A 60,948-nucleotide genomic window follows, 5' to 3' on the forward strand; every position below is an offset into this window, starting at 1 on the left:
GGCAGTGGAGCCACACAGGGCCCTCGACAGGCAGGGTTCAACGCAGGCGTGGGTTCCAGGGGACACCAGACGTGGTAAGTGCAGGAAGCAGCTGACACACGGGGAGGGGACCCAGGGAGGGGCCCCAGTGCCCGAGACCCAGACTTGAGGCTGGTCTGGGGGTCTGGACGCCACGGGGCCTCCAGGGTGAAGGCAAGGGCCAGGACCCGGCCATCGGCACCCACAGCGCGCGGGCCAGGACCGCAGGCGGCGAGAGAACAACTTGAGGGGCCCTACCCCATGTTGGGCTGTGCTGGGAGGTGGGGAGGTGGGGGGGTGGGGGTGGCGGGGCCGGCTGGTGGGGTACGTATCCCAAGTGTTTCCACAGAGCACCTGGGAGGGAATATTCTCTTCTGGCTTTGCATGGAGTGATATCAGGAGGAAGCTGGACGGCCAGGGCTCCTGAGGTGCCCAGATTCAGTCCTGAGGGGGGATGAGGGTAGGAAGGACAGATGTGCTCACGGCACAAGAGGGTCTGGGCAGCTCCTGGCCAAGGCCTTGGATCCCTTTCCGGGCTCTGGGGTCAGGGAAGGTCGCAGTCGCCCTGCCCTTTGGGCAGGGATTTGGGGCCTACCCCTTGCTGGCCGAAGCAAGTCTTTCCCCACCCCGGAGGGGCAGATCTGCCCAGGTGCCCTCCTCCACCCAGGGTACCCCAACCGGCCTGGTGCATCCTCGAGTTAGGGCACTGTGGGAGCAGGGACAGAGGTGTGGGTGAGCCCCAGCGGGGGTCTGGGTGTACAAGGGAGGAAAGGGGAGGCTACCACCACCCCAGTTCCACCTCACTTGTCCAGCCGGTGTGGGCTGGGTGGGCACTGGGCCATGCACATTGCCTACAATGTGGAGGCCATGACAGAGGAGGTTAGGGAGCTGACTTCCAGTCAGGGCGAGGGCACGGCCGGCTGGGGCTGCAGCTCCAGAAGTGGACTGTGGACTCCCTGTATCAGGTGCCCTGCGACTCTCCCCAGCCGGTGCATTCCTGGAATCTAAGAACGTTCTGGCCTCAGTGCCGGCTTGCCACAAATGAACCCATTCTGCTTAGGGCTCAGACCTCTGGGAAGTAGGGGCCCCTACATACAACTATTGTCTATTAGTTGCCCCCAGCCTGAAGCCAGATACCCGCAAGGCCTGAGGATGTGCCTGGGACCACACAAAGGACACAGGGCTGGGTGCAGGGGGGCAGTGGGGGACATGGGCCTAGGGGCAGGCTGAACAGTCTCAATGGGGCCCCTCCCAGGTACAAACCCAGCACCCACCCACACACACACACACACACACACACATGCTTTATTGAATTCAGTTGTAGACTGACGTGTACACAAAATGCTGTGACAGGAGTGATGGTCTCAGGCCATGGACAACTGCTAGTACCCTCCATAACCTTTCATCATTTCTGAAATTGCTTGGAAAACCACCAGTGAGCCAGTGAAGAAAAGAATGATGAACGTAAGGGTGAGAAGGAGGCCCAGGACCAGGGCCCAGATGTTCAGGCACTTGGCGGTGGAGGCATAGGTCTGGGCCCCGATCACGTCACCCACCATCTTCCGGTCCCTAGACTGGGGAGAGGAGATGGAGAGGGGGATCAGGGGCGGGTCCTGGCGAGAGCCAGGCTGGTCCCCGTCCACAGCAGCCTCCACATGCCCTTCGCCCCGGTCGGGGACCCACCCCCCTTTCCCAGAGCCTGAGCAGGACAGTGCCCCTTGGGTCCCGTCCCTGCTGGGGCCTCCAGCTCCTTCTTCAGACTCTCGGCCTCTCCTGGAGACCCCAGGGCGCCCCTAACCCTAACCCCCTCCCTCTGCGTAGGTCCAGTCACTGGCCTCTCCCACTGAGAGGCGGCTTCTGGTGAGTTCCTTTGTCCTTTCTGGGAGAGCCCTGGAGCCACATCTCAGTCTGAGGGATGTCCTTGGGAACTGGGGACAAAGGCCACTCCTGGCCATCCCCGGGCCCCTCCTGCAGCCTCACTGCTACCACGCATGGACTCCCCATCCCCCCCCCCCCCACATGCCCTCGGGGCAGGCGGACCTCCGCAGGCTCACCTGCACTTTCTGGGAGAACCCCCCCAACACACACACCCACCTTCACGGAGTAGGCAAAGGCCACGAAGCCCAGGCAGCACCAGTTCATGAAGATTGTGTTGAACAGGGACCAGACGATGTGGTCGGGCACGGACGTCTCAGTCTGGATGTTGATCACGGTGGTGGCCATGGGAGCTGGGCTCTGGGGCCCCCCGAGTACCGCCACCTCATGCTCCTCCTTGAGCATCTCATAAGTTGGGGGGACACCAGTGTGGGTGCCAGGAAGGAAGGGCTGGGCATTGCGGTTCATGGTGCGAGACGGAGATGCTGCGGTCCGGATGCTGGGGCTGCTCAGGGCTCTCCCCTCCCGGGTAGTTTCGATTTCTTCAAAGATTTCCTTTTCATGGTGTTTGGGGAATTGGGAATTGGTTGGGCACTAGGAGGGCGTGACCAAGCGCTGGGTGTCAGGTTACGCCAGGGCGGGGCGGGAGGAAGGGCTGTGGTCTCAGGGGGGCTTCCTGTCCCCGGCTCTCACGTCGGGTCCTGTCTCTCCTCCCCTACCACAGCCTCCGTCAGGGGTGTGTGGGCCCCGGGGACTTTTCCTCGGATGTGAGTCTCCCCACCCTGCCCCCACCCCAGCCCCAAGCCTGCCGCAGGCTGCCATATGGACTCCACACTGCAGCCCCCAGAGAGAGTCCCCGAAGCTCCAAAGCCCACACCTCAGCAGTCACAGGCCTCCTCTCTGTCTGGACTCTGTTGACTTTTCCTGGCTCTGAAGTCCACGTTCCAGCGGTGGGGCGGCAGGGCGGGGGGCGGGGGGGCGCTGGCAGGTCAGGACCCAGCAGCCTGTGTCGCCTGCCCTGGAGGGAGCCTCTAGCATCTCCCAAGGGTGCCGGAAACCAGGAGCCGGCTGTGGTGGGAGAAAGGAGGATCCGGGCCATTTGGCAGCTGCTGGGAGCACAGGGCCAGCTTTCCTGAATGCCCCATCCTTCCTCCCTCCCTCCTGCCCCATCATGTCACATAGGTGTTGTCTGGGGGGTCATGGTAGGAAGTCCCGGTCATCTTCTTCCACTGTCAGGCCCATGCCCCCCTTCTCAGGACAGACTCAGGTCAGCTTTGTCGCCAGGACACCGCTCTTTCTAAGAGTAAAGGGTCAAGTTGCTCTCTCACTGCCTGTGGTCCTGGCCCGCGCGCTGTGGGTGCCGATGGCCGGGTCCTGGCCCGCCAGGAGTTCTTGCTTTCACCCTGGAGGCCCGTGGCGTCCAGACCCCCAGACCAGCCTCAAGTCTGGGTCTCGGGCACTGGGGCCCCTCCCTGGGTCCCCTCCCCGTGTGTCAGCTGCTTCCTGCACTTACCACGTCTGGTGTCCCCTGGAACCCACGCCTGCGTTGAACCCTGCCTGTCGAGGGCCCTGTGTGGCTCCACTGCCCTCAGGGCTGTCCCCACTAAGCGAGCCCGTGTGCACACGGGCAGTCAGAGGGCGGAGAGGGAGAGAAGCTGGCCCCGGGGCCCCGCGTGGGGTGAGGGCGGTGAGGGGCTGGGACGGATGCCTGCAGGCCCCAGCGGGGTGCCACCAGTCTGAGCCCTGATGCGCTGCCCTCTCCGGTGTCTGTGGGATGCAACCCCCACCGAGGTCATTCGGAGCCACCCACACGCTGCCCCTGCTTGTGGAGCGGAGACGGCGGGCAGTAGCTCACCTGTGTGTCCCTTTCCATCACGTGGCTGCTAAAGACGTCTCCTCTCGTGCACGAAGGTAAAATGTGCTGACAGCTTGCCGAGGGATGTGTTCTGCCTAATCATATGTGTTTTGACTCTCATTTGTCCATTTAAAAAAATTTTTAATGTTTGTTTATTTTTGAGACAGAGAGACACAAAGTGTGAGCAGGAGAGGGGTAGAGAGAGAGGGAGACACAGAATCCGAAGCTGCTCCGGGCTCCGAGCTGTCAGCACAGAACGCCACATGGGGCTCGAACCCACGAACCATGAGATCATGACCTGAGCTGAAGTCGGACGCTTAACCGACTGAGCCACCCAGGTGCCCCATTTACTTTCATTTATTTAATTTAAAGAGTATATGATTTAATTTTTAATCAGGTAAAATTTGCATAACACAGAAGTTTGCCATTTTACCCATCAAAAGTGCACAATTTACTTGGCTTTTCCTATTTCTCGGTCTGTGCAGCTCTCACAACCACGTGGCCCTGAGTGTTTTCCCCGTGGCAAACGAAACCAGGTACCCATGATGCAGTGCCCACATCTGCTGAACCTTACTTCCTAGAAGGGCCTCTCTGCCTTCTGTGTGGTTGGATTTCCCTTCTGTCACGCATTCCGTGTAGGCCCGTGAGCCTACAGGCCGCGGCCTTCTCGTTGGCCTTATCTCACTGAGCTCATGCTTTCAGTGCTCACCCACGTGGCCACACAAATCAGAACTGCCTTCCTTCTGATAGGTGACAGGTATTGTATGGTAAGGGTACCATGTATTTGCTTCTTCAGTCATCAATTTACAGACATTTTTGGTTCTTATGAATAATGCTGTTGGAAACACTTGTGTGCAAGTTTTGTGTGAACACGTTTTTCCGCCCTTCAGTGCATTCCCAGGCGTGGAAGGACTGAGTCATGTCAGAACTTTCTGAGGAGCTGCCAGACTGTTTCCACAGCATGTATGACAGCTTCTACTTCTCCTATCCTCACCAACACTTGGGGGTACCGTAAACAAGTTAGAGCCGCTCCATTGACTGCCAGCGCTGTGTCCTTGTGGTCTGGCGCGTGTCCTTGGTGAGTGCTGCCACGAGAACCCTTCTCACCTGCTTGGGGGTCGTTCATGGGCCTGCAGAACGTCTGGTCAAGCCTTTGTCCTTTTACTCATCGGGCTGTTTGTCTCCTGATTGAATTGTAACAGTTCTTTTAGATTCTGAACACCAGTCCCTTATCGGATATGGGAATTGCAAGAATTCTCTCCTAGTTTTCTGGTCGCCTTCTCACTTTCTTGAGAGAGTCCTCTGAGGCACAAACGTGTTAATTCACTGACGACGTGCGATTTATCCATTTTTGTTTGTTGCTTGTCTCATGTTTAAGAAGCCCGTTACCTAATCGAACCGTTTTGTCTGTGTGACCGTTTTGTAGTTTTAGCTCTTATATTGGGTCTTTGAAACATTTTGAGTTAATGTTTGTATACTTCGCAACATAAAGGTCCATCTCCGTTCCTTTCCGCGTGGATGTCAGTTGCCCAGCGCCATTTTGGAAAGGTATTGGCCCCCTTGTTGAATGTCAGTTGACCATAAAGTACAGGGTTATTACTGGACTCTAAATTGTATTCCGTTGGCCTGTGTGCCTGTCCTCACGCCAGTGCCACACTGTCTGGATTACTACGGCTTCATAGGAAGTTTTGAAATCACCAAGTGCAGGCCTCCAACTTTGTTCTGATTTGTCCAGATTGTCTTGGCCTGATGATTCCATGTGAATTTTAGGATCCGCTTGACCATTTCTGGAAAGAAAAAAAAAAAGAACAACAAAGAACGCAGTGGGAATTTTGATGGTGATTACATCAAAACTGTAGATAAATTTGGGCAGTATTGCCATATTAACCATATCAAGAATTCAGGGGTGCGCACGTGGGTTGGCTTTTGTTTATTTATGCTTCTTTAATTCCTCTCAGCAATCATCTGTAGCTTCCAGCACACCAGTCTTGCAAGTCTGTGGGTAAACTTCTTACCAAGCATCTTAGGGTTATGATGCTGTTGTAAATGGAACTGTTTCCTTGGTTACATCATAGGGTTGCTCGTTGTTGGTGATTTGCATGTGTTGCTTTTGTCCCCTGCAATTTTGCTAATCTCTCAATTTTTTTAGTGATTTTGTTAAGATTGTCTATTATAAGGTCATGTCATCTGCATGTAGAGACAGTTTTAGTTTTTCCTTTTCAGTCTGGATGCCCCCACTTTTCATTTTCTTGCCTTGTTGTCCTGATTGGAACCTTTAGTCCAATGTCGGCTGCACGTGGAGTGAGCACACATTATCGCCTCGTTCTGGATCTTAGGGGGAAAGCTTTCAGTCTTTCATCATGGGGTGTAACATCAGCTGTGAGTTGTCCATAGACGTCCTTTAGCAGGTTGACGAATTTCCCTTCTGTTTCTAGGTGTGTGTGTGTGTGTGTGTGTGTGTGTGTGTTATCATGAAAGGTTGTTGGATTTTGTCAAATACTTTTTCTGCAGGAACTGAGATGATCACATGGTGTTTTTTCTTCATTCTTTTAATATGGAGTATTGTACTGATTGATTTTTTTAAGTTGAAGGAGAGTTGACACGCAATGTTAACTGGTTTCAAGTGTACAACATAGTGATTCCACAAGCCTGTCCGTTATGCTGGGCTCAGCACAAGTGTAGCTGCCATCTGTCACCACACAACATATGACAACGTCATTGACTGTATCCCCTATCCTGTGCTTTTCATCCTCGTGACTCACTCGTTCCATAAGTGGAAGCCTGTACCCCCCACCTCCCTTCCCTCTGGCAACGATTTTGGCGTCATTGGCCTTCTGCGTGAGAACCTTTGTGGTGGGGCCAGCCAGGTGCGGACATGGACATCAGCTGACCTGGTGGCAGACCTGCCCACGTAAGCAGGGTTGTATAAGATCACCAAGTCAGAGCTCTGAGTGGGCCCAGTACCAATGCATTAGAGGACACAGTGGAACGTTCCAGATCAGAGAGGCCCTTTGTATCCCCGCATGTGCCGGAGCTCCCAACATTCTCTCTCCTGGGACCGTTTGGAGAAGGCAGAGGCTTCTGTGGGGCAGACACTCAGCATCAGCGTGGAAAAACTTCCCTCTACCCTTCAAAAACTATTTTGGCTAAGTTGACATGAGAACGATTAACAGGAGAAAATAAAATTTAATTTTGTATGTTTAGAAACCTCACATACACGAGAGGTTCAAAAACAGGAAGGTCTATGCCATCTAGAGCACGGGAATGGGTTAGGGTCAGGGTCAGGGTCAGGGTCAGGGTTAGGGGTGAGGGTCAGGGTGTGGGTGAGGGTTAGGGTTAGGGGCTTTGGCTTCAAGAGAAGGGCAGTAAGTGTAGATATGTTTGCCCTGGCATACAGAGGGGTCACTCAGATAACATTCATCCTCGGTAAATGCTCTCATTCTGTGAAAAACCTTCAGCTTGGGTTCTTTTAGGCAGTTACCAGAGAGGCAAGAGTTTTAGGGGTCACCATCTGAGATGAGCGGCTGCGGTCCGGATGCTGAAGGGTGCTCTGACTCCTCCCTCCCCTGGCAGTTTCGATTTCTCCAAAGTTTCTATTTCCTAGCTTTCAAAAGTTGTAAACTGGCTGGGTACCAGGAGGGCGGATGAGGGACAGAGTGTCAGGTTACAGGAGGGCAGGGCTTGACGCTGAGGAGGTAGGGGGAGCTTCCTGTCCTGGCACTCAAGTCAGGCCGGGTCAGCTGCTATCCCACTTCCCTATTGAGGGGTGTGTGTGTGGGGGGGGGTGCCCTGGAGACTTTCCCTCAGCCCTGGGCTCTCCCCACCGTCTACCTGCTTTGTTGGGTCTCAGCTTTTTAACAACCAGTGTTGTGCCTGGACCTGCCCTGGTGGTTCCTAGGATTGCAAGAAACCCTCCAGCTACGACTCTCAGGAAACTCTGAAAAACTTTAAAAATATCAGGCCTGGAAATCACACAGCACAGGTGTGGCCACAAAACAAGTTCAGAGTGTGGGTTGGAGGGAGGGGGGTGTAGAGGGGGAAGGGAAGAGGGAGAAGGAGAGAGCGCATGTGAGCTGCCAAAACAGAACCCCAGGAAGTTAAAGCACAGGAAAAGAAAAGACAAGCGGCCCAAACAGTCCATTATCAGAACCAATCAAGATGTGTCGCAGCTGGCCATGCACATCATGTTGTTTGCGTGCTCTCAGTGTGTTCACTGGAGACAGCCATCTTCGAAATAGGCACCTCTGCAATAAATGACTGAGTCAGGCACTTGTATTATTACATAGAAGGGAGGAAGGCAGGCAGGCAGGAAGGAAGGAAAGCAGGCAGGAAGGGAGGAAGGAAGGCAGGAAGGGAGGAAGGAAGGAAGGAAGAAAGGCAGGCAAGAAAGAAGGCAGGAAGGAAGGAAGGAAGGAAGGGAGCAGGAAAGAAGAAAGGAAGGAAGGGAGGAAGGGAGGAAAGAAGGCAGGAAGGGAGGAAGGAAGGGAGGAAGGGAGGAAGGAAGAAAGGCAGGAAAGAAGGAAGGAAGGAAGGCAGAAAGGTAGGAAGGAAGGCAGGAAAGGAGGAAGGAAAGAAGGCAGGCAGGAAGGCAGAAAGGCAGGAAGGGAGGAAGGAAGGAAAGGAGGAAGGAAGGGTGGAACAAAGACAGGAAAGAAAGAAGGAAAAAAGGCAGGAAGGCAGAAAGGGAGGAAGGAAGGAAGGCAGGAAGGGAGGAAGGAAAAAAACCCATCAAGGGCTTACCTTCATTCCCCAACACCAGACCCAAGCCTTCTGGAAGGTGCCGGAGTCCAGCCCCAGCAGGTCCAGGGGTTCCCGAAGGATGAACGGCATCGGCGAGAATAACAAATGGACACGACAGCAGTGTGTCCGACTGGCCGCTTTACTGTGGCAAGCCTGGCGTTATATTTGTTAGCGATTTCCCTGTAGCGTGCGTCACCTACGCTTCTCGGCTTTATCTAATTCTAAAGACGTTCCTTTGTGTAATCGCCCATCAAGGAACCTCATGGTTATTTTCTTGTAACGTTCCCTCCTGGCCTTTGCTTATCGAGTAATTTCTTCATATTATTTTCATTATGTATCTACGTTTATTTATAGTCTATAAAGCATTTGCTTTGCTATTTTCGTGAAAGGTCATCTAGCTCTCAGCACCTCGAGTGGAACGAGTGGAACGTTTACAGGGACATGACTTCTTAATTGTTCCTTTGAACTGTTTGCGGTAGAAGGAACAAAAGTATTCGCTTTGGTCTGGGGTGCCTGGAGGGAGCCAAGAGGGCTGGGAACCCACGCCTTATGCGCTCCCAGAGAGACAACGTATACCTGGGAACTAATGAACCATTCTGTACCTTAACCCACCGGGTCCAGTTACCATCTGGAATGCCTCCTGGGGGCCAAGTGGGCCTAGGGGTTGGAGCAACTCGTAGCCATAGAGACATCGCTTTGTTGCCGGAGTGGGGCTTTCGAACCCGTTTGCCCCCCTCCCTGGCTGGGAAACATATGGGGCTATCCTTCCTTTGGGTAGGGGACGGGCAGGCGGGGGTGGCACCGGCTGGATATAAGGTTTCTTTTTTGTCCTGGGGGTCATCCCCAGAAAATATCCCCGAGTTTGCCCCCACGGGTTTCTTTTGAATCATCAGTGCCAATTGGACCATGGGGATGGCCGTGATGAGTAAGAGGAGGGATACCAGTAGCTTCCCGTTCGGAGGGTCGCTGTGCGTTGCCCTTCCGCCGGCTGCCCGGGCTGTGCCATCAGGAAGGCTGGATGGATCGGCTCCCGGCATGGAAGGCCTCACTGTCCACATGCGTGGCTCCTCCACCAAGGGACCCAGGGGTTCGTGGCTGGGAGCTTCTGGGAGCACATCTGTCCTCCCTACCCTCATCCCCAGTCAGGACTGAACAGGGCATCTCAGGAGTCCTGCCAGTCTGTCTCCCTCCTGGGATCAGTCCACGCAAAGCCGGAAGAGAATATTCCCTCCCAAGTGCTCTTTGGAAAAACTTGGGATGCCTCCCACCTGCGCGGCCCCGCCCATCTCCCTCTACCCCACCAGCTGGCCAGCCGACACCACCCCCACCTCCCACTGCCCACCCCCACCCAAGCACCGCCTACCTCCAGGAGACCCAGGACGCCTTGGCCAGGTCGGTGCCAGAGCTGGAGGGGGGCTCTGAGGACCAGGGCTGTGCAGGGCTGGGCCCCTGCAAGCCCACGGTCAGTACCCAGGACCTTACTGCATGATGCCTCGGCCCTCACCTGTGATTTGCAAAAGCTGGACATCAAGAGTGTTTGTTGGCTACAAGAGAGGGTCACCTGTCTAGCAGGACCGTAGACCCAGGTCACTGCAGCTCAGATGGGGTTATGCCCAATATGACCGTCCTTTTTGAGAGCTGCCTGATCTGGGAATGTGAGACCCACGCAGCCCATCCGGCTGGGGAATGGGGGCCTGAAGCACGTGGCCGGCCCTTCCCCTGACCCTGGCTGGCCCCTGGGCCATCTGGAGCAAGCCCTTCCGGGACCCAGAGGGCCAGATCCACCAGCGTCCCCTCTCCACCCCCCACCTGCCTGGGGCCGTCCCACTGCCGCTCACACCCCTGGGACCCCTGCGCGCTTCACGGCCCACCCAGGGCACCCCAACCAGAGTCCCGCCCAGGGACAGGGTGTGCACAGGTGGACACCAGGGGTGTGGACCTTGTGCGGGGACTGAACCGGGAACCCAGTGTGAAGAGCTGCAGACGTCAACGGGAGGGGAGCCGCAGGGCCTGACCTGGCCCCACTGCAGGAACCCAGGCGAGCCTGGCTGTCCCAGCGGGCTCCCTCCCTGACCGCCGCCTGTGGCCACCGGGACTCGCCAGCCAGCCTCTCCGCGGTGGCTGTGCAGGGCCTGGGGGCTTGGCCACCACAGTGCGACCCCACCCAGTCCCTCTGGGGCCTGGGACAGGAATGCCTGCCTGGGGCAAGCTCTTCCTGCAGGGCTGAGGATGGCCTCCGGGTCTCCAGGTGCAGCCTGGGCTCTGGCAAAAGCTCACACCAAGGCCTGAGGCCCCCAGAGGCTGGGAGACCCTTCCTGGGGCACCGGTCAGTCGCTACCCCTGCAGGGGCAGTCGCTCCCCCTGCAGGGCCGGTTCCGTTTGGGTTGAGGGAGTGAGTCCTTCCCCTCAGGCTTCCTGTCCTTCGGGGCCTCCTCGCCAGGTCTGATGATTGGCTTCTGCAGTCAGCCCACGGTGGAGAGCTCTGTCCCCACCCCCAGCCCCAGAGGAGCAAAGACAGAGCTGGGGGCTTGCCCAGTGCAGGGAAGTCTAGAACTCCCAGGAGGGGCTGGGAGCCCGCGGCTCCGTCCGCTGCGCCCACAGGTGCCAAACCCCACGGCCATCCCAGAGGGCCCGAGCTGCCCGTTCCCGTTCTCTCCAGCACCACCCTGCCACACACCTGGGGAGGGACCCTCACCCTCAGACCCAAGGGTGCTCTGCACACGGGACCTCCTCGCGCCAGGGTCCCCTATCCTAGGACCCCGGTGCAGCTGTTGTTCCCAGCAGGAGGCCAGAAACCAGCACCAGCTGAGGACGTGCCCTGCCCCAGCCAGAGCTGCACAGCTGGGCAAGGGGGGCGGTGGGCTCGGTCTCAGGGGCAGGCTGGCGACTCCCGGCAGGGACCCCACCCAGGAGACGTCACCGCACCGTCACACACAAGGGTACTTTATTGCGTTCAGTTGTGGTCAGGGAAGTCTGCTCAAGCACAGGGTACAGGGGTGGGTGCTGAGGGACGGGCCCAACACAACAGCCCAGGAAACATAGGAAGCACAGCCACGATGGATGCTGGAGGACTGGTGTCTCCTGCCATGAGCAGCTAGTGGTGGCCTCTGCTATTCTGCATAACCCTTAAAATGATACTGTAGGCCGTCAAGTAGGCAATCACCAGAAGAACAATGAATCCAATGGTCAGAAGGATGCCCAGGACCAGGGCCCAGATGTTCAGGCACTTGGCGGTGGAGGCATAGGTCTGGGCCCCGATCACGTCACCCACCATCTTCCGGTCCCTAGACTGGGGAGAGGAGATGGAGAGGGGGATCAGGGGCGGGTCCTGGCGAGAGCCAGGCTGGTCCCCGTCCACAGCAGCCTCCACATGCCCTTCGCCCCGGTCGGGGACCCACCCCCCTTTCCCAGAGCCTGAGCAGGACAGTGCCCCTTGGGTCCCGTCCCTGCTGGGGCCTCCAGCTCCTTCTTCAGACTCTCGGCCTCTCCTGGAGACCCCAGGGCGCCCCCTCCCTCTGCGTAGGTCCAGTCACTGGCCTCTCCCACTGAGAGGCGGCTTCTGGTGAGTTCCTTTGTCCTTTCTGGGAGAGCCCTGGAGCCACATCTTAGTCTGAGGGATGTCCTTGGGAACTGGGGACAAAGGCCACTCCTGGCCATCCCCGGGCCCCTCCTGCAGCCTCACTGCTACCACGCATGGACTCCCCATCCCCCCCCCACCACATGCCCTCGGGGCAGGCGGACCTCCGCAGGCTCACCTGCACTTTCTGGGAGAACCCCCCCAACACACACACCCACCTTCACGGAGTAGGCAAAGGCCACGAAGCCCAGGCAGCACCAGTTCATGAAGATTGTGTTGAACAGGGACCAGACGATGTGGTCGGGCACGGACGTCTCAGTCTGGATGTTGATCACGGTGGTGGCCATGGGAGCTGAGCTCTGGGGCCCCTCCAGGATGTCCACCTTATTGTCCTTTAACATCTCCAGCTTGGGAATGAGCAGCCGTCCCAGGTGAACAAGCTTTGGGAAGTGAGTTTCTGATGCAGAGAGGGAGCAGGTGTGGTCTGGACCCTGATAGGGTGCTTAGGGCCCCTCCTTCTCCAGGGTACATTTAATTTCTCAGAAGTTTCTCTTTCCTGTTTTGCATGTGGGTGAAACTGGCGGGCACTAAGGAAGTCGGCCAGCTACTGAGTGTCAGTTTCCACCAGAGCATGGTGGGACAAAGGGCTGTGTTTACCTCGTCTTTACTTTCTGTTACTATGATTTATGTAACTCGTATTCTATATTACTTGATTAAAATTTTTTTGAATGTTTTTATTTATTTTTGAAGGAGAGAGAGACAGAGCATGAGTGGGGGAGGGGCAGAGAGCGAGGGAGACAGAATCCGAAGCAGGCTCCAGGCTCCGAGCTGTCAGCCCAGAGCCTGTCGCAGGGCTCGAACTCACAGACTTCGAGATCAAGACCTGAGCCGAAGTCGGACGCTTAGCCGACTGAGCCACCCAGGCGCCCCTTGTATTTTTATTCATGTAAAACGCATAACAGAACTTGCTGCTTTCCCATTTTCCGGTATCATTTAGTGGCTTCTTGTACACTCTTGATGTGCAAACATTACTCATTATTAATCAGAGAACATTTTTGTAACACAGAAACCGAATCCCATATGGATCATTCAGTCCTTCCTGATTTCCTCCTCTCCCAGCTCCTGGCATTCAGTGATCTCTTTGGCATCTCTCTTGATTTTCCTCGTCTGGAGTGTCATGTGTATGGCTTTGTGTAATGTGTGGTCCTCTGAATGCCTTCTTCCACTTCAAATATTGTTTTGAAGCTGAATTTTGTTTTAGCATCTGTCACTACCTCTTTCCTTTTGAAGCCAACTAATACTCTGTCACATGGATATACCACATTTTGCATCCAGTAGTAACTTGCTGGACATTCAAACTGCCTCCGCTATTTGGCTACTATTAATAATGAGTGTTTCATTCACTCAGTGCCCAGTAGTGGATTCTGTCTCATTATCTGAAGAACTCTCATAGTGTTTTCCCTACTGGCTGCACGGTTCTATCTCACAGCTGCGGGTACAAGGGTTCCCATCGGTGTACGTCCCGACAAGGCTGTCGGCCTCCCAGTGCTCGGCCCCAGTGCCCAGGACGCCCGTGCTTGCTGCGGGGGAGGCATCCCGCCCCCACGCCGCCCCCGTGACCAGCTCTCAGGTTTTTAGGCGGCTGCCCCCGCCTGTGACCTTTCTTTTCCCGCGTAGGTGGGAGGGAGCAGCAGGGCTTGGAGGGGTATTTCCCTTCTCCACGTTGGTTAGGCTCTTCCTGAGGCCGGGTCTTTGCTAAGGAGGACAGAATACTCTGGGCGTATTTTAAAACGTTCATGTTCTCGGGGCGCCTGGGTGGCGCAGTCGGTCAAGCGTCCGACTTCAGCCGGGCCACGATCTCGCGGTCCGGGAGTTCGAGCCCCGCGTCGGGCTCTGGGCTGATGGCTCGGAGCCCGGAGCCTGTTTCCGATTCTGTGTCTCCCTCTCTCTCTGCCCCTCCCCCGTTCATGCTCTGTCTCTCTCTGTCCCAAAAATAAATAAACGTTGAAAAAAAAAAAAAAAAAGAATGTGCACTTGATGGGGCGCCTGGGTGGAGTAGTCGGTTAAGCGTCCGACTTCAGCCAGGTCACGATCTCGCGGTCCCCGCGTCAGGCTCTGGGCTGATGGCTCGGAGCCTGGAGCCTGTTTCCGATTCTGTGTCTCCCTCTCTCTCTGCCCCTCCCCCGTTCATGCTCTGTCTCTCTCTGTCCCAGAAATAAATAAACGTTGAAAAAAAATTTTTTTTAAATGTTCATGTTCTCTTCCCTGCCAGAAGCATCAGGGGCTTTTCTGTACTCTTCACTCTGAGAATGTGGTTTTCTCAGCCCCCTGGAGCTGTAGGAGTTTTACTCCCCCGACTTGGTCCTCCGTCCCCCCGGGAGTCAGTACCTTGGGGGGTTCTGGTAAGTGAGCCCCTCTTCTCACCTGTGCCTCCAGTTTGGGGGCTGTGGCTGCGATTTCTGAAACAGCCAAGGCGAGATCTTGGTTTCCAGTTTCTGCATCTTATTTCCTGTTGTGAAGCCCAGAGTGAAAACCTCAAGAAAACCTCCAGGGTCTTTTCGTCACCACAGACCACACGTCTGTTTGTGTTGGATTTTTAAACTTCAGTTACTGCCCTTTTCAGCTGCTGATTTTTCATATTTAAAAAAAATAATTTATACCTTTTCATTGGTGTTCTCTGTTTTGTATAATGTCGCCTCGCACCTTTCTTCACCTCCTTAAGCATCTTTCCTTTAGCTCTGTGATATTTGTAAGGGCTGTTTTGAGTCTTTTCCTGTTAAAGCCAACATTTGATTCTGTCACATGCAATCCCTGCTACCTACTCTCTCTCTGGGGTATGGGCCATATTTTCACGTTTCTTTGCTCACCTCCTCAGTGTCTGTTGGAACCAGTACAGTTCCGACAGTATGTGGTGGTAGCCCTGGGTACCAGCCCCCACCTTCCAGGACTGCTATTTGCTTGTTTAATGTTTAGTGTCTGTTTATGGCTTGCTCCTCTTCCTCAGGGAGATTTTGAGCCTGTTCCCTGGAGCTACAGGTGGGAACAAAGGTCGGCTTCTATCTGAGGGACCCCCTCCCCCACCAGCCATCTAGGAGCTGAGTGCTCAGTGGAGGGAAAGCAGCTTCCTCTCCTGGCATGGAGAGCCTCTATCTCATGACCCAAAGCAAGGACAATCAGTGCTTCAAGCCCCAGGAAGAGCCTCTGTTCCATAATTGGGAGCTGGGCAGAAGAAGGGAACCCCAGTCTCCCACTTGACCCAACTGGGGCTCAGCCTCAGGCAGCTGGGCCGGATAAGAGGCCATGAAGTCCTCCTCCTCCTCCTCCCTCCGGCTGAGTGCCAGGTAAAGAACCCTGTGCCTGGCTGCTCCAGAAAAGTCTGCTCCTTAGGACCTGGTGGGGAGAGGGAAGGAGAGGGAGGGCGTACTCTTGGTTGCTATGGCACAGGTTTACCTTTCTGTCTACATTTTCATAGATGTTCTCGAATAGATCTTTGTTCACTTGCTGACTATCTTTAGGGCCGTTGTCAGAGGTTTTATGTGGTTATTTTGAACAATTACCAGCAGTTTCCCTGGCGAGTATGCCAGCTCCTGCTGCCATGCTGGAAGCCTTTCCCCCGGGAGTTTATCAGAGGCATTTCTCTGTGGTCTGGTGGCCGCCCTGAGCTGCGGCTGCAGACTCCTGGGACCAGTGAAGGGAGGGCCGCCCTGCGGGGGTTGGGGGGGGCATGCTTCCTCTCCCCAGATTCTGAGACAGAGGCTGAGGCCGCCCTGACCCTTCCCTGCGGTGTACCTGGGGTTCTTCGTCCTCAGGTTAGATTTCAGAATCTGGTGAGAATTTCCATCCTGTAGGTGGGGCTCTCTAGGAATCATGGACCTTGTTCTGGAAATCATCAGCTTTTCTGTCCAGTGGTTACAGCTGCCTGTGAGCATCTCAGAGATTTCCAAAATGGTTGATTTGCATGAAACTGGTGGAAACTGGCCCAGGCCGATGAAAGCCTTACAGACGCCATCTGCCACCTTCCTGCCTCCGGACTCTCCATCACAGCCAGTGGCTCCTACCGGTACTGGGTCTGCTAGTCCCGGGGAAGGGGTTGCAGTGGGTAGGTGACTTACGTTCTCCTGGAGTCAGACAATGCTGCCCAGCCTTCCTGAGATGCAGCTCCAGGGACAGACCTCCTCTGCAAGGTGGCCAGGTGGATGCCGGGCTGTGGACACTCCGGACCCCCTGAGCACAAAGCTCAGCCTCGGGGCAGACATGGAGGGTGACAGAGGCATTTCCTGTTGGGGCCTGGGGTCTTCCTTGTGCTCATTCACCTGTGAGTCATTCCCATTCACTTCTTTAATATTTTGCCATGTTAGCTTAGCATCTCTCTCGGGACATCCTTTTCCATAGGGATTATAAATTTTAATCACACACACACACACACACACACACACACACACACACACTATTTCTCACCTCAGGCTGACCTTGAAGTCCTGCATGAGCAGGAAGTGAAAACCAGGGAAGGCTTATGAATTGCTAGAGAATTGAAGGTGTGTCTCCCCCAGCCCCCAAGCCCTTCGGCAAACACTGGGAGATTTATTGGTTGCAGGCATTTAATCTTTGTGCACACATTAGCTCACCACCAAAGTAACTGCACAGAAACTCAGTGTCTACACTCAGCACAGAAACAAAGGCCTCCCCAATCAGTGCAAGAACATCTCTAAACAAACAGCAACTGTGACATCGACGAGAGTGTGGGCCACAAAGCCTGCTGGGCAGAGGGCCTGATATCCAGGGCTGCCACATTATGTTATTGAAAATGTCTGCTTTTAGGGGCATCTGGGGGGCTCAGTCAGCTGAGCCTCCTCCGACTTCAGCTCAGGTCATGATCTCACGGTCATGGGTTCGAGCCCTGCGTTGGGCTCCCTGCTGTCAGCATCGACCTGCTTCAGATCCTCTGTACCCCTCTCTGTCCCTCCCCTGCTTGTGCTCTCTCTCTGTCTCTCAAAACTAAATAAACATAAAAAAAACCCCAAACGTCCTGTTTTCAAACTGAAATTGCCAGATATTCAAAGAAGCATGAATACGCGGCCTACATGCTGAGGGAAGCATTCAGCAGAAGCTGTCTCTGAGGGGCTCTGAGACAATGTCTCTGAGACATTGGGTAACTCAACAAAGATTTAAAATATCAAGATGCAGTGCCTGGGTGGCTCGGTTGGTTGAGCATCCAGTTTTGGCTCAGGTCATGATACCACGGTTCGTGAGTTTGAGCCCCACGTTGGGCTCTCTGCTGACAGCTCAGAGCCTGCTTCAGATTCTGTGTCTCCCTCTCTCTCTGCCCCTCTCCCACTTGCTCTGTATCTCTCTCCCTTAAAAGTAAACGCTAAAAATTTTTTTTAATGAATAAAATATGACTGAGAAACCCCAAAGAACTCTTGTCTAATAAGTTAAAGGGAAATATGAGAATAGTGTTTTACTAAACAGAGACTATGCAAAGAGAAAACATTTTTAAAAGACCCAAATGGAAATTCTGACATTGGAAAGTGCTATAAGTGACATGAAAAGTCAGCCGGTGGGGGTGAGAGCACATTGGACCCATAAGGAGAAAGAATGAATGAGCACAAAGGCAGGTAGTTGGGATTATCCTGCCTGAAGCACAGAAAGAGAAATAATAAAGACAGATGAATTGGTCCTCAGAGGCTGTGGGACAGAATCTTCGGTACAACGTGGGCATGAAGGGATCCCAGGGCAGAGGCGAGAGAAAGCACAGAGCAAGCATTTGAAGAAAGGATGGCTCAAAACTTACATAATTTGATGAAAAAAATCCACATTAGTCCACATGTCCAAGAAGCTACACAAATTCAAAGAATGACCCCAAAGAGACTCACACCCTAGACACATCATAGGCAATCCATCAAAAGTCAAAGGCAAACTTAAATTCTCATCCTAATGAAAAATGGCATCTCATTGTGATGTCTACTTGTGTTACCATGTGACTTAACAGGCTCAACATCTTCTCATGTGCTCACTGGCACTTGTCCGTTCTCCCTGGAGAAGGGTCTATTCCAAGCCTTTGCCACTTTGAAAGGGGTCATTTGTCTTTTTCCTGCTGAGTTGTACTCCACGTCCCTTTGAGTCAGTTTGTAGATTGTGTGTTCGTGGGACTCCATTTCATCTAGATTATCCACCTTGTTGGTGAACAACTGTTCATAGCGTTCCCATAATTCCTTTATTCCTGGAGATCGGTTGTAATGTCCCTACTTGCATGTCTGGTTTTAGAAATCTGAGCCTTTTTTCTCCTTCGTGCATCTAGCTGAAGGTTTGTCAATTTTGTTGATCTTTTCAACGATCCACTTTGGGTTTTGTTGGCTTTCTTTCTTTCTTCTTTTAAAAAAAAAATTTTTTTTTCAACGTTTATTTATTTTTGGGACAGAGAGACAGAGCATGAACGGGGGAGGGGCAGAGAGAGAGGGAGACACAGAATCGGAAACAGGCTCCAGGCTCTGAGCCATCAGCCCAGAGCCCGACGCGGGGCTCGAACTCACGGACGGCGAGATCGTGACCTGGCTGAAGTCGGACGCTTAACCGACTGCGCCACCCAGGCGCCCCTCTTTCTTCTTTTTAATATTTATTTATTTTGGAGAGAGAGACAGAGCACAAGTGGGGCAGGGGCAGAGAGAGAGAGGGAGACACAGAATCTGAAGCAGGCTCCAGGCTCCGAGCTGTCAGCACAGAGCCCGACGTGGGGCTCAAACCCGTCAGTCATGAGATCATGACCTGAGCCGAAGTCGGACACTTAACCGACTGAGCAACCTAGGCGCCCCAGTAATAGCCTTATTTGTATAAAATAGATCATTTGTCTTTTAATTTCCTTTCCCCCACACTTTTTTTTTTACTATATTTTTTGCAAGTTACTTTCTTAGTGGTTGCTGTGGGGATTAATATTAGCATTTTAATTTATAATAAACTGGCTTGAAATAATCCCACTTAATTTCAATAATATCCAAAACTTTTACCCCCCTCCACCTGCATTCAGTCCTCCACCTTTTGTGACATTTTCATCACACACATGATATCTTTATTCATTGCATATAATGTTATCTGATATAAACACCAGATTTATCATGTTTCTTTTCTTTTCTTTTTTCTTTTTTTAAAATTTACATCCAAATTAGTTAGCACATAGTGCAACAATGATTTCGGGAGTAGATTCCTTAGTGCCCCTTACACATTTAGCCCATCCCCCCTCCTACAACCCCTTCAGTAACCCTCAGTTTGTTCTCCATATTTATGAGTCTCTTCTGTTTTGTCCCCCTCCCTGTTTTGATATTCTTTTTGTTTCCCTTCCCTCATGTTCATCGGTTTTGTCTCTTAAAGTCCTCATATGAGTGAAGTCATATGATTTTTGTCTTTCTCTAATTTCACTTAGCATAATACCCTCCAGTTCCATCCACGTAGTTGCCAATGGCAAGATTTCATTCTTTTTGATTGCCGAGTAATACTCCATTGTCTATATACACCACATCTTCTTTATCCATTCATCTGTCGATGGACATTTGGGCTCTTTCCATACTTTGGCTATTGCCGATAGTGCTGCTATAAACATGGGGGTGCCTGTGTCCCTTCGAAACAGCACACCTGTATCCCTTGGATAAATGCCTAGTAGTGCAATTGCTGGGTCATAGGGTAGTTCTATTTTTAGTTTTTTGAGGAACCTCCATACTGTTTTCTAGAGTGGCTGCATCAGCTTGCATTCCCACCAACAATGCAAAAGAGATCCTCTTTCTCCGCATCCTTGTCAACATCTGTTGTTGCCTGAGTTGTTAATGCTGGCCATTCTGACAGGTGTGAGGTGGTATATCATTGTGGTTTTGATTTGTATTTCCCTGATGATGAGTGATGTTGAGCATGTTTTCATATGTCGGCTGGCCATCTGGATGTCTTCTTTGGAGAAGTGTCTATTCATGTCTTTTGCCCATTTCTTCACTGGATTATTTGTTTTTTGGGTGTTGAGTTTGATAAGTTATTTATAGATTTTGGATAGTAACCCTTTATCTGATATGTCATTTGCAAATATCTTCTCCCATTCTGTTGGTTACCTTTTTGTTTTGCTGATTGTTTCCTTGGCTGTGCAGAAGCTTTTTATTTTGATGAGGTCTCAGTAGTTCACTTTTGCTTTTGTTTCCCTTGCCTCCGGAGACGTGTTGAGTAAGAAGTTGCTGTGGCCGAGATCAAAGAGGTTTTTGCCTGCTTTCTCCCCTAGAATTTTGATGGCTTCCTGTCTTACATTTAGGTCTTTCATCCATTTTGAGTTTATTTTTGTGTATGGTGTAAGAAAGTGGTCCAGGTTCATTCTTCTGAATGTCGCTGTCCAGTTTTCCCAGCACCACTTGCTGAACAGACCGTCTTTATTCCACCGGATATTCTTTCCTGCTTTGTTAAAGATTAGTTGGCCATATGTTTCTGGGTTCTGTATTGTGTTCCATTGACCTGAGTGTCTGTTCTTGTGCCAGTACCATACTGTCTTGATGATTACAGTGATGCCTCCTGGTTTGGTTTTCTTTTTCAAGATTGCTTCGCTATTCGGGGTCTTTTCTGGTTCCATACAAATTTTAAGATTGTTTGTTCTAGCTGTGTGAAGAATGCTGGTGTTATTTTGATAGGGATTGCATTGAATATGTGGATTGCTTTGGGTGGTATTGACATTTTAGCAATATTTGTTCTTCCTATCCAGGAGCATGGAATCTTTTTCCATTTTTTTGTGCCTTCTTCAATTTCTTTCATAAGCTTTCTATAGTTTTCATTGTATAGATTTTTCACCTCTTTGGTTAGGTTTATTCCTAGGTATTTTATGGTTTTTGGTGCAAATGTAAATGGGGTCGATTCCTTGATTTCTCTTTCTGTCGCTTCATTGTTGGTGTATAGGAATGCAACAGGTTTCTGTGCATTGATTTTATATCCTGCAACTTTGCTGAACCCATTAATCAATTCTAGCAGTTTTTTGGTGTAATCTTTTGGGTTTTCCATATAGAGTATAATGTTATCTGCGAAGAGTGAAAGTTTGACCTCCTCCTGGACGATTTGGATACCTTTTATTTCTTTGTGTTGTCTGATTGCAGCGTCTAAGACTTCCAATACTATGTTGCATAACAGTGGTGAGAGTGGACATCCCTGTCTTGTTCCTGACCTTAGGGGGAAAGCCTTCAGTTTTTCCCCATTGAGGATGATATTAGCGTTGGGTCTTTCATATATGGCTTTTATGATCTCGAGGTATGCTCCTTCTATCCCTACTTTCTTAGGGTTTTTATAAAGAAAGGATGCTGTATTTTGTCAAATGCTTTCTCTGCATCTATTGAGAAGATCATGAGGTTTTTGTCCTTTCTTTTATTTATGTGATGAATCACGCTAATTGTTTTGTGGATATTGAACCATCCCTGCATTCCAAGGTATATATCCCACTTGGTTGTGGTGAATAATTTTTTTTAATGTATTGTTGGAACCGGTTGGCTAATATCTTGTTGAGGATTTTGCATCCATGTTCATTCAGGGAAATTGGTCTATAGTTCTCCTTTTTAGTGGGGTCTCTGTCTGGTTTTGGGATCAAGGTAATGCTGGCTTCATAGAAAGAGTTTGGAAGTTTTCCTTTCGTTTCTATTTTTGGGAACAGTTTCAAGAGAGTTGGTGTTAACTCTTCCTTAAATATTTGGTAGAATTCCCCTGGAAAGCCATCTCGCCCTGGGCTCTTGTTTTTTTGGCAGATTTTTGATTACTAATTTGATTTCCTTACTGGTTATGGGTCTGTTCAAATTTTCTATTTCTTCCTATTTCAGTTTTGGTAGTGTATATGTTTCTAGGAATTCATCCATTTCTTCCAGATTGCCCATTTTATTGGCATATAATTGTTCATAATATTCCCTTATTATTGTTTTTATTTCTGCTCTGTTGGTTGTGATCTCTCTTCTTTCATTCTTGATTTTATTTATTTGGGTCCTTTCCTTTTTCTTTTTGATCAAACTGGCTAGTGGTTTATCAATTTTGTTAATTCTTTCAAAGAACCAGCTTCTGGTTTCATTGATCTGTTCTACTGTTTTTTCGGTTTCGATAGCATTAATTTCGGCTCTAATCTTTATTATTTCCTGTTTTCTGCTGGTTTGGGGTTTTATTTGCTGTTCTTTTTCCAGCTCCTCAAGGTGTAAGGTTAGGTTGTATATCTGAGATCTTTCTTCCTTCTTTAGAAAGGCTTGGATTGCTATATACTTTCCTCTTATGACCGCCTTTGCTGTGTCCCAGAGGTTATCATGTTTCTTAATGAAAGTGCCTTTTAAATCAGAAAAAAATATATAAACAAAAATACATTTATACCGTTTTTTTTACATTTCCAAATATAGTTACTTCTATGGATGCCTATACTTCTTCCTGTGAATTTGAGTTAGTGTCTACTGTTCTTTAATTTCAGCCTAAAGAACTCCTTTTAGTATTTTTGTAGGCCAGTTCTGCTAGCCTAGAATTCTTTCTGGTTTTGTTTATATGGAAATGTCTGAATTCTCCTTCACTTGTGTGGCTACTTTGGCTGGACATAGAATTCTTGATTGACTGTGATGCATCATGCCACTGCCTGCCGGTCCCTGTTGTTTGGGTGGGACATCACTTCTGGTCTTCCTGGGGATCCTTATACAGGATGGGTTACTTCTTTCTTGGGGCTTTCAAAATTCTCTGATTTTTCTCTCAGGAGTTGATTGTGTTGTGTCCAGGCCAGATTTCTTTGCACTTGCCCTTTGTGGGCTTGTTGCTCTTATTGGATATGTTTTTTTTACCGCATTTGGTAAGTGTTCAGTCCTTACTTCTGCCTCTCTTCTATCACTCCTTTCCTTAGGGGATACCCTTATGCATGTGTTAGTATGCTTTACGGAGCCCTCCTCCTTCTCCTCCTCCCCATCTCCCTCCTCCTCCTCCTTCCCCCCATCCTCCCCTCTTCCTCTTTCTCCTTCTCCTCCCCATCTCCCTCCTCCCCTCCTCCTTCTACTCCTCTTCTTCCTTCTTCTCCTCCTCCTCCTCCCCATCTCTCTCCTCCTTCTTCTCCTCCTCCCACTCCTCCTCCTTCCCCTACTCCCCCCTCCTCCTCCTTCTTCCTCCCCTCCCTCTCCTCCTTCTTCCCCTCCTCCCTCTCCTCCTCCTCCCCCTCCCCTCCTCCTGCCCTGTCCCCCTCTTCCTCCCTTCTTCCCCTCCTCCTTCTCCTCCCCCTCCTCCTCCCTCCTCCCCTTTTTCTTCTCCTTCTCCTTCTCTTCTCCTTCTCCTTTTCCTTCTCTTTCTCCTTCCCTCCTTCTTCCTGTTTCTCAGGCTGGATAATCTCCATTGACTTACTTGCAAGTTCACTGACTCTTTGTCTACTGCCTCTATTATGCTGCTGACCTCTTCTGTGAAATTTTCATTTTGGAGGATACTTTTCCACTCCATAATTTCTATTTGTTTCTTTTTTGATGACTTGTATCTCTTTACTGATATTTTCTATTTGGTGAGAGTTCCTGCCCATACCTTACTTTGTTTGATATGGTTTCTTGTAGTTCTTTAAACAGATTTCAGATAGCTGACTTATAGTCTTTTTTTTAGTAATTACAATATGTGGAGTTCCTCAGAGACAGTTTCTTTCTTTTTTAAAATATTTTCTTTTAATTTTTTAAGTGTTTATTTTGAGAGAGAGACAGAGAGCGAGCAGTGGAGGGACAGAGAGAGGAGACACAGAGTCCAAAGCAGACTCCAGGCTCTGAGCTGTCAGCACAGAGCCCAACCCAGGGCTCGAAACCACAAACCGGGAGATCATGACCTGAGCCAAAGTCAGATGTTTAACCAACTGAGCTACTGAGGTGCCCCTAAATATTTTTTTAATGTTTATTTATTTTAGAGAGAGAGAGATAGCATGAGCAGGGGATGGGCAGAGAGATGGGGAGGCACAGAATCTGAAGCAAGCTCCAGGCTCTGAGTTGTCATCACAGAACCTGATGTGGGGTTCAAACCCACAAACTGTGATATCATGACCTTATAGCCAAAGTCAGATGGTTAACTAACTGAGCCACCCAGGCACCCCGCTCAGAGACAGTTTCTATTGACTACTTTTTCCCCCTGTGTATCAGCCATAGTTTCTTGTTTATTTGCATTTATCGTGATGCTTTGGTTGAAAACTGGATTTTATTATTTCTTTTTCACAAAAATTGGACTTTTAAACTAATATAATGTGGTAACTTCAGAAACCAGATTCACCCCTTCCCCAGGGAGGCTATCTCCCCCTTTTTGTTGTTATTATTGCTGTTGGTACTATTGTCTGAAGCAATTCTGTTAAGTCTATTTGCTTTGTCCTCTATGACCACAGATGTCCCTGATGAAATCTGTGGTGAGGTAATGTTTGGACAGAGATTTCTCACACTTCTGGAGCCAGTAGGGCCCCTGTCTTTGTCAGGGGCCCTGGGAGCATGCTGGGGCCTGCCTGTCTCTACCTTCACTTCCTCCTTGAACACAGGTGAGAGTGCGGAACCCTGCCAGGTCTTTCTTGAACATGAACATAACCCTACCCATGTTCCTGGCTTCTAAAATCCTTGGAATATGTTGGAGATTTTGTTGATTTCTTTCTGTTTTTTTTTCCCCATTGAGGTGAAATTCACATAACATACAATAACCTTTGAAAGTGAACAATCTAGCAGCATTTAGTGTATTCACAATGTTGTGTAACCACCACCTCTCTCTAGTTTCAAAACTTTTCATCAACTCCAGAAAAACATCTTATACCCATTAAGTATTCAGTATCCACTCCCCTTTTCTCCCATCCCCTGATAACCACTAACCTGCTAGAAAGGTCTCCATGGAGTTGCCTGTTCCAGAGACAGCACATAAAAGAAATCATACAATATGCAACCTTTTGTGTCGAGCATCATGTTTTTGAGGTCCATCCAAGTTGTAGTACGTGTCAGGATTTGTCCCTTTTTATGCTGAATAATATTCCAGTGGGTATATGTATCATGATTTGTTTATCCCTTCATCTGTTGTTGGGCATTTGGGTTGTTGTCTCCACCTTTAGGATAATGCTGCCATTGTCACGGGTGTATAAACTTCCTCTTGGGTAATTACCTAGGGCTGGAACTGCTGGGTCACATGGTGACTCTATGTTAGGGTTAATGGCAGGGGTACCACTTTACATTCCCACCCACAGGGCATGAAAGTTCTTGTTCTTTCACATCCTCATCAACACATGCTATTTTCAGTTTTACTGGTAAAAGTCATCCTAATGGGTATGAGGTGGTATCTCATTGTAGTTTTGATTTGGATTTCCTTAGTGAGCAGTGATGCTGAATATCTTTTCATGTGCTTGCTGGTCATTTGTTTATCTTCTGGGGAGAAGTGTTGGTTCAAGTTCTTTGCCCACTTTAGAATTGTTGGAAGTTTTCAAAAGATCTCCTATAGACATCTCGTCCCCCAGCTTCTCCTCTGAAGCTCTCTGGTTACCTTACTGTCTGCCCCCTAATACTCTGTGCTGCCTCAAGCAGCCATGATGTTAAACAATTGATTGCTCCTGAAGTTTTTAAACAAATGTCCAGGGAGAAAATGTGTTCACACTGTGCAAACTCTGAGTTAGGCCAGAAGAGAAGACCACTGTGACTGGTGTATCCCAGGGCATCATCACAGTGCTCAAATAGTGCCAAGTCTCTGGAAAGAAACTCCAGACTTCTTTCCAGGTGCTATGGTCACCTGGGAGGTTTGGGGGCTGTTGGATTTTGTGAAACTGGGCAAAGGCAACCTCACTAACCTGGCCAGCAGGGGGAGCTCTCGCCACCACCCCCACTCTGGGCGGCCCTTGGCATTCCCAGAGGAAGAAGGGCACCTTGCTTGTGGTTTTGACATAACTAGCTGTCCTAGATTGCAATTCTCTGCTATTTTGCTGGTAAAATACTGCTAGTTTTATTTTTAGGGTCAGCAGTTTTAAGTTACCAAAGGGTTGGTAGGAGTGGTTGACGGGATTATGGAGAGTTAAAACACCACAAAATTCACTGTTCTTATAAAGATTCAGATTTTCTTTTATTTTTGTTTATTTATTTATTTTGAGAGGGAGAGGGAGAGTGCACTAGCATGGGAGGGGCAGAGAGAGAGGGAGAGAGAATCCCAAGCAGGCTCTGCCCTGTCAGCACAGAGCTCGATGTGGGGGCTTGAACCCACAAACTGTGAGATTGTGGCCTGAGCTGAAGTTGGACACCTAACCGACTGAGCCTCCCAGGTGCCCCAGATTCAGTTTTTTTCTTGGTTAAATCATACCCAGATAGTGCAAACATTTTGCTAATTTCCAGAGTTCTAAAAAGTTTTATTCTTACAAGTTTTGCTTTTGCTCTTTCTTTTACGGCAGAGAGGATTTGGAGTGGAAAGTGTGTTTTAAGCCTTCTAGCTGAAAGCACCCTCTACACATTTGCAACCGTGTCCACCTTCAAATAACAGGTACTACTTCACTGATGGTGCAGGGAACTCATACGATGTGTTCCTAACTCCTCCCTCCCATCCCTCAAAACATTGCCATCATTCATTTTGCCTTGTTTATGCAATAATAATCAACTATTGTCACCATGGTCACCGTAACCTAGGAGCTACTCTTGGTTTTAAGTTTATTCATTTATTTTGAGAGAGAGCGTGCACGTGAGCAGGGGAAGGGTAGAGAGATGGGGAGAGAGAGAATCCCAAGCAGGCCCTACACCATCAGCACGGAGCCCCATGCGGGGCTCGAATTCTCCTACATTCTCTCCTCTGTGCTCCAGATGAGCTGATGTAATTGAACCCGTGGAAGCATTTTAATCCTGCATACCGTGTGGCCTTAGCATGAGGCGGCTCTACCCCCCCAAGTTCCCAGAGCCGCCAGCTGGAAGCTCGCTCTGGTTCCCGGGTGGAGGTGAAGATCTCAGACTGCCACTGGGCACAGGGCGGGCTCCCGGAGCCCCAGCTTCCCCAAGCACCAATGAGTGGGAAGGAGAAAAATAGCGAAATCTCACAGAGAGTCTGTTTTTGCCGATTCTGCTGGTACGCCTCCTCCCATGTTCACCTGCATTTTGGATAATTAGCCTGTAGGTAGAGACACTTAGCCGTATGCTTAACCAAAGTTAAAATTTTAAACGTAAATAAGGTACATTTTATGTTATATACACTTTACCACAATAAAAAAATTCAGTTGACTTTGGCAGTTTATCCATTGATTCAGTGGGGCGATAGATTTTGGAGTTCCTAACAATTTTCCCACATGATTTAATTTTAACAACTGTGTTTCACAATTGGGACAAAAAAATCCCTTGATATTTAACAATCAGCTCTTACAAGTTGGTAGGAGCTAAATGCAACACACTTCGCTACAGGACACTCATCAGACCATAGAAGACTCATATTCAGGGACCAACACATTGACATCTTTGTGCTTGCCCCTAGATCCCGGGCGGGAGCAGAAGGATGGGTGTCGGGCATCGGTGGGTAGATGACGTGGGGTAGTGTAAACTGTTTGATCTGGAATGTTGCGCTCCATCCTCTAATGCATCGGTGCTGGGCCCACTCAGAGCTCTGACTTGGCAGGTCTTGTACAACCCTGCTCACGTGGGCAACTCTGCCGCCAGGTGACCTGGTGGCCCACGTCCCCACCTGGCTGGCCCCACCACGCGATGGCTCTTACCCAGAAGGCCACTGATCCAGTGCAAGGATGAGCCAATCACCGTTTACTTCTATTCCCTTTCCTGGCCTGAGGAGTGGAAGCAGCCTGTTGGGACGGCCTGGGGGCCCACTGAGAGTTTTGATTTGGGTCAAGACCCCTTTAGAACTTGGCTTCCATGTGCCCTCATGCAGTAACATTCTGCCAGTTTGTCATCTGTCATTCTTTTTGTCATTTTTTTTGTCCTTCTTAGCCCCCATTTTGTTGCTTTTACGTGTTTTGGCTGGTGTTTACACTGACATGCACAAGTCTTAGCTGCTCAGTTTTTTTTTTTAATTTTTAAATGTTTTTATTCACTTTTGAGAGAGCAAGAGAGAGAGACAAAGCACAAGTGGGGTAGAGGCAGAGAGAGAGGGAGACAGGGGATCTGAAGCAGGCTCTGCACTAAGATATAACTGATATATCCCTTATGACTATAGATGGAAAATACTCAATGAATTTCTAGCACTCTGAATCCAGCAACATATCAGAAAGAGTATACACTGAGACCAAATGGGATTTCTCCCAGAAATGTAATGATAGTTTAAGAAGTAAAAAGCGATTATTATATTCCTCAAAAAATTAAAACAGTAATAGCATGTGATCCAGTAAGTCCCCTGGGATCCCACTGGGTACTAACCCAAAGAAAATGAAAACACTAATTCAAAAAGATACATGCACCCCTACGTTCATTGCAGCATTATTTACAGTAGCCAAGTTACGGAAGTAGCCCAAGTGTCCATCTGTAGGTGAATGGATAAGGAAGATGTGGTGTGTATAGATGATGGAACATTCCACAGCCATAAGAAAAAAGAAATCTTGCCATCTGTGAACATGGGTGATCTAGAGGGCATTATACAAATGAAATAATCAGACAGAGAAAGACAAATAGCATCTGATTTCAATTTCACTTACATGTAGCAGCTGAAAAACAAAGGAGGGGCACCTGGGTGGCTCAGGTGGGTAAGCCTCTGACTCTCGATTTCAGCTCAGGTCATTATCTCACAGTTTGTGAGAGTTTGTGTCAAGCCCCGTACTGACAGAGCAGAGCCTGCTTGGGATTCTCTCTTTCCCTCTCTCTCTGCCCCTCCCCTGCTCTCTCTCTCAAAATAAATAAACATTTTAAAAAATAAATAAAAAAATATTTTTTTATTCATTTTTTGAGAGATAGAGCGTGAGCAGGGGAGGGGCAGAGAGAGAGGGAGACACAGAATCCGAAGCAGGCTCCAGGCTCTGAGCCATCAGCACACAGCCCAACCCCAGACTCCAACTCATGAACCACCAGATCATGACCTGAGCCGAAGTGGGACACCTAACTGACTGAGCGACCCAGGCACCCAAATAAAAGAAAATCTTTAAAGAAATAAAATAATAAAATAAGATAACATGCAAATGAACAAATAAGCAAAGAGCAGAAACAGACTCATAAATACAGAGAAAAACTGATGATTGTCAGAGGGAAGGGAGGTGGGGGTGAGCAAGAAGAGGGAAGGGAGGTGGGGGGTACAGGCTTCCACTTATGGAACGAGTGAGTCACGAGGATGAAAAGCACAGGATAGGGGATACAGTCAATGACGTTGTCATATGTTGTGTGGTGACAGATGGCAGCTACACTTGTGCTGAGCCCAGCATAACGGACAGGCTTGTGGAATCACTATGTTGTACACCTGAAACCAGTTAACATTGCGTGTCAACTCTCCTTCAATTTAAAAAAATCAATCAGTACAATACTCCATATTAAAAGAATGAAGAAAAAACACCATGTGATCATCTCAGTTCCTGCAGAAAAAGTATTTGACAAAATCCAACAACCTTTCATGATAACACACACACACACACAAAACTAGAAATAGAAAGGAAATTCGTCAACCTGATAAAGGACGTCTATGGACAACTCACAGCTGACGTTACACCCCATGGTGAAAGACTGAAAGCTTTTCCCCTAAGATCCAGAACGAGGCCTCATCCTGGCTTCTTTTTCAGGTTGGGCACATCGGGTCCAAAGAATCATGGGGCTGCAGGCCCAAATCAAACTCTCAGGGGGGCCCCTGGAACTCCCCAGGACGGAGGCAGTTTCCACTCCTCAGACGAGTTACCGGAAAAGAAAGAAAGGGTGGTTGGCTCATCCTCACATTGGATCAGTGGCCCTCAGGGTCAGAGCCGTGGTGATGGGGCCAGCCAGGTGGAGACGTCTGCAATTGCCCCCCCCCGCCCCCCACCGGGAGAGAAAGAACAGTGTCTCATCCCGAAGGGCAGCAGAAATCAGTGCCACCCTCGAACCTAATGGGTGCAGCGGTGCTGGCCCCCACCAGAGCCCCATTTCATTCACCAGTCTGACCCCCGGACCCAGGACCTTGGCAGAGACAGTGGAGTGCTGCAGACCGGCCCAGCGGGAGCCCCGCGTCGTCAGCTGCTGTGCCAGATGTAGACCCAGTGGTCCTCAGGGCTGGGGTGTGTGGACAGTGACCTGCCCAGATCTCTAAAGACGGACACGGGCCACCAGGTGGCAGACCTGCCTACCACGAGCAGGGCTGTCTCAGCCCCGCCAAGTCAGCAGGGATGCGTGAGAGGGTGGAGGTGGAACGTCCAGATCAAACGGGCAGTTTGCACCCCCGTGTCACCCACCACTGCTGTACACGCCTGTCCCTCTGCTCCCACCAGGGCTGCGGGGAGAGCCCCTGCGAACCAGATGATGGAAAAGGAAGATTTCCCAGCCCGGTGCTCCAGGGGTCAGCTCGGTGTGAGCAGAGATCTGGACAGAGCTGGGGCTTGTACCCACACCCACCCAGGGTGTCCTGCGGTCTAATGCTCTACATACCCCCTCGCTCAAGGGTGTCCTGAGGATCCATGGGAAGGGAATTGTTTCGGGGAGCACAGCTGCAAGCCAGTTACTTTCTTTGGGCCCTTCGCTCAGAGGGTTCAACGTATTCCTGGTGTGGTTTCCTTCCCTGTTCTCAGTCTTCAGCTGGCACCTCCCGAGGTCTCAGAGTGTTGACCCCGATACAGGGTCCCATAATGTGCATCATACTCCACGTTGGGTATGCAGGCTCGGGTCTACCAGTAACACACCTCTCCCCAAGCTGCCCACTTGAGCAAGCAGAGCGGAGGTGATGATCCAGAAGGTAGCCACCAGATCAAAGAAGGGTATGAAGTGCTGTGTCGCCGTGGGTAGACTACACAGGGTAGGATACAGGGCCCAAGGGCAGGCCTGGCGGTTCTGCCTTTCCACGCGTACACGGCCTCCATCCTGCTACCGTGGGCTCTGTGAGTTCAGAGGTTCCGTTTCCCAAAGTGGGAAAGCTTCCATCACGTGACCCAACCAGGTATCGTTGGCCTACTGGCTCTAGATGCCACATGGACATCGGCTTTCTCCCAGCAGGGCCACGGACAAGGTCCCGGAGACGAGGGAGGGCTGCTGCTCTACATGGGGGTGGGGAGCAGGCCCCCTCTTGCCCGGTTTTGATGGTAAATGGGCATGTGCAGCACTCCTGCCCCAGGAAGAGTGTGCTGACCAGGCCCCAGGTCTGCCAGAGAAGGGCTCACATCACACAGTCATCTGCTGGGCCTAGCAGAGGTGGTGGCCGAGGGTGAGGTGAACGTGGGACGGATTCCAGCGGAGAGAGACGATGGCTTCTGTGTGGCCCTGAGACCAGCGGCAGCAGCAGAAGACAGCCCTTTCCACTCACCTCCTTCTGAGTCCCCCCCCAGGATGAGGGGACTACTGAGACCCTGGAAAGACCACCCCAGATCCTGTACCAACACCATGATGCACATTCAGACTCACTATGGGGAAGGAAGGGCTCACTGCCCCAGCTTCTGGGGGGGGTCACACCTCCTCTGAGAGGTAACCTGCTTCCCATGTCCAATCAAAACAGTGGTGTACACACGGGGCCCTTTGCCCTGCTCCGGACATCTCGCAAGGGCCACCCGAGCTCCAGAGAGCCTGAGGGTTAGCTCTGGGCTTCACTGTGGCTTGGCTTCCCCTTCTCCTTCTGCCCTACCCTGCTTCAGCCCCTCCCTTCCAAGGTCTCGACCCCAACAACGTTCCTGTGAAGCATCCTACACACAGATCTCCTTGGGGTCTGCCTGGAACAACCTCACAGGGCCTTAGCCATTAGCTATTAATCAGCCAATGGCCATTAGCCGTTGCAATGACTTCGGATCTCACTGGGAGTGAGGTGGGAGCCACTGTAGTGTTCTGAGCAGAGGGAGGATGTGACCTGTCTTCTGTTATAACAGGATCACTCTGGTTTCAGTACTGAGAAGAGGGGGGCGAGTGTGACCTGGTCTCAGAGGTCATTCATCACAGGGTGATGACACTTGGCCTGCCCTGGGAGACGGGCCACATGGACTTGGTGTGGGCGACAGAGGGAGACGGGGGGTAAGCCAATGCTTTTTGCCTGAACAGCTGGCTAGGCAGAGCTCCCGTCACCTGTGCTGGGAGACTGGGCAGAGGGAGAGCAATGGACTGAGTGTGCCCCCCACAATTTATTTGCTGAAATTCCAGTGCCCAAAGTGATGATATCACCAAGCCGGGGCTTTGGGAGGTAGTTGGGTCACGAGGGTGGGGCCTCACGATGGGATTGATGTTGTTATAAAAGAGACCCTACAGAGTCCCTAGCCCCTTCCAACACAGGAGCACACCGTGAGAAGTTGGCCATATTGTAACCAGGAGGGTGGTCTCCCCAGAATCTGTCCACACCGGCACCCTGATCTGACCTCCAGCCTCCAGAAGCATGAGGAACAAATCTGGTGTTTATGAGCCACTCAGTTGGTGGTACTTTGTTGTAAGGACTCCCACTGATGAAGACAGGAGGTTGGGGGACAGGAACCTGTGGTCTCTTGAGGAAAAGTTAGGTTGGAGACCTTTCTGAAAGCCCTGTTCCCAGGGTCGGCACTTAAGCATTGGAGTGGGGGGAGGGGGGGGTTCAGCAGTGAAGTCTGGTCCTGTGATGAAAATGCAGGTCATTGGTACACAGATGGCATTCGGGGGGGCTGCTGGACCCTCCAGAGGGAGAGCAAAACAGTCCTCCAAACTTCTGAGGACTCATGAGGACACCAGCAGAGGAGGCTGAGAAGCAGCTGCGTGCCCACCAGGGGAGACGGTTCACTGTGGCACGAGACGCAACCATACGGCCGGTGCTGGGGTCTCCTGCATGCCTGACCCCCTAGCATGGCACAGCCCCTCTTCTGTCCCCCTGTGGCTCGTCTCCTCCCGCGGGTACATGGGCAGCGACTTCTGTATCTCACCCCCCCCCCCCCCCCCCCCCCCCCCCCGCGCCGCTGGACGCTGGCGGCCCGAGGTGACAGGGCAGCGCCTGAGCTCTGGGTTCTGGGGATAGAGTCCAAGCCCGGGGGTCTCCAGCCCGGCTCTGCAGCTGAGGCGGCATCGCGCCCACCCACAGCCCCCAGGTGGCAGCAGCTCCGAGGGGTGGGGGGGGGGGCGGTCTGCAGCCGGCGCTCGCCCCTTCCTTTCCGTAGCCCCGGGGGGCTCCCGGGGGCGGGGCCGCGCTCCCGGCGGCGCCGGGCTGTAATTTGTCGTTATATTTAGCGGGCGGCGCCGGGCCGGGCCGCGGGAGGGCGGCGACGGGGCTATAAGCGGCCCTGGGCGCCCACCCTCGAAGTGGGAGCCCGAGCGAGGAGGAGACGGCGCTGGAACCCATGGACACGTCGTACCCCCGCGAGGACCCCCGGGCCCCGACGCCCCGCAAGGACGGCGCCGCCCACACGGCCCTCACTGTGGGGGCGCCGCGACCCCCACCTCGAGACCACCTGATCTGGTCGGTGTTCAGCACCCTCTACCTGAACCTGTGCTGCCTCGGCTTCCTGGCGCTGGCCTACTCCATCAAGGTGGGCTGGCGGGGAGGGGTGGGGCTGGGGGGGGGCGCTCTCCGGAGGGCCTGAGGGGCTCGTGGGGGGAGGGGGTTGGCGGAGGGGGAGCCGCTTGTCAAAGGGCCACTCCATGAGCGAGGCGCTGGACAAGCCCTCCACCTAGTGAGGGCTTCTCCTTTGAGGTCCCTCAGTAAGAGTCTGTCCTGCCGGTGGGGGGGGGGAGGGAGGGTCTAGTCCACGCAAAAGAACACAGAGTGGGTGGGGGCTTCCCAAGGGCTTCTCTTTCATCAGTGCTTTCCCCACGCTGAGGGCTCCTGTGAGCAAAGACCCCCCCCCCCGCCACCCCCCCAGCTTCGCTGGGGGGGGGTTCTCAGCGTCCAGGGACTCCCCACCCACAGAGGGTCCTTGGAGCCCCACGCCGGCCTGGGATGCCTTCTGGGTCCACAGCTGCGGTGGGAGGGGCAGGAGGCAGGGCCCCCAGCGCGTGTGGAGACCCGGCCCTGCCACTCACTGGTCCGCAGGCCCGAGACCAGAAGGTGGCTGGAGACCTGGAGGCAGCCCGGCGTTTTGGCTCCAAGGCCAAGTGCTACAACATCCTGGCCACGATGTGGGCGTTGGTACCGCCTCTCCTGCTCCTGGCGCTGGTGGTGACCGGTGCCCTGCACCTGTCCCGGCTGGCCAAGGACTCTGCTGCCTTCTTTAGCACCAAGTTCGACGACTCGGACTATGACTGACAGGCTGGGCCTTGTCCTCCTGCTGACCCACGGATCCTGACACCAGGACCACCCCCCCAGGGGCTCCACCATGACCCCCTGGAAACCTGACTCCGCCACAGGGCCTGATGCCCACTCCTCCCACCCCAGCCTGGGCACCTAATGCTGACCCTGAAGAGCCCTCATTTGGACCCCAGTGGCCTCACTCTAACCCCAGTGGTCCCCACCCCCCTGACTCCTTGCCCCCAGGCCGGAACCTCCTGCCCCACTCACCAGACTCAGCCTGGATTTCACCATTAAAGCGCCTGGTTCTGGACAGTGCCTCCTGGGTTTCTTGCAGGGGAGAGAGAGGGTTTCTTCCTGAGGGGAGCTACCCCAGGGACCACCCAAGCCACCCTCCGCCCTGGACTGACCCCAGCACGATGGCAGGGTGACCTGTTCTGTCTGCTGGGCCCCAACTGTCCCCTTCACTCAGGCACTGGGTGGCTTGTGGCTTCTGGGGTGGAGGCCCCAGAGTATTTTAGAATGAAGTTTGGGAACTCAGGCTTTTGATCTCTGCTGCCCTGCCGGGCACTGTGGTTTAGCGGCCGCCCTTCCAGAACACGTGTGCCCTTACCCACGTGTGTGCACGTGTGTTAAGTGGGAGTCCCTGGGAGGACATCTTGGGTACTCGCCCTGCATGTTTCTGTCAGTGGGTTGGGGGGAGTCACTCTGTCTGTCCCTGTGGCCCCTGCGCTCCTCGCGCTCTGAGAAAGCTTAGTCTCCACGGTGGGTTTCCTCCCTCCTGGGTCAGTGGGGCTGGACACAAAGACACACGAGCACACAGGCATGTCCTTGTCACCCATGCACACACTTATCACACAGAGACACACACTTGCATGAAGGGAGGACACTGGGAGTGAGGACACTTTCTGGGCATCCTTGGTGTCCCCCCCTTCCCGGAAACCAGCGGAGCCTGGCAAGAGGAGGTTGCTAAGCACATGCACACACCCTGTGCGGCTGGGGATGAAGTCCCTTAGGCCTCACTGCGGCCGGTCCAATGACAGGGCAGGCTAATTGCAGGGGCCTTAACTGCCGGGCGGCTCAGGGTTTTGAGCACCCCACCCAGGGTTCCTTCCCCACCCAGGGAGCCCCCTTTGCCTACCCATCTGCCTGGGTTGGGGGTGGGGGTCTGTCTAGCTGCTGTACTTGGAGCCTCAGAGTCTCCTCTTCTCCCGTGATAGCCGACAACTTACCTAGCTGTCTCCACAGTGTGCCTGTAGGGATGGTGTCCTGGCGGCAGGCCAACAGTAGCCCAGCTGTAAGCTGGAGCATGTGCTGCTCTGAGCCGGCCCCTGCAGTAGGGGTGTGAGCAGCCTGGGGCCTGGCCCCCGCTGGGTGCCGGTCCCAGGTTGTGCCAAGGACAAGGGCAGTGCGCCAGTGATTGGACCAGGATGGAGAGAGCGTGCCGACCCTGAGTACCAGGTTTGGCCCAAGAAGGGAGTGACCTGTGCTGGGTGCACAGGTTGGGAGTTGGCATCAGCTTGCATGTGGCCAGGTTGACGTCCCTAAGCATGGGATGGTCTGCTGTCCCCTTTGGTCATGGGGGAAGGTCACCAGCAGCCCTCCCTATCCCCAGACTGTCTCCTGGCGAGGCTGAGGGACCCTGACCAAGTTTAGGCAGTTGGCTGCCCCGGCCACCCTTGACCAGCCATGCCAGCACACGGGTACTGTCACCCTACCGTGGCCCCCTCAGAGGGTCACCTCACTATGTGTACAGGGGACTGCATACATACATGGCTTATACACACAGGGCCACCTACCGCCCCACCTGATGTCTGCGCCCACATCTGGCTCCAGGGCCGCAAAGATAAGCATCTGCTCTGCTGGGACAGTCCCCAGCCACCCGACATCAGCAGATCCACTCTGGCCTTTGCCACACAGCCAGCAGTTGAGGGGGAGCCCGTGGGCAGCCAAGCGAGCCCCACCAAGGTGCTGGCTCTGTTCTCTGAGGTCACGTACCCTTGGGAATCAGCACTGCCGTGCATGCAGCTCTACAGCTTGGAGGCCACGCTTCTTCCCGTGTGCTGCTCCCTGCAGTAACCCAGAGATGAGCCTCGGGATCTCCGACGCCTCCAGCCACCCGCCTTCCCCCCCTCTCCCTCACGTGGCTCTGTCCCTCACAGCTCGTCTGTCCGGTGTCTGCTTCTTGGAGAACCTGCACTAACTCTCCACCGAGAACAGAGAGCGCACAGGGGTTTGCCAGAGCGAAGTGAGCGTGAAGGGAAGTGGCTGGCCCAACTGCTTGCTCTAAGTGAGCAGGTCCCTGCGCCTCTCGATCCGACCCATCCATCATGCCGCCCTTGCCTCCAGAAGGAAGGAGAGTACCAGCTTCTGAGGGCAAACTTTTCTCAGCACACAACTTTAATTCCTCGGGCTCTCACCAAGACTGTGGCGGCCGATCTCATCTCACTCTTGAGAAATTCCCAAGGACCCAACGTGGGAGTGCCAGCTGGGGGGCTGAGGCCCCAGGGGGAGAGGCTGAACAGAGCCTCGGGCCATGGGCAGCCCTTCAGCACAGATGGGCACAGGCCTGTGGCCTTGAAGCCATGCACACTTGGCCGCAGTTCTTCTGGCTGGTCAGAGGGAAGATGTAAGGTCTCGCTCTGCAGCCCATCCCCCTCTCTTCTTGGCTGAGGAAAGGCCTGTGATGGAGGCCATCCAACCTCACCAAAGTGGCCCAGGGGCTGGAGCAGCCAAGGACTGAGGATGCGGAGGGTCCACGAGAGCCTGAGAGCACCTCGACCCCACGGTGCCCGACCCCATCTGTCAGACACACCAGGTTCCTTTTTGGTCTGCAAATGAGAATCCTGAGGGATTCTGCAGGGGACTGTGCAATTCTGCCTCATGCCCCACCCCTGCCATCCCGCACACTGAGGCCTGTCTCTGCCTCCTCCTCGGCAGAGAGGAAGCCACACCCCCAACCCACCCTGAGGCATCCTGGGGAAGGGACAGGTGCGGCAGGTGTCAGCCACAAAGGCAGGCACAGTAGTGGCTGAGGAGGCCATTGGGGGAGGGGCTCAGGCTGGAGGCAGACCTTCTTAAACTTTGGACCAACGAATTCAGACTTTCCCTGGAGCCCGTGAGCCTGACTGCTGGTTGGAGAATGGGCAGGAGGGAGGGACTCAGCTGACCAGGAGGGTGTTGATGAGGGTGCAGCCAGCTGGGGGCGCCCACAGAGGGAGCGGGCAGATGGGAGGACCCGAGACATCCCTGAAGCCCTGATCAGTCAGGTGCAGTGGCCAAGACAGCGCCAGGGCAAGGGAACTGGTGGGGGTTGGAGGACCCAATGGTGTCCCACAGGGGGTCCTGTGGGTTCTGGGGCAGGTGTCTAACGTCTTCCAAAAATTCTCCTAGGAAACTCTTGGAGAACAACTTGCTGCCTCTGCTTCCTACGAGAGTGACCTCTGTATCCGTCCAGCTGAGGAGGGAAAGGAGACTCTGTACCCTGCCGGGGGAGGAGGGCATTTTGAGTGGGGGGTTACCCTGGGGAGGTGACGTGCTCTGCACCCTTGGGTGAGTCTGGGGGTGGCGGCCTACCTGGGAGCAGGGGGAGTCGAGTGTGTGATGGCCACAGCTCAGCCTCCAGCAGGGGGGCCCAGGGCCCTGCCCGGGTTTTAACCTCGATCGTCACTGAGTCCTCGGAGAAGGAGAAGTCAAGCTTGTTCCCTTGGTAAGAGATGCCGTAGATGCGTACCCCAGAGACCTCTGCCAGACACATGGGGTCGAAGGTCATGCCAGCCCCTGTGATCCTGGGGGGAGGGAAGAGTTTCATGAGGAGCGGGAAGGTAGGGGGCTTGCGAATGTCCTGTCAGAGCCGCACTCACCTGAACCCCGTGAATCCGAACAGTGCTGCCTGCAGGAAGCCCCCCATGCCCGTCAGGAAGTTCACAGCGCCGGACCCATCTGCATTCTCTGTCCACACCTGCCCGTGGAAGGCAGTTAGTGCACTGACTCCCGGGACACGGGTGCCACGAGGCTGCTGCCCCCGTTCCAGAAGGGTCCCGACCCTGCGGTGACTCCCCCATCCCAAGGCTGGGCTCCCACTCCTACCGCCAAGGGGCCCGGGTGGGAGGCAAGTGGGGTCAGCTTGTGAATTGACCTTGAAGGGCTCCGTGATGTTGGCAAAGCTCCTCTCCAGGAGGTCCTGCGCCCGCCGTGGCTCCTTCAGCTCCATCCAGCCCACTGCAAACATGCTCTGGGGCCAGAGGTCAGAGGTCAGAGAACACGCTGGGTTGAAGCCCACTGCGTGGGGAGGGAAGACAGAAGCTAGTGAGGACCGCCCCTCCCCCACACCCTGCAGTCTTCTTACCCAGGTCATGGCAGGGCCCTTTGGGGACGTCACGGCCTCATAAATCTCTAGGTTTTTCCTGCGGGTATGAGGACTCAAGTGGAAAGGGATGGGGTATCCCAGGAGCACGACATCTGCCTGCTTCACCTCTTCTCCTGTGGAGGGACAGGTGCTGCTCACGGGGAGACAAGCTGGTGGGGGCTGCTCAGTCAGGTTGGGGGCATCCAGTCCTGTGGAGGGGGTGGGGAAGGGGCCCCAAGGCAGCTCCAAGTACACTCACCAGGCTGGTACCCGTCAAACTCAGGGTGGAAGTTCCGCCTTGGGTCGAAGGGCACCTTGATCTTATCGGCCACCGCCAGCCATTCACTGGGGACAGGCTGAGCCAGGTCCTGGGCCAGGGCAGCCGCAAAGCGCAGGCTAGGGGTAGACGTAGGAAGTGGGGGGGCTCTCCTTAGCCCTCCGGGCTGGCTCCCTGCACGTGGAACTTGGGCAGGGGTCTTGGGTCTGACCTGTTCTGGACCAGGACGTTGGTGTACGCCGAGTTGTCGACCCCCGGATGGTACTCGTCGGGGGGCATGACTCCTGGGCACACGAGTGCAAGGAGGTGCTCAGCGCAGGGTCTCGGGGATCTGCCCCCGATGCCGGTGGCCAGGGTGCGGTTGGCACCATCGGCCGCCAGAGATCACACGCTGAACTGAAGAGCATCCCCCTGGCCCACCGGTCTGTGGCCACCCACTCTCCCTGCCGTGGACATCCACGCCTCCCCTCCCCCATAAGCAACCCCTCCCCGTGACCGTCCCCCCCCACCCCCGCCGTGCCCTCACCCTTCAGGTGGTACTTCTCCTCCTCAGGGCTCCACTCCACACGGCTACACCAAAACTCAGCCACAGCCCTGACAACGTCCCAGCCGCCGGCCTCTCGGAAGAGCTGCAAGTCCTGGGAGAGCGGGAGAGGGTGGGACAGAGGCCACGCCATCCACGACTGTGGTCCTCACTGGTCCCTGCATGTCTTGTCAGTGCCCACCCTTCTGAGTGCCCAGCAGTGAAGGCCCGGCTCCAGGCAGGAAGTCATGGCCACGTCGGGGGGCTGGTCATACGTGCTGACGCCTCACCTGGGTGGCGTGGTAGTAAAGCTGGAAAGCCAACACCACAGCTCCGTTTATGTGAATTTCCTGGGTCCCATAGATGTCCTCCGGACACACCTCCAGACCAGAGCCCGCACTCTCCCAGGCAAACTTGGCTCCCTGAGGAGGTGGGGGGATGGAACAGGTTTGACTGTTCTGGGCGTGGGGGCACAGGGGTAGTCCACCATTCCCAATACTCAGCCTTCAGCCAAGGAGAACGGGGGGGCACTGACTGTCCGGGTGCCCTCATGGGGGCCTGCAGGCTCTGAGTGCCCAGTGTGTGCCCCTATCACAGGCCAGGTGGCTTTGCCCAGTTTCCCTTTGTGCTGACCCTGGGCCAGGGCAGTCAGGGGACTCTAGGTGAGCCCCGGCCAGGCTGTTCTTGCTGCCTCTACGGCACAGGCTGAGGGGTGCCATGAGCCTGTGTAAGAATCTGGGAAACCCAGCCCCACCCAGAGAGGAACCTGAGGTGAGGGGTGCAGGCCTAGGAGGGATGCGGGGACATCAGGCCCTTCAGGGGGCCCTGTAGGGTGGGCACCCAGGTCCCCCTCACCTGGTAGCCCAGCCTCCGGGCATTGTCTAGGGCCCCACCCAGCGTCCGGATGCGGTACTCCAGGAGGGCCCTGGCGGCCTCTGGGTGGAACATCAGGATATTTGGGAACATCCAGAGATCCTAAGAGCACAGCCAAGGGCCCCTGGTTCAGGAGCTCTCGCTCCCTTCTCTCTCCCGTCTGCCCACACTCTGCCCTGGCCAGAGTCAGCACTGCTCCACGCCGCCTCCCCAGCAGCCCCTCTGTCTCCTTCCAGCTTCTTCCTCTGCTGCCCACCCTGGCTCCATCCTGGGCCATCCACACCTGCCCATCCCACGGCCCAGTCTCCAGGCCGAACGCTCCCCGGGCCCGGTCCCCGGTGCAGCACTTCCCCTCCCCAGCAGGCCTCTGGGTCTGCCCTGGAGCTCAGGCCAGAATCTGGGCATGGGCAGCCTGGACGGGAGCCTGCTCTGTGGCTCACTAGCTGCCTGACCTAGTGAGTGACTCAGCTTCTCTAAGCCTCACCAGAGTGGGCCACAGCATTGGCTGCTGAGGGGTTAGCACCCTGGGTCCCTCCCGTGCCCAACGTCCGCCAAGTCCCAGCCTCTCCTGGCTCCCACTCCTGTCTGAGGCCTCACCCTCTTCTACCCATGCTCCACTCAGCAGCTAGACTACACCTCTGTCAGTGTCACTCCCAAGTTAAAGTCTCCATGGCTAACCGTAACCCCCCCCCCACCCCCCGCCCTGCAGCTGCTCCTCTTGCCGTGGTGAGAGCCCCTGTTGCCCTGGCCAGATGGCACACACCCTCTGAGCTCTGGTGTTTGTACCTTCTGGTCCCTCTGCCCGAGTCACTCTTTTCCACCAAAGTCCTGTACGTCCCACCTCCTCCAGGAAGGCTCCCCTTCTGCCCTGGCCTCTGTGCCTCTCCAGTCACAGTCCCCATCCCAGGTAGGGCAGAGACAGCAGCCACACCCGTGCCCACAGCCACGGCATCCCCCGCACCCGTGTGCATGCTGTGTGTTGGGAGGTAGAACAGTACATACCTGGTCCCAGAAGACATGGCCCCAGTAGCATTCCTCTCGGCTCCCATTGGACAGGCCCCCAGGGCTGAGGCCATGGCTGGCGTACCCTGGGGCCCCCGGCTGGGGCAGCGCACTGAGCAGGTAATAGAGGGCACCACGCAGGGCCTGGCGCAGAGGTAGGGGCCCCACCACGTCCAGGCCACAGCCAGCCCAGAGCTGGGCCCAGGCCTGGGCGTGGGCAGGGTACAGAGCAGCCCCCGCCTGCAGCTGCAGGGCCTCCGTGAGGCAGGCTTGGGCCTCCGCCTGGCTGCCGCCCACCACGGTCAGGAACTCCCAGGTCCGGTCTTCTTCGCTTTCCCCGAGGGTCAGGGCTGGGGGCACTGGTGTCCATAGCATGTGTACCTCCTGCTGCGGCCCCCCAGGTTGCTCTGGGGTGAGTGTGTGGCCACAAAGGTACCTGCAAGAGTGCGGCCATGTCTAAGGGACCAGCTCCCTCCTCGGTCTACCTGGCCAGCCCTGACGGCCTCCTCACCGGGCTCCCTGGAAGTCAGGACCCAGATGCAGGTGAAGGTCCGGGCTTTCTGGGGAGAAGGTCGACTGCAGCAGCACCGTAATGGGTCGGCTCTCCCCGGCCATGCGGGTGATGGACACACTGAAAGCCAGGACGTGAGGCAGCGTGCGGTGGGCGTAGAGGCGCTGGGAGGCCCGGAAGCTGGGGCCCTCTAGAGTGTGCAGAAAGGAGCCTGGGGAGGGCCAGAGGGGGTCAGGGCAACTCACACGCCCCACTTAGGACCCCCGAGGACAGTTACCAAGCTACCAGCCCCTCGGCAAGGTGGATCCGCCCTCTGAGCCCCAGCTGCCCCATCTGGGAAGCCACAGCTGCACAGACGGCCCCACGCGCCACTGCCAGCCAGGTCGGGAGGCCAGCAGGGCTGAAGCCCTCGTCTTCTCTGTGAGCCAGCATCCTGAGTTAGGAGGTGCTGGGATGGGACTGCTGTCGGTTGCCGCACTCACCTCGGGTGTGGGGGAGCGGGACAGTGGTGGCTACCTGTATTAGTGTCCAGGGCAAAGGTCTTGGTCAGCTGATTTCCGATCTCTGCAGGGGCCTCCAGCTGGACGTTGAGGGGACTAGGCAGAATGGCCCGGTGTGTGTCCCCACAAGCCCCATTGTACACGCCGCTCACATGCAGCGTGTCATGATACACACGCGTGCCCAAGTATGTGTTGGTCACGGTGGCCAAGAGCCGGGGGTCACCGGGCAGAGAATGGGCACTGAATATGGTGGGGTCCTCGCTGGCATCCTCCATGGAAAGGCTTGCTCAGCAGATTGGCCTGGAAAAGGGGGAGTCAGGGGCCCCCACAATTGGCCGGCCTTGTTCCCTCTTCTGACTGTAAACCCCCAGGCACCCGCTGGAACTTGGCGGATGCCTCCGAGAGCTGGTGGGAGGGGTGTGGGCCACCCGCACTCAGCCCTGATTTTCCATAGCCCTTACTTTTGAGCCACCCCTGGAAACACCTCCAACCCTGAGAGACGCTCAAATCCCTGATGCTGATCTCCAGAGACCCAGTGAGTCCCCAGATTCCCACCTTCAGACTTCGATTCGAACCCTGCCAGCTCTCTCCAAGCCGCGCCCCCACAAGCCCAGACCTGTTAGTGGGGAGCTTGGAGGCCTCAGTCTTCCGGACCTGGGGGAGGGGCGCCGTCGCCGGGCGGGGAAGCGGCCAGAGCTCTGCGGAGCGGGCTGGGGAGGAGGGTCTCTGGGCCACACCGCAGCCGGTGTATCCCCAGGCCCAGCTCGCTCGGCGCCGCCCCTTCCAGGCCGGAGGGAGAAGTCGCGGGCGCCGCCGTCTCTCGGCCGGAAGGCCCGCGATCCCCGCCCCCGGGCCCCAGGGCGGAGCAGCCCGTGTGCCGACCCGGTGCCCCCGGCGCGCCGGCGGGCCTCCCGGGGAAGCCGCGCGGGCCCGCACAGTTTGAACCCTGACCTCAAGGACGCGTGGAGGGACGGCTGTGAGAGGGGCAGGGGCCTCTGGTGTGCGATCGCCCCTCGCGGCCGCGGCTTCCTCCCTCCCGGGTCTCCCCTTCCGGGGAGTGGCGCGGGTGGTCCTCCTCCTGCAGAAGTCCTTCTCTTCGCTCTCTCGGGCTCTTCCACATGCCCTGCCCAGCCCGTCGTACCCCCAGTCTGCATCCCCCGCCTGGGCCCTCTAAGGCGGCTAGGCCACGGGTCTGTCTCCTAGCCTCTCTGGCCCCGCGCCTGACCCAGATGTCTGTGCTCCACCCCTGGGCCCAGCAGGAGACACTCAGAGCCAACGTGTGCCTGGAAGTCTCCTCTTCCTGTGGCCTCCCCCAGTGTCGGCGATGGGGACTCCACCTGTCCAGGTGCTCAGGCCCCCGTGGTCCACCCCCTCCACTTCTGTCCACAAATCCTGTTGTTCTCCACTTTCACGGCTTGTCAGCTCCATCATCCCCACTGCCACCCGGCCACCTCTGAGAGCAAGCCCTCCTCTTGGATGGACAGTCCACATGCCCTACTTATGCTCCGCCCTATATGGCCCTTGTTAACACAGCCACAGCCACCCTGAGAGTGCCTTCTGCTCAGAAGCCTGCAATGGTGCCCGCCCCCACCCAGAGGGCAGGCCAGCTAGCATTCCTGACCACCTGCTCCCCACCGGCCCCCCTCACACCTCTGCTAGGCCACTGCTGCCACTGTGGCTTCCTTGCTGCCTCTGCAACAGTCCAAGCATGTGCCCTGTTATGGACTGAATGTTTGTGTGCCCCCAGATCATCCATTGAAATCTAATTCCCAGTGCGACCATTTTGGAAGTGGGGCCTTGGGGAGGTTATTAGATCAAGAGCTGTCAAGAGTGGGATTAGAGCCCTTACGGGCAAAGGCCTGAGACCTAGCCCGCTCTTTCCACCATGTGGGGACACAGCAAGAGGAGAGCGCTCTGCAGACGGGAGGAGGGTCCTTGTCAAGACACTGGGTTGACTGGCACCTTGGCCTTGGACATCCCAGCCTCCGGAGAAATGAATTTCTGTGTTTGGGAGGCCCCCCGGTTTGTGGTGTTCTCTTCCAGCAGCCTGAGTTGGCCAAGACACTCCTCTTCATGGCTTTTGTACTGTCCCTTTGCCGGGAACACTTTCCTTCGAGGTACCCTCAGGGCTTGATGCCTCACTTCCGTCCTGTCCTGTCCTGTCCATAAGAGATCCCTCCCTTGTAACGGGAAACCCTTGGCTCCACGGTCTCCTCCCACTTTGCCCTGCTTTGCTTTCCTCCAAGCATTTGTTGGTGGCCGTCTATACCTGTTTACTATCTGTCTTCCTGCCCAGTTTCAGGAAGGCAGGGATTTTTGTCTGTTTTGTGGAATGAATGACTGGACTTGAACTATGATTATGGAAGGAAATTTCCCCCTAGAAGTGAAGGGGCTGACTCCCATGCTTCTTTCCCACCTGGACTGGGGTCCCAGGAGCTGGCTAAGCCCTGCAGTGTTGAGCAGAGAAGACCTGAAGATTCAGGGCCTGTCTGCTTCTCGCCCTGTCCATCAAAGACAGGCCTCACCTCAGAGCTCCCTGTAGTAGGCTGTAGCCCTGAGTCTCAGTTTCCTCATCTGGGAAATGGGGAACACAACCGCACCCCACACAGATGGGTTGGGGACCAAAGGAAAGATTGTGAGCACCCGTTAGGATGCTTGGCCGCATGCAACACAAATCAACACCAAAGAATCCAAAGGAGAATGTATTATCGGCACATGGACGTGGGGACAGGCTGCTTGCTGCCCCTTCCACCACAGCGCCTACCTGGAGTCCAGTCTGCTGTGGTCTCCCCCCTCCCCTGGTCTCCATCTCTGAAGACCTAGGCAGTGAACGGACACCACTGGGCTGGCACCACACAGCCTCGGGGATGGCTTCACTTCCGGTGCCAAGACCCAACTTCCTGGGGAGGAATAGTGACCTGCCTGCCTTTGGTCAGGGGTCAGCCTCTGCTTGATCCCTTGTGGCCAAGGGCAGAGTTGTGGGGCTGTGAGGCCCACAGTGCAGATGGCGATGGGATCAGTGAAGGAGTTGCTCTGCACTGAGTACACCAGGTCAAGGCCAATACGTGGCAGAGACTTGATGACTGGGAGCTGTCAGCATTATTGTTGCCAGGGGTATCTGCAGGGTGATGGCTAGGGGGCCCCAGGAGAGGTGGGTGGGTGGAGCAGTTGGTGGGGGGGTTGGGGCAAGAGGGCTCCCTGGGTGTAGAGAACAGAGACAGAACCTGTGCCCAGGGTATGGGGGGAGAGGCATGTTCTGGGACACCTGTCCCCGACCAGGTAAGGGACCATGTGTGTCCTTGCCTCTCACCTGCCTGCCCAGGGCCCCTCAGGCTCAAAAGGGCAGCCCGGAGCAGAGAGCAACATCCTCCTGCCCTTGGGATGAGGACATCTATTCCACAGGGCTGACCAGAGTCCTCCCCCTGGCATTCAGGGCCTCAGAGGACACAGCTGAATCCCGTGGGAGGCTTAGGGGTGACTTTCCAGCAGTGGGTGTGTGATGACCAGACCCGGCTTTGCCTTCTTCACCTCCCGCAGCTCCTGCAGCGACTGCGCACTCAGCTTCACAGAGGTCAGACTGCGGCCATGTGTATGGACAGAATTGGGAATCGGTTGGGGAAGCTGAGGTCAGGGCTGGGGGGACGGTGACAGGAGAGCAGTGTGGGGCAGTGGTGGGGCTGTCAGCCTGGGCTGTGCCAAAGGCACACAGTGACAGAGGTGGTTAGTCAGGGGCGTCAGAGGTTGGGGAAAGAGGTTAGGCGGTGGGGGCCGGAGCCCTTGGGGGAGTAAAAAGGCGTTGGGATCATTGGCCCAGACTTGCCATGGCCCCGGATGACAGATGGACGTTTGGTCTGGCAAAATGGTTGAAGCCGAGGGCCGGGGCTAGGACTTTTTGGAGCATGGGTCTCCAGGGGCTGGGTTTGAGTGTGGGCACTCGGGGAGCCCCGGGAGGAGTTACTCTTCAGGGCCTAGGGGAAGTCCCCAGGCACCCAGCCCAGTCGTTGAGAGGCCGAGTCCCCATGCCCCTTTCCGCCCCTGTGTCTACCTGAGGGTCTGTAGGCGGCATCCTGACTGCTGTAGGACTCTACACAGGTAGGTCACCACGGGTTCCGGCAGCTGGCAGTCACTTAGATCCAGGGCGGTCAACGCGGAGCTCTGGCTGAGCGCGCCGATGAGGTAATGAAGCGCCTCCTGGAGGGTGGGCTGCTGCACCCTGGGGGGGACGGCCACCCTCAGAGGCTGCTGCCAACCGCCCCCCTACCCTACCGTGTCCCTCCCCCCCCCCGACCAGGCCAGGCCCTCACCTGAGCTTCCGCACCCGGCACTGGGGCCAGGCCAGGCCCTCACTCAGCACACGCAGGCCGGCCTCACTGAGCCCGTTTTGCAGGAGGCCCAGCTCAGTCAGGGCGGGGGCCGCCCGCAGGGCCTCAGAGAGGTCTCGGCAGACAGAGTCAGACAGTTTGCAGCGGCACAGCCTGTGGTCAAGAGCACATGTGTCTGTCTTCAGTCCCCTTGGCCGCTTTACTGTCCCCGCCTCTGCAAACTGCCCGCTCCTCGGGCGGCTGAGGCTCTGTCTGGAGAGGCGCTGGCTCGACAGGAAGTTTCCCCTGTCCTTTGTTACCCACCACACGTGTCCCTGGGGAGCCTTGGCCACATGTGCCTGTGCGTGCTGGACTGCACTCCACTTTTCCTTAGGGCACTATTCTCTACCAGCTGTTGGATGAGCCAGTGCGGATCTTACTGTCAGCGTGTTTAACTGCATGTAGCTGAGCATCGGGTTAAGGTGGCCATGGTTTATTCATGCAGCTGGTCCCTGGCGATGGGGAAGTGGGTGTTGTTTCCACCTTTGTTGCCATTATAAATACTGCTGTGATGAACACCACGCGTTCAGTTTAGTGGCAGCATTGATGGGCCAAACGCGCTGATCACCTTCTTGGCTCCCAATGTTTATCTCCAGGTTGCTGGAACGTCATACCAAGCGAGGTGACCGTGTCACCGTGGCCATAGGCTGTGCCCATCTCACTGTGCCCCACCAGCACTAGCTCCTACAATTTCTCTTACCTTCTGCTTACTTGGTGATAAGGTCACACACTCAGTGTTGTGCACCCACTGCTACGTTAACTCTCATACCAACCCTCTGAGGTGGAACCTTCCATTCCATAGAGGAGGAAACGAGTTCAGACAGACTGACTCGCCCAAGGGCTCGGAGGCAGGCAGCCTGGACTTCAGAGCCTGTGCCCTCAACACCTCCCTCCACTGCTTGTAAGAGCCCAGAGGGACTGCCCATCACTTTCCAGTAGCAACTAGTAGCCTTCCTTCGGAAGGAAAATTTATTCTGGTCTTCTTTACCTCCCCACCCCCAGAACACTCAGCAGCACCATGCTTGGCACTCTAACGGGGCCAAACCCTCCTTCCTAGCCCCGGGCCACACCGCCTCCTCGCTCCTCCGCGCTACGTGGGCAGAGCCCATTGGCCCCGGCACAGGACGCCAGAGGCCACAGGCTCTCAGCCTGTCCCCTCTGCCATGTCCAGACAGGGCTACCCCTCTGCCCCTGCCCAGAGTACCCTGCTCTGCATCCCTCCAGGGGGGCCGTGGGGGCCTGGTCACTCACGTCAGGCTGCTCAGACCGCAGTGTTGGTCAGTCATGGCCTCAAAGAGCGAACGCAGTGGAGAGGCCTGGGTTTTTTTCATGGTGGCTTGTGAACTGCCAGGAGAGACAGCAAGGTGAAGCCCACTCGTCCCCTCCCAGTCCCCACCTCTTTCCTGTGGCCCTGAGTGTCAGAGCTGCCTCCGCTCTCCACCTCAAGCTGAGCCAGGACCCCTCCACCCTCTTTGCTCCAAACCCAGAGTGAAACCACTCATCTGTGGCCCCATGCAGCTCCCCGCTGAAGCAGTCTGCCTGAGTCCAGTGGGGGGCATGTCACCCACATCCCATGTGGGTCTGTATTGCGCCTGCAGTGGGCGTCCCCAGCCGCGGCCCGTCAGCATCCTGACATTCATTATTTCAACAGATGCTGAGCTCTGGGTCAAGTGCTGGGTTGGAGTTAAGTACACAGAAGACTTAGCCCTGAAGGAGCTCAGGATCTGGCGAAGGGTAGACATCATGGCATACAGTGGTTAGTGGGGCACTTCTGGGGCCAAAGGGGTCCCAGGCCAGCTGAGGGAGGCTGGGAAAGCATTGAGGATAGGCAGCAGACAGAGTGTTCTGGGTGCAGGACAGCAGGCGCAAAAGCTCAGGGCACAGCCGGCGTGGTGTATTCCATGCTAGGAATGGATGTGGATGGCTGGGGGTTGGCATGGCAGGACAGGCGGGGGAAGATGGACATAAGGAGCCGCCTTGCAAGGGGGTGGGCGTAACCAGCCCTGAAGTCCTGCTCTCCTCTGGGCAGGCTTCCCCTGCTCAGACGGAGACTCGGGTGCACTGGCACACGCGCCTCCCCTGCCCGCGCCCCGCCCCCTCCCCCAGGGCCTGGGAACCGGGACAGTCTTGCCCTGTAGACTCACGAGCTTCCGCCCAGGCTGCCATGCAGTCGTTTCATCAGGTTCTTCTTCTTTTTCTTCTCGTGTGCGGGGGCCAGTCCACAGCTAACCAGCCGCAGGGCCTGCCCCTCGGGGCAGCACCTTATGCAGTAGCTCAGGACCACCACATCCATGCGGCTTAAGCACACCCGCTCCAGCGCCAGCTCAGGGAGGCCACGCAGGGCCTGGCTCACAAAGGCGCCCTCCTGGGTCTCATACAGGCAGTACAGCAGCTCCAGCACGTAGTTGAGCTCGCCCTCGTCCTCTTCCAGCTCCTCCCTGCCCTCCGGCGCTTCGGTCTCTTGGGTCCCCTCCGGTGCCGCCCTCTGGTGGCCCTGGTCCTGCACCCACCGCAGGACGTCCTGTTTCACGCGCTCTGAAACCACGCAGCCGAAGTGGCGCTCGACGTCGCGCATCCGCTCTGTGTTCAGCAGCCCGAAGAGGAAGCGCGTGGTGAGCGCGAGGTGGCCGCGCAGCTCGGCGTTGCCCCGCAGAAGCGCCCCGACGCTGTCAGCTGGTGCCCGGTCTCCCTTGTCATCCAGCAGGTAGGACAGCGCGGCGAAGAATTCCTGGAAGCTCTGGTCCATGAACTGGTAGGTGACCTCGGTCTCCAGCACGCCCGGCAGCTCTTTCTTGCTGAGAAACAGCCTCTGGATTTTAGAGCCGCGAAGTTGCAGTCTTTCCAGGTCCTTCTCCGCGAACTGCGCCCTGTGCCCGAGGAGGCCTTCGCGGGCCAGGCGGCACAGCTTCCGCAGCTCGCCCTGCACCTGGGGCCCGTCGGCGGCGGGCGCCGAGCTCAGGAAGCTGGCGACGAAGAACAGGTACACGGACGTGGTGGTCTTGGAGGTGCGCGACAGGTCCTGGCCGAGGTCGAGCTGCTGGCGCAGAACCGTGCACACGATCCAGCACACAAAGGGCACGAAGCACAGCGCGAATAGCGTCTCGTTCTCCTTCACCGAGCGGTAGGCCTGCTCCGCCAGCCACTCCTCCCGGAAGAACTTGTGGAAGTACTTCTTCTTGTCTTTGTCGGAGAAGCCGCACACCTCGGCGCACTGCGGCGAGCAGAGGCGGCTCTGCAGCCTCCCGGGGGCCGTGGCGCGGGCGGTCACCAGCAGGCGGGCCCCGGGCAGCAGCGTCTTGCCCATCAGCCCGCTCAGCACGCGCGCGCCCTCCGCCTCCTCGAAGGGGTCGGTGCAGGGCGCCGCGTCGGCGGGCGCGGGCGGGGGCAGCTCGTCCGCGCCGTCCAGGATGAAGAGCAGGCGCTCGGCGCGGGCGAGCAGGAGCCGCACGGGGGCGCTGCGACCCGGGCACTGGTCGAGGATCAGGCCGGCCAGGCTGCACGTGCCCGGGCGCTCCAGCAGCTCGCGGCAGGGCAGGAAGAAGGCGAAGTCCACCTGGCCGTGGTACAGCTTGCCCGCCGCCCAGTCGTACAGGATTTTCTTGGCCGCCATGGTCTTGCCGATGCCCGCCGGGCCCTGCAGCAGCACCGTCAGAGGCCGCTGGCCCTCTCCGTCGCGGCCGAACAGGCGGTTGAAGGTGTGCGTGTCGGAGCGCCGCGCGCGCTGCGTCTCCCGCTCGTCCGCGGGCCCCAGCGCCCCGTCCACCGACGCGGCGCCTTCGCGCGCGATGAGCAGTTTGGTGAAGCGCTTGTTGATCTTCACGGAGCGCGCGTTCCTCTCCTTCACCTTGGCATGCTGCTGCAGGACGTGCTCTCTGTACTTCTTCTTGTACTCTGGCGCGGGGGGGGGGGGGGGGCGTGTCAGCTGACCCTCGCCCACCGCCCCAACCCCCTGGGCTCAGGTCTCAGCCCCCCCCCCCCCCCCCACCCCCGCCAGCCTTGCCACACAACTCTCCCCCGGGACCGGCTGTCGGGAATCTCTGAGCGGTGTAAAACACCCTCGTGCTGCAAACCTGGGGGTCACCCCCCACCCCCGCCCCCGCCCGCCGACAGCTTGGGTCTTGTGCTTCCCGCCGACAGAGACCTACCGGACACGGAGAGCAGCGAGGAGGAGCTGGGGCCGAGCCCTGGAAGGGAGAGCTGTGGTGAGGCCCTGCCGAATGTGCAGGGGGCTGGGGGGGGGGGGGGGGCGCAGTAGGCAGTTGGGGCTACCCCTCAAGAGCGCCCGGATCCGAGCCCTGGGGCCCCTGGATGTGTGGGTGGCGTGCTCTCGGGCGCGGGGGAGGGGGGCGCGCCGGGACTTTTCTGGGGAAGCGGGAAGGATGGCGGCCGAGGCCCAGACTCTGCCTCCGGCGGGAGCGAACGGAGGCGCGGGGACCCTGGCGACCCTCCGCCCCGCGCTCACGCTTCAGCCGGTCCTCCTTGAGCTGCTCCGCCACGTCGCGGATGTCAGCCCTCTTCAGAGTCTTTCGGGTCACGTCCAGCGCAGGCTCCGGCCCGTAGAATTGGATCAGCTCCTCCACGAGGTTCAACGCGTCCGCGCCCTGCAGCCGCCCCCACGGGATGCTGCGGCCATCCTGCGGCGCGTCCCGCAGCTTGTGGCGGAAGCGCTTCAGGTGCTCCTGGCTCAGGTTCTCCAGCGCGCGCTGGAGCAGCTCTCGGGCTGTGGCGGCACGGAACTCCGCGCTGGGCGCGGTCGGGCGGGGTCAGCACATCTGCGGCGACGGTGACCCCGGCCTTGCCCCGCCGCCCCCCACGGCCTCGGCCCGGGGGGCCGGGGCACCCACGACGGGCAAAGGCTCAGATGAGCCCCCATCTCCCCAGCTGACTCCAGGCCAACGTTTGGTGGCACCCAGCCGGGAGAGAAGTTCTTCCCTCCCAGGACCTCGGGCGGGGGCGGGGGTTGGGGGGGGGGGCAGTGTGGGGGCGGGCGGTGCTCTGCCCCAAGGCTTTGCCCCTGACGGCGCTGCCCCTGGTTGTGATAGAGGTCACTGGGGGCAGGCGCTGGCCACCGCTGACCCAAGCGCTGGGGGACCGCCTTCCCGCCCTGCACCCTCCTTCCTGTGTTCTTCCACACACCTGGCCAGGCCGGCTCAAAAGCCTAAGATGAGGGTGCCTACGAGGGCCTGTGCTCTGCCCTTTCCTCTCTTCTTTCCCTTCCCCTCCTTGGGAGCCTGGGCGGAGAGCCACACTCACCACCCACACCGCCCCCTCTGCGTGCCTGAGTTCCCCATCACACCCATCTCACTGCACCCTTTGGTGGCCCAGGCTGGGCGCCTTGCACCAGGGGCTGAGTCGGAGTCCCTGGTGGGGAACAGACACCAAGGGTGCCTTCTGTGCGAATAGAGTCCCTAGAATCCTGAGCCTGGGAGATACTGGGGGACAGCTGTGGATCAGCTGTGTGAAGCCCCAGGGAGGGGGCAGAATGAGGTGAGGCCCCCACAGGCTGGGGCCAGCCGCTTCCCGTGTGACCACCCTGAAAGCCAGCACTCACCCGGACTGGAAGTCCTCTGGCTGGTCCATGGAGTCTGGCCCTTAGGACTGGCACTGAGGGGCAGGTGTGGGGATCAGAGAGGTTATTTATCTCTCCCTAGGTTGATCAGAGCCGTGTTCTAGGGGAGCTGTCCAGCCCCACCCATGCCCCAGACCCGAGTGGCCTAGCTCAGCCAGCGCCCAGATGTCAGTCCACCAGTCACCAAGCTCCCAGACTCGGGCACTGGACGCACTCCCCCTTTAAGAGTTCTGCGTGCTGACCTTTGATTTTCCTCTAATCCTTGTTTCAGTTGGTGTTCTCTGAGAACCCATAGGGCGTGGCAGTGAGGCACAGCTGTGAGCAGGTACCTGCAGAGTAGGGTGGATGGTGTGAAGAAAGAGGCTGGCTCAGAACTAGGCCTTCAGCTTGGAGGCCTCAAGGTAGGTTAGATTCTGAAGGCAGGAGTGAGGAAGGGCTTCTTAGATAGAAGGGACACTGGGAACGAGGGAGGGACTTGCACAATGTTATCGGAAAGGAAGCTGTCATGGGGGAAAGGGAAGAGTTGTGTGGCTTCCCAAACCTGGCTTGAGCAGGCTGATGGGAAGAGGTTTGGAGGTGAGGAGTGTGTGTGTGTGTGTCTGGGTCTGTCTCTGTGGCCACTTTATACTGTGTTTGAGTGAATGTATCTGTGGTCAGCTGAATAATAGGCCCCAAAGATATCAGGCCGTAACCCCCGGAATCTGTGAAGGTCCCCTCACGTGCCAAAAGCAGCTTTGCAGATTGAACTCGGGGGCTAGAGATGGGAAGATCGTCCTGGGTTACCCAGGTGGGCTGTAAATGTCATCTCAGGTGTCACACGATAGAGGCGGAGGGAGATTTGGCCCAGGAGAAGGCAACGTGACTGTGAACCGAGATGCTGGACTGCTGGCTTGGAAGTTGGAGGAAGTCGCCATGAGCCTAGGAGCGCCAGGAACAGAGCACTGGAGGCTGGAAATGCGAGGTGAGGACACACCCTCTAGAGCCTCCACAGGGAGTGTGGCTGAACCAACACGGGGAACTCAGCCCAGTGACACTGATTTTGGACTTCTGAACTCTGGAGCTGTGAGAGAATAAATGTGTGTTGTTTTAAGCCACCAACTTTGTAGTATCTTGTTAGAGCAGTCATAGAAAATGAACACAGTATCTCTTTGAGCATTTCTGTGAAACTGTCTGCAAGAACAGGTGTTCTGGAATATTCACTGCCTTCCACCCATTGTTTTTAATTAAAAAAAAATTTTAATGTTTATTTATTTCTGGCAGGGGGTGGGGGGGAGAGAGAGAGAGAGAGAGAGAGAGAGAGAGAGAGAGGCAGAGGGCAAGTGGAGGGGGGTAGAGAGAGAGACAGAAACTGAAACAGGCTCCAGGCTCTGAGCTGTCAGCACAGAGCCTGACGCAGGGCTCGAACTCAAGAACCACAAGATCACGACCTGAGTCGAAGTCAGACACGTAACCAACCAAGCCACGCTTTGAAATTTTTTTTTTAATGTTTATTTGCCATAAGCCATCCCTGTGTTCAGTCCTGCTTCCACAGGAGCCTTGAGAGCTGCTCCCTGGGGAGAGAGCCCAGAGTCCTGGGAGCCTCTATTGCCCTGCCCCCTCCACCAGGAGGGGACCCACAGAGGCGCCCATTTAGCCCTAACTTTTTTTTTTTTTTTTGTCTGTTTAAGACAAATAGATCCCACGTCTCCATGAGGAGGGCTCAGGCTTTCAGAGGTATGGATCTGTTTAGCCACACTCACATCTACCCCAGGTAACCCCCTGCCTCTCTTCTACTCCCTGAATCCCCGCTTTGACTGCCCTCCACACCAGGCAGCTGCCTGGACAGGGCGAGGTTGGCAGCAGAGAGGCTGGAGGGGCTGCCGCCAGCACGCGAGGGTGGCACTTTGTGCTTTTAAAGGATGTTTGTGAACATGAATACATCTCACTGTTCCCACAGAGCCAGAGAGGCGGGGCCAGTGTCCAGGCCTTCTGTGTTGAAGCAGCCTCAACCGGGTCCAGCCCAAAGCAGGGACAAGACCCTCACTCCGGACCATGGTGTGGGTAACACCCAGCAAAGCAGAGGAGTGGACTGGGTCTCCTGGGGGTCAGGGTCTGGGAACCTGGGAACAAGCCCTTAGCAGAGTTCGGCCTCAGCTCTGGGAGAGGTTCGGGTGTGCGCGTGTGTGTGTGTGACTGTCGTGAGTTCTGTATGGGGTCCCAACTCCCTTGACCTGCGGGCTCCTGACTTAGCTTCTCAGTGTGCTGGGATTCTGCACAGGCAAAACAGCAGCAGATGTGGGCGTGTCCCGGCCTGTGGACAGACTGCGGGCCCCGCACAGCTCGGTGAGCATTGCAGGGCCCTGGGTTGCAGCCTCACCGGCAAAGACCCCAGTGTGCCCCCCGTGGACGCCTCACTGAGCCCCACTCCAACGCTGAGGCACTGCATACACGTTCCTCCAGGCAGAGAGAGATGTCCCACATCGGCCCATGCTGTGTTTCCCCTAAATGCACATTCATTTTCCCTCTTCACAGTATAATTTCTCAAAAGCAAGTTCTCTACAACTGCACTATCTCCTTTTCATTATTACTTCAGGCAGAAAGTGTCACCATCAAGAGCACAATCTCCTAGCCAGACTGTCGGGATCAAATCCTGCTTCCACCATCCCATAGCTGGGTGACCTTGGACACTACATAACCTCTCTGTGCTTCCGTTTCCTCATCTGTAGGATGGCATGGTAAAGGCACGTCAGTGCTGAGGGCAGAGAGGAGAAAGCTGTAAGGCAGGTGCCTAGCCCATTCTAGGCACTGGCTATCACCACCTCTCAGGTTCTGTGGAAGGCCCCTCACAGTTGTCTGTGTCACCAAGAGCATCCCAATTTCTAAATCCACTCCAGTTCTGACCGTGAACTCTTCCTTGAAAGGCATGCTCTTTTCCTTTTGTCAGAGGAACTGAGGGGGCATGTCAGACAGAGGGAGGGTGTGCATCTGCCATAACCAGCATGGGAAGGGCCCCGAGGCCGCTGATTTGGGGATGTCAAGGTCATCCCCATACCCTAAGATGGACCCTCCGTGAGTGCACTCTGTACCCCATAAACTCTCAGCCGCTGCTGATAACAGCCCTGGAAAAAAGCTTTGATGATGGGAGCCGGTATCAGGGAGCCTTGCCACGAACTGAGCCACGGAAGTATGGGGATGAGGAGGGGACATTGGGAGCAGGTGTACGGGTGCAGATGGGGGGTGGAGAAGGCCAAGAGAGAAAGGGAGAAGCAGGTGAGAAAAGGAGATACAGGTGGCAGCGTGGCCAGCAGTGATACTGGACTTGTGTCACCCCAGCTTCAGCTGCTGAGCAGGGCCACTCCCAAGGGCACAAGTTTTGAAATCTTGAACAAGTAATTAAGACTGCATTGTGAAATTCCTCAAAGGTCTCTCGCACAGGGATTTTGCCACCCAGGAAACCTTTGATCATTTCTTCCTCACGCCCACGTTTTGTCCTCACGGCAGCTGCGAACGAGGTCTCTCAGGAGTTGCCCACACTGCCCACTCCTTCTTCGGGGCCTCCTGTCCCCTTCGTTCTCCTGCCTTTGAAAAGCCTCGCTCTAGAGCACTGGTGCCCTCAGCAGAATGCTTCCTCCTTCCCTGTTCTCAGCACTCCCCTTCATATCTTGACCTCAGAGAAAGAACCATTTCTGGAGGAATGGGCAAGATGAGGAAAAAATGAACCTATGGCTGACCCCCTCCTCTTGTGCCAACAAATTAGATAACTTGGATGAAATGGACAGATTTTTAGAAAGTCACAAACACACTGACTCAAAAGAAACAATCTGAATAGATCTACAAGAAGTAAAGAGATTGAGTTAACAATATAGAAAAATTCCCACGAAGAGAAGGCCAGGCCCAGATGGCATCACTAACGCTCCTTCACAAACCCTAACAAAACATGTAAATGAAAAGAATATCCCTCCCCCCCAATAAATAAAATAAGGACAAGAGAAGAATACCTCTCAATCCATCCTGTGAGGCCATACTACTCTGATACCAAACCAGGCAAACACATCACAAGAAAACTACAAGACCAATATCCCTGATAAATATAGACACAAAAAAACTCCACCAAACTCCTAGCAAATAGAACCATCAGTGTATAAAAATAATCATAAACCATGGCCAAGCGGAACTTATCCCAGTAGTGTAAGGTTGTCTTGACATTCCAAAGTCAATTGGTGTAACAGGGGAGTCCTCTGTGTACCCACCCAATAGGAGCTGGCCAGGCAGCCTGGATGGTTCTCACTCCCCTTTTGTCTGATGAGGGTTCTCATTGCAGGGAGTCTGTTCCTTTTATACCCTTGGATGCTGGGGGTTCTGGCGGTGGATATCCTGTCTCTTAGCCTTCAGAAGGTCTGGTGGCTACGAGCTCAAGACCAAGGAGTCAGCAGGGCTGGTTTCTTCTAAGGCATTTCTCTCAGACTTGTAGGTGGTTGTAGGTGGTAGTCTTCTTCCAGGGTGTTCACATGGTCTCCCATGTGCAAAATCCAATACAGATTTTAATACATCCTCACCTACTGAGGGAAGGAAGATATCCAGCCCCAGCCCTCTCTAGCCTTCCTGTCTCACTCAAAGAAGAATTTTGAAAGAAGGCAGAGGGGAGGAAAACACTCACCTTACCAAAAGAAGAACAAAGGTACGAATTACATCAGATCTCTCTTAGAAATCATGCAAGCAAGAGGAGAGTGGAATGAAATATTTAAATTGTTGAAAGAAAAAAAAATCCACCTACCTAGAATTCTGTATCCAGTGACATTATATTTCAAAAGTGAGGGAGAAATAAAGACTTTCTCATATAAACAAAAATTGTGGAAATTTGTCACCAGAAGACCAGCCTTGAAAGAAATGTTAATAGAAGTTCTTTAGAGAGAGGAAAAAGGACATGGGTCACAATTCAGCTCTACATAAAGAAATGAAGACGATTAGTGAAGGGACAAATGAAGGCAAAATAAAATATTTTATTTTTCTTATACTTAACTGATGTATCAGTTTATTCAGGATAACAAAAGCAATATATTGGATGAATATAGCTCTCGAGTAAGGGAAATGTGTGATGGCAATGCTATAGGGGATGGGGGTGGGTCGGAATTAGGGATACCCTGTTGTAAGATACCTGCACTACTGAAGTGGTATTGTGAAAATATATGAAAGCAGATTTAGATTAATTGTAAAGGTAAATTGCAAAATCTAGGGCCACCACAAAAGCATTTTAAAAGAGTATAATTGATATGCTAAAGGAAGAGAAAAATCAGAATAATATAAAAATACTCAAAACCTGAGAAGCCAGAAAGAGAGTGGAAGGAAAAAAGAACAAGAAAGAGAGACAAAGGCATCAAAATAGCAGACAGTCACAAATATGGTAAATACGAATTCAACTATATCAATAATCAGTTTAAATGTAAATTACCTAAATGCCTATTAAAAGAGAGACTATCAGAGTAGATAAAAAACATGACCCAACCCTGTGTTGTCCACAAAAAGCCCACATTAAATATAAAGACACAGATAGGTTAAAAGTAAAGGGAAAGAGAAAGACACACCAGGCTAACACTAATCAAAAGAAAATTGGGTGGGTGAAGGTGGCCAAAGGTACAAATTTCCAGTTATGAGATAAACAAGCACTAGGGGTATAATGTACAACATGGTGACTGCCATGAACACTTCTGGATGGCATATATAAAAAATGGTGAGAATAAATCCCTAAAAGATCTCATCACAAAGAAAAAGGTTTCTTTTCTTTTCTTTTCTTTTCCTTTTTTCTTTTCTTTTCTCTTTTCTTTCTTTCCTTTTTTCCCCCTTATTTTGTATGTACGTGAGATGATGTATCTTAACTAAACTTATGTGGTGATCATTTCACAATATATGTAAATCAAATGATTATGCTGTACACCTTAAACATACAGTTTGCAAGTGTGTCAGTTATATCTCAATAAAACTGAGAGAAAACTGGAGTAGTTTTATTAACTTAAGACAAAGCAGATTTTAGGACAAGGAAAATCATCAGAGATAAAGAGGGACATACATAATGATTAAAGGGTTAATTCTCCAAGTAAACATAGCAGTCCTTGATGGGTAGGCACCTAACAAGAGTGTCAGATACCTGAGGAAGAAACTAATGAATTTCAGGAGAAATAGATGAATCCAGTTTACATTTGGAAACTTCAACACCCCTCTCTCAGAAATGGACAGACCCATAGTTGGACTCAACACCATCAATCAACTGGATATAGTAGACATCTATTGACTACTTCCACCACCACCAACAGAACACACATTCTCCTCAAGCTCATGTGAAACATTCATCAAGATAGACCACATTCTGGGCCATAAAACATACCTTAATGGAATTAAAATAACAATCAATAACAGAAAGTTATCCATAAAATCTCCAAATATTTGGAAATTAAACAACACACTGCCCAATAACACAGTGGTCAAACAAGAAGTCTTAAGAGAGTGTTTAAAATATTGCTGCCTAAATGAAAATGAAAAAAAAACTTATTAAAATTTGCAAGATTCATCTAAATCCATGCTTAGAGGAAAATTTATAGCATTGCATGCATATATTAGAAAAGAAAAATGTTCCAAAATCAATAATATAAGCTGCTACCCTGAGAAAATAGAAAAAGAAAAGCAAATTAGATGCAAGGTAAGCAGAAAAAAAAAAAGAAATAGTAAAAATTAGAGCAGAAATCAATGAAACTGAAAGCAGGAAGTTAGTAGGAAAAAAAATCAAAGAATGAAAAGCTATTTCTTAGAAAAGGTCAATAAAACTCATAAGCCTCTAGTAAGACTAACCAGGAAGAAAAAGAGAAATAATGTACAAATTATTAATATCAGAAATAAAAAAGGGCCATCACTACAGATCCTATGGACATTAAAAGGACAATAAAGGAATATTATGAACAACTCTATGCTCACAAATTTGTCATTTTAGATAAAATGGATCAATTCCTTGAAAGGCACAATATACCAGAACTCACACAAGGAGAAGTAGATAGTATGACTATGTGTGTATCTACTAAAAAAGTTGAATCGAAATTAATAATGTTCCAAAACAGAAAGTGCAAGGCCCAGATGTGTTCACTGGTGATCTATTAAACATTTAAAGAGGAAATGATAACAGGTCTACAATCTCTTCCAGATAATACAAGCAGAGGGAATACTTCCTAGCTCATACTATGAAGCCAGCATTGTTTTAATACCAAGACCAAAGACATTACAAAAAATATTTTTTTGAACAAATCTCTCATGGACATAGATGCAAAAATCTTCAACTAAATATTATCAAATTTAATTCAACATGTGTAAAATTAATTATACACCACAACCAAGTAAGATTTATCCACATACGCAAGGATGATTTAATATTAAAAAATCAATTAGTGTAATCTATTACATCAACAGGCTAAGAAAGAAAAATCACATCATCATGTCACATCATCAAATACGGAAAAAATATCTGATAAAACCCAACACCAATTCATGAGAAAAAGTTTCAGCAAACTAGGAATACAGGGGAACTTCCTCACTTAATAAAAAAAGATCTGCCAAAAACCCTACCACTGATATTATACTTAATGGTAAGAAAACAGATGCTTTCCCTCTAAGACTGGGAATGAGACAAGGAAACTCTCTTTCACCACTCCTAATCAACCAAGGAGGTCTTAGCTTATGCAATAAGACCACAAAAGAAAATAAGGGTATACAGATTGGGAAGGAAGAAATATACTCTTTTTTTTTTCCCCACACATGACATTATTACGTAGAAAATTCCAAAGGTTAAAAAAACTCCTGGACCTAGTAAGCAATTATTGTGAGGTTTCAGGATGCAAGGCTAATATATATGAGTCACTTGCTTTCCTATATACAGGCAATGAACAATTGGAATTTGAAATTAAAACATAACATTTACATTAGTACCAAAAAAGGTAAACTACTTAGGTATAAATCTAACAAAATATGTACAAGATCTGTATGAGTTGAAAGATTATGTGCACACAAAAGCTGCACACAGATGTTTATAGCATCTTTATTCATAATTGCCCAAACTTGGAAGTATTTGTTCTTCAATAGGCTAATGAATAAACAAACACTGGGACATCCACACAATCGAGTGTTAATCAGTGATAAAAAGAAACAAGATATCAAGCCATAAAAAGACATGGGGGAACCTTCAAGGGTATTTCTAAGTGAAAAAAGTCAGTCTGAAAAGGCTACATAGTATGACTTCAACTCTATGACATTCTAGGAAAGGCAAAGCTATGGAGACAGTAAAAAGACCAGTGGTTGCCAGGAGTTGGGGGGAGGGAGGGATGAATAGGAGGGAACAGATTTTTATGGTGCGTGACACTATCGTGGTAGACACATGACATTATGCATTTATCCAAACCCACAGAATCTTCAGCCAAGAGTGAACCATAGGGGCACCTGGGTGGCTCAGTCAGTTAAGCATCCGACTCTTGATTTTGGCTCAGGTCATGATCTCATGTTACAACATGGAGGTGCCTTGAAAACATGTTGCTCAGTGAAAGAATCCAGACACAGAATGACAAGTATTGTATGATTCTACTTGTACAAAGTGTCCAGAACAGGCAAACCCACAGAGATAAGAAGTAGATTAGAGGTGGCCAGGGGTTAGGGGAGACTGGGAGTGACTGCTAATGGG

The 60,948-nt window shown here is 53.8% G+C and overlaps 5 protein-coding genes across 7 annotated transcripts; 1 reads left to right on the forward strand and 4 right to left on the reverse strand.

Annotated features, from left to right (window-relative positions):
* Positions 1-1,307: 1,307 nt before the first annotated feature.
* On the reverse strand, positions 1,308-2,467 carry LOC125146827 (interferon-induced transmembrane protein 3-like). The gene is made up of 2 exons (XM_047823728.1): positions 2,113-2,467; positions 1,308-1,592 (listed from the first exon to the last, which is right to left on the reverse strand). The coding sequence occupies exons 1-2, from the start codon at positions 2,359-2,361 to the stop codon at positions 1,401-1,403; spliced, it is 441 nt and encodes a 146-aa protein (XP_047679684.1). The 5' UTR covers positions 2,362-2,467; the 3' UTR covers positions 1,308-1,400.
* An 8,948-nt stretch (positions 2,468-11,415) lies between these two features.
* On the reverse strand, positions 11,416-12,552 carry LOC125176011 (interferon-induced transmembrane protein 1-like). Its single transcript, XM_047876722.1, has 2 exons — positions 12,284-12,552; positions 11,416-11,777 (listed from the first exon to the last, which is right to left on the reverse strand). Exons 1-2 carry the CDS (start codon positions 12,464-12,466, stop codon positions 11,583-11,585), a joined length of 378 nt encoding a protein of 125 aa, XP_047732678.1. The 5' UTR covers positions 12,467-12,552; the 3' UTR covers positions 11,416-11,582.
* A 20,645-nt stretch (positions 12,553-33,197) lies between these two features.
* Positions 33,198-34,608, forward strand: IFITM5 (interferon induced transmembrane protein 5). The gene is made up of 2 exons (XM_047878876.1): positions 33,198-33,597; positions 34,101-34,608. The coding sequence occupies exons 1-2, from the start codon at positions 33,409-33,411 to the stop codon at positions 34,311-34,313; spliced, it is 402 nt and encodes a 133-aa protein (XP_047734832.1). The 5' UTR covers positions 33,198-33,408; the 3' UTR covers positions 34,314-34,608.
* Positions 34,609-36,666: 2,058 nt separating this feature from the next.
* PGGHG (protein-glucosylgalactosylhydroxylysine glucosidase) lies at positions 36,667-43,402 on the reverse strand. 3 transcript variants are annotated; one of them, XM_047823896.1, is made up of 14 exons: positions 43,281-43,402; positions 42,346-42,629; positions 41,830-42,040; positions 41,319-41,754; positions 40,299-40,418; positions 39,734-39,865; positions 39,447-39,558; positions 39,132-39,204; positions 38,903-39,039; positions 38,644-38,777; positions 38,434-38,529; positions 38,159-38,256; positions 37,872-38,083; positions 36,667-37,779 (listed from the first exon to the last, which is right to left on the reverse strand). In XM_047823896.1, exons 2-14 carry the CDS (start codon positions 42,602-42,604, stop codon positions 37,724-37,726), a joined length of 2,076 nt encoding a protein of 691 aa, XP_047679852.1. In that variant the 5' UTR covers positions 42,605-42,629; positions 43,281-43,402; the 3' UTR covers positions 36,667-37,723. The 3 variants fall into 3 exon arrangements, with proteins under 3 accessions (XP_047679852.1, XP_047679851.1, XP_047679853.1); XM_047823895.1 differs by lacking the exon at positions 43,281-43,402 and adding an exon at positions 42,946-43,087; XM_047823897.1 differs by lacking the exon at positions 43,281-43,402 and having other exon boundaries at positions 36,667-37,752; positions 42,346-42,610.
* Positions 43,403-45,047: 1,645 nt separating this feature from the next.
* On the reverse strand, positions 45,048-51,563 carry NLRP6 (NLR family pyrin domain containing 6). The gene is made up of 8 exons (XM_047823320.1): positions 51,535-51,563; positions 51,153-51,433; positions 50,836-50,874; positions 48,835-50,581; positions 47,942-48,034; positions 46,634-46,804; positions 46,375-46,542; positions 45,048-45,906 (listed from the first exon to the last, which is right to left on the reverse strand). The coding sequence occupies exons 1-8, from the start codon at positions 51,561-51,563 to the stop codon at positions 45,798-45,800; spliced, it is 2,637 nt and encodes an 878-aa protein (XP_047679276.1). The 3' UTR covers positions 45,048-45,797.
* Between the last annotated feature and the right edge of the window lie 9,385 nt (positions 51,564-60,948).

This window comes from Prionailurus viverrinus, chromosome D1 (assembly GCF_022837055.1).
Source record: "Prionailurus viverrinus isolate Anna chromosome D1, UM_Priviv_1.0, whole genome shotgun sequence".
NCBI lineage: Eukaryota > Metazoa > Chordata > Mammalia > Carnivora > Felidae > Prionailurus > Prionailurus viverrinus.

Bases quoted from the DNA above. Each gene is read 5' to 3' on its own strand.
- PGGHG (XM_047823896.1), bottom strand. From the start codon at position 42,604: ATGGAGGATGCCAGCGAGGACCCCACCATATTCAGTGCCCATTCTCTG. The intron at 42,041-42,345 runs GTAGCCACCACT...GGCCCTCCCCAG, and splicing joins TGCCCTGGACACTAATACAG to GCTCCTTTCTGCACACTCTA. The intron at 40,419-41,318 runs GTATGTACTGTT...CTGTGCTCTTAG, and splicing joins GCCATGTCTTCTGGGACCAG to GATCTCTGGATGTTCCCAAA.
- IFITM5 (XM_047878876.1), top strand. From the start codon at position 33,409: ATGGACACGTCGTACCCCCGCGAGGACCCCCGGGCCCCGACGCCCCGC. The intron at 33,598-34,100 runs GTGGGCTGGCGG...ACTGGTCCGCAG, and splicing joins CGCTGGCCTACTCCATCAAG to GCCCGAGACCAGAAGGTGGC.
- LOC125146827 (XM_047823728.1), bottom strand. From the start codon at position 2,361: ATGAACCGCAATGCCCAGCCCTTCCTTCCTGGCACCCACACTGGTGTC. The intron at 1,593-2,112 runs GTGGGTGTGTGT...TCCTCTCCCCAG, and splicing joins CCTTTGCCTACTCCGTGAAG to TCTAGGGACCGGAAGATGGT.
- LOC125176011 (XM_047876722.1), bottom strand. From the start codon at position 12,466: ATGTTAAAGGACAATAAGGTGGACATCCTGGAGGGGCCCCAGAGCTCA. The intron at 11,778-12,283 runs GTGGGTGTGTGT...TCCTCTCCCCAG, and splicing joins CCTTTGCCTACTCCGTGAAG to TCTAGGGACCGGAAGATGGT.
- NLRP6 (XM_047823320.1), bottom strand. From the start codon at position 51,563: ATGGGGGCTCATCTGAGCCTTTGCCCGTC. The intron at 50,582-50,835 runs GTAGGTCTCTGT...CCCCCGCGCCAG, and splicing joins CTCGCTGCTCTCCGTGTCCG to AGTACAAGAAGAAGTACAGA. The intron at 46,543-46,633 runs GTGAGGGCCTGG...CGTCCCCCCCAG, and splicing joins TGCCGGGTGCGGAAGCTCAG to GGTGCAGCAGCCCACCCTCC.